Genomic DNA, 64,733 nt, shown 5'->3' with positions numbered 1-64,733 from the left:
AAATTAGCAAAATATGAGATAATTTGAAATTAAAAATATGACATGATAAAATTAAAACATGACATACCCATTCAAGGTGCAGATCAATCACTTCATGATATAATTTTAAAATATTAAATTAAGTAATAAAATATATCTATCTATATACAATTGCTATGATAAATCATATAAATAATTCTTCAAAATACCAAATTATGTCAAAAATTAAATATAGAGATAAAATCTCAAATTTGAGCGTAGTATAGGGACTAAACTAAAATTTGACAATTGTTATATAATCTAAAAATTAAAGGGATCAAAATTGAAATTGGACCATCATGTTATAATGTAGGGCGAGAGAGAGAGAGAAAAGCAAAACATGTGTCCCTCGAGGTATTAAATTATGTTAAAATTAAATATAAAGATTAAATCTCAAATTTAGGCATAGAATAAAGACTGAAATTGAGATTTAGCCATTATTATATAAATTAAAAAGGTAAAAGGATCATAATTACAATTGAACCATTATTTTATAATTAAAAAAGCAGGACACCTGTCTTGTAGGAAGGCCCTTACTTTTATATTTAGTTTTTAGATATAGATTAAAATTTTAGCATATTCTAAGGACTAAAACTGAAATCATACCATTATGTTAAAATCAGAGAAATGGTTTTGACACTACTATAGATTAAACCGGTCGTTTGACATTTAAAAGTTGGATGTTAATATATAGAGATAATATAATTTTTAGCTTTTGAATTTTACAATTAGGTCCATTTTAGTCATTAAACTCGGTAATTAGATCTATTTTGGTCCTTAAATTTGGATTCTGTCAAGATTTGATGATTTGACTAGTGCTACTGGAATAGATCGGATCGGACGAACTGAGAATTGATCGATATAACAATTCGAACAACAGGTTTGTACTGATTAACTCAGAAACTACTTGAAATTGGTAAAAAAAGAGAGGATAAATTGACAATTGAACTGGTTGTATCGGTTTAATAAAATTCTTTACTTTTAATTTTTTTTATTTTTATGAATTTTAATAATTTATTTAATTATTGTTGGTCTGACGGTAAACTTGTTGAATCAAGAATCGATGGTATGACCTATTCAACCATCGGTCTAGTCATTAAATTATTGAATGTGATATTATCATACTTTTATAATTTTCAAGTTTAACGATCAAAATAGACCTAATTGTCAAGTTCAAGTATCGAAATAAATGAAAGAAAAATACAAATACCAAAGTGAACTTAATTGTCAAATTTAGAACCAAAATTATATTATCCCTAATACATAATATCAAACCTATTATCTGAAACAAAATTATATTATTGACTACATAGCATTCACTTATTAATATTTGTTTCTTTTAAGTTTTCATATAAAATAAAATTTGAAGCTGGTTATTTTGGAAAAATAAGTAGTAAATATATCAAAATTATAATTTTCATACTATTTTATAGAAAAAATCGATTTTTGTTATAGATTACTAAACATATTTAAAGAATTAAATTATTGAAAAATTAACTTTGAGTTTAGTATTTCACATTTTCAACAATTTAATATTTCATATATTTTGCAAATGTTGGTATTCCAGAATCACTATTCCACAATTTTCAATTATTAACGAAATGAGGGTTAAAGTGAATATTGGATTTTGTTATTTATCATTATATTTACAAAATATAAGTAAATTTAATATTTCATTAAGTTTTATTATTCAACTTTGAATTTTATTAAAATTTCCACCAACTTTATGTCACTAAATTATGGATAAAATTTTATGTTGGTCATTTAATTAAAAAATTACAATTTGGTCACTAAAGTTTTTAAATTTGTTTTTAGTCACCCAATTGTTAAATGATACTTTTAGTTGGTATAATAATAATTTTAGTCCTCATTTTCTATAGTTTTTATCAATTTGACCCGATTATGTATAAAATGATAAAATAACTTAAAATTATTTTAAATGGAAAATTATATTTCTTTTCTTATAATGAAAATGCTATGTCAAGAAATGAAGGGTAAAAACAACGAATCAATAATTTTTTTAATATTTTGTTTTCTTTCTATGGTTTTTAAACAATGAGTATTAGGTATTTTTATACAAGATAATATAGAGACAATTTGGAGAGTCTAAAAACAAGTTTCCTTCATTTCTCTCGCTTTATCTATTTTTCAAATTGTTATCTGTTTTTATTTTTATTGTTAGAGATTGACCCGATTAAGCAAGGAACAAGTAAAAATAGCAGAAGAAATTGAGAAATTGAACACACAAATTTAACATGGAAAAACTCCTTCAAAGAGGATAAAAAACCACGGGCAAAGATAATTTTACTAAAATGGAAAAGAAACGAATAGTACAAAAAGATGGAGATAAAAACTACACCTTGAAAATAAAGAACCCTCAAAACCTAAACACAAAATTCTCTAAATGTGTTATGAGTTCTAATATCTAATGGGTGTATTTTCTAAGGTTGTAAAAGAGCCTATTTATAAACTAAATTCATATGTCAAATAATAATAAAATAATCTAAACTAATCAGTGTTTGATTGAAATAAACAAACGAAGTTTAACTAGAAGATTGTTTCTTAAATTTGATTGAAATAGGAGTCATACTTAACAAATCTCCACCTTGACTCATATTTCTACAACGTCATCTTTCCCAAAGCTCGCCACGAGCCTATCTTGAACTATGAAGGGAATTAACTGAGTCGAATCTGTACTTAGAAACTGGAAGACTTCTAGCCTTCAACTTGTACATTACCAAATCAAAACTAGCTCGGGTCTAATTTTTACGAACACAGTGCTCTAACTTTTCAAAACCTGCATCCAAAAGAGAACCTCTTTTCAACGAAATGGTCATACATTTTTCCCTCCTATGACCAAGTTGCCTCCGCTCCAAACGAGTTGACTTCGACTCTGTAACGGACGAGGGGCATCCGATTTCACCAGTCATTGCAGAACCTTCCAGAATATAAAGATTGCCAGTTTTTTTACCCTTTAACAAAACGAGAGCTTCACGAGATACTTTAATGTCGCTCGACTCGATGTTGATTCTGTATCCTTTTAAGTCTAAAATACTCAAGGAGATGAGATTCTTTCGTAAATCAGGTACATACCTGACTTCTGAGAGTGTCCTAATCATCCCATCGTGTATCCTAATTTTAACAGTACCAATACCAATTACCTTACTAGATGAATTGTTTCCCATGCGCACAACTCCACCTTCAACAGAACTGTATGTGGAGAACTGTTCTCTATTGGGACACATGTGGAAAGAACATCCCGAATCTAGGATACACTCGGACGTGAGCTTGGAGTTATCGCTCGTTGACACTAACAAGAAATTATCACCGCTTTCATCGGCCAAATTAGCATCATCTACATCTTCCTCGTTACTCTCAGCAGCTCTTTTATTTTGCAATTTATAACAATCTACTTTGACATGACCTAACTTTTTACAATAGGGACACCTTTTGTCTCGTTTCTTTGATGCTATCAAAACGGAAGCTTGCCTATCTGGCTTGCTATCCAAATGAAGCTCATTGTCGAGTTTGTCTCTACTCAACAAATGACCCTTCACATCTTCGAACGAGATTTTGTCTCTGCCATAAATCAGAATCTCCCTGAAAAACTTGTATGAATGGGGTAAAGAGCACAATAATAGCATAGCTTGATCTTCATCATTAATATGAACCTCAACTTTCTTTAAATCATTTAAAAGAGTAATGAATTGACTGATGTGATCTCTAAGAAGCTCACATTCATTCATGCGAAACGTAAATAGACGTTGTTTCAACACTAAACGGTTAGCCAGAGACTTAGTTGCATAAAGAGTTTCTAATCTTTTCCACAAGGCAGATGAGGTCTTCTCCATCAATACCTCCTGCAATACCGTATTCGTGAGACACAACTGGATTGTAGACAAAGCCTTTTCATCAAGCTCTTCCCATTCTGTTTTATTTAGATTCTCAGGCATTTTCCCAGTAACAACTTTTTCAAACCGAATTGAACTAGAATTGTCATCATTCGAACTTGCCACAGATTGAAATTTGTCTCACCATTGAACTTCTCAATTTCAAACATTGTTGCTGCCATATTTGAATGGGCTAATTTATGAAAATTGAACTAGCTCTGATACCACTTGTTAGAGATTGACCCGATTAAGCAAGGAACAAGTAAAAATAGCAGAAGAAATTGAGAAATTGAACACACAAATTTAACGTGGAAAAACTTCTTCAAACAGGATAAAAAATCACGGGCAAAGATAATTTTACTATAATGGCAAAAGAAACGAATAGTACAAAAAGATGGAGATAAAAACTAAACTCCGAAAACTCAAAAATAAAGAACCCTCAAAACGTAAACACAAAATTCTTTAAATGTGTAATGAGTTCTAATATCTAATGGGTGTATTTTCTAAGGTTGTAAAAGAGTCTATTTATAGGCTAAATTCATATGGCAAATAATAATAAAATAATCTAAACTAATCGGTGTTTGATTGAAACAAATAAACAAAGTTTAACTTGAAAATTATTTCTCAAATTTGACTGAAATATGAGTCATACTTAACATTTATAATTTTCTAAATTTTTAAAAACAATTTTAGTTTTATCATTTTATATATAATTAGAGTCAAATTGATAGAAAATATAAAATTGAGGACTAAATTTGTTATTAGACCAACGAAAAAAGTGTCACTTAACAATTGGGTGACAAAATTTTTTTTCAAAAACTTTATGACTAAAATTGTAACTTTTTTTAGTTAAGTGATCGAAACAAAAACTTACCCATAGTTTAATTGAGCTTTTCAATACTCAACACGCAATTTTTTTTTTATTTTCATGTACAGGTTTTTGAAATAATGTTGAATTTGATTGGCTTATCCTCGACATCCAAGGCTCAAGTCTCAGCTTCATATTTGATTTTGTAATGTTTCCTTTAGTTTACTTTAAATGTGAGTATGTACCTAGGCAACTAGGTGAATTATGGTGTCTTTAGATGATAAATTTGGGTACCTTGATAATCAAGGCATTATTTGGCATGTTATGGTACTATTTGGAACAGTTTTTCTTAATTGGATTGGATTTGAGAAAGGATTCTATGTGATATATGCATGTTTTATGTGTTGTAATTTACTTCCCTGTTGAAATCTTGATCTAATATGTTATTTGTCATGAGATGTATGTGTAGGACTTGTTTTTACATGTTAAATATGTTGGTAATGGTTTGGTGGCTTGTTGAACACGTTTAAAGGTATTTAGAGGTCCAATTGCATGACTTGAAATGCGATTTTTTGCACTTTTAAGTTGATGTCCCGAGGCATCAAGAACATGTCTCGAGACCACAAGAATATTTTCATATATTTCATGCATTTCTAAACATAAATCTCGAGACTTAACATGCAAGTCTCAAGAAATAGGGTACCAAGTATGAAGACATGGTGATATCGTCCCAATACATAAAACACCAAAGCTAATGGAACTCAAGTCTCGAGACATGGCTTCACTGTTTCAAGAGATTGCCTTGAATTTTGCTAGTTTGATCCATGATTTATATCTTAGCTTCATTTTTTACCATCCCTAACCCCAATTTATTATATGAGGATCCATTTGAGTTTGTTTAACATGCATAACATGCTTAAATTTGCCACACTACATAATTTATTTCATAATTTAAAAATTCTTGCATGATTTTGGATTGATTTTGAATTGATTCGACAACAGATATGATGTCTTACCCGATCGTTGTTTGGGTCGAATGTAGGTCCTACACAAAGAGAAAAGAATATAAAACACAAAACGGGATGGTAGTTCAATTTTTTTTAATTCTATCTTATAAGCTTGTACATGATCACTATTTTAAGCTTCAACTATAATAAATTACAAATACAATAACAAAAATTTTAAATCTCTCCATAAATTCTATAAGATTTTTAAGAGTTAGAAATCACAAATATTATTCATTGAGGTTATGGGAGTTAAAAGACAACCATTTATGAATATATTTACTACATTTTAACTTACTCATAGTTATAAAGATTAGCCAATGACTTTTTCTTTAATTTTAGTGGGTCAATTTAAAAGGATTGGATGAGTTTAAGGTATAAATTTATTATTTTAATTGTTTTTAAAGACGAAAAATGGTTAAAAAAAGTGGTTAATGCAATTTATTAATATAGTAAAATTGATATAAATAAAATATCTTAAATATGATTATAACACAAAAATTTACGTATCAATACTATATTTAAATGGTTAATTGAATTGGTGTTACCTATTAATCGAATCCCAACTCGACATCAACTTAGAGCAATTAATGAAACCCTTTTCTATAAAATGAATTTGATGAGATTTAAACCCGAATATCAAGTTTTAATATCTTAACTTTATCATTTCAACTAAAGTTTCATTTGTTTCGATATTAGTTTTTTTACAAATATATTTTTACATGATATATTTCGCAATATATATATTTATACTATTAAATTACTCCCAACTAAGTTGGTGCCACAAATTAATTAAGCACCACCTCAATTTAGAATAGACTTAAAATCATTTTTTAAAAGAAAATTGTATACTATTATTGTAATAATAATGATGATTTTGTCTTTTCATATTTATATATAAAATATTGAAATAAAACAACAAAACGCTACTTAGAATAACTAAGAATTCAATCGTTGAATCCAAGATTGATGAAAATTTATACACAAGACATTTACCACTCTATTTATAGTTCATTTATTGAATAATTTCTTATAAATATATTATTTATTGACCGTCGCCTCGGCGTGCATGCACCAAGGTTGAGACTCAACACTAAAGCAAATAATATAAGTGCGTTGTGTTGCAAGTATGATAGGTAAGTTGTAATATTTGTAGTGTTTCAATGGAACACCCAAGTATTCCAAGGATCGAACCTAAGAGAGTTCCAAGACTAAGTGATTTCTAAACAATTATCAAGCAATTAAAGAGGCTAGCTAACTACTCACTAAGTTTTATATTACAACAAACCATGGTCAAGATTAATTTTGCTAATTACTATCCAATGCTAAAGAGGACTAAAATTGAAAAACAGGCAAAAGTTACAAACTTAACTAATTAATGACACACAGTGGTTGGCTGACTTCCATGTTGCTAGCTAATCTTTGAATTAGGGAACTAAATCACTTAAACTCCTAATTTGACTCAATTTTACCTCTCGGTCTTCACTTTACCAACTTAGACAAATTAGTCTGATTTATCTCTCGACCTCACCAAACTAACTCGAGACAATAGAATTTGTGCCCGATAAGATCTCCTCCCGATCTCACTTATCTAAATTTTCCCTTAGGGGCATCAATGCTAAGTTTTGAAGCTTATTCAATTTAATCCAATTTTTACGATTTAATCCCTGAACCTAAAATAAACTAGCCAACATGTTCATCAACCAACTACCATAGATTTAGCTACTCAATCTCATTTCTATACAAACAACAACCAAATATACCATCAAAGCTGTAACAGCCTATTTTTAGTGGTGTCAAAAATAGTGGTTTCGGGACCCCATATCCGACAAGTAAGCTTGTATTAATTAGTATTTAAATTATATAAGTTAATTATAATTTGTATTAATTAGTATTTAAATTATATAGGTTAATTATAATTTTATACTGATTTTTTTATTTGAATAATTTTAGCTAATTGAATAAATAGTTAAGTTTGGATGGTTTCAAAAATAAGGTATCGTGGACCTCGTTTCTATAAATCGAGCTAGTAAGTATTTTCATTTAATATTTATAGAGTTATTATATAAATATGTGAAGGTTTGGTTGGGAAATTTTATTGTTCGAATAATTAATTAAAGAAAAGGACTAATTTGTAAAAGTCGTAAAACCTAATTATAATTTAATTATATGGATTAGATGGTTTAATTCACATAAGTGGAATGATTTAAATGGAAAACACACCATTCTTAATTAGCATGGCCGGTTTAAGGTTTGATATATGTTAAAAGCGTATGTTTATTTAAAGGGCAATATTATAATTAAATAATTTTAACTTAAGTAAAGTAAAACAAAATGAACATCATCCTCCTAACATGTTCTTCACCGAAAATCAGAAAGAAGAAATACCATTGAAGGCTTGAAGATTCAGTCACCTATATTTCTTTGCATGTGAGTGAAATTTTCACTCGTTTTGAGTAATTTTTATGTTTTTGAGACCGTTACAACTAGGTCCAACTAACCCATATCTCCGTTTTCGAAACTGTTAAAGATTTTGGATTTTTTTTCATTAATGAATTTTAGGTTTTCTTGATGATACATGAAAGATTTATAATATTGGCGATTGTTTAGGGCTATTTTGTAATGGAATTGTGTTAGTTTTTAGTTAAAGGACTAATTTGACTAAATATTAAAATTTACATCAATTGTATGAATTGTGCCTATTTCGTAAGTTCATGTTTATGATTTATACAAACTTACAAAGCATTTGGTTTTGGCTTGTATATGTCCATTTATAAATGTTTTGGTCATTTGGTATATACTTCTTGAAAGTGCATAAGTTATGGTAGGTAATGTATAATAATGGACATGTATGATATGCCTTTAGCACATGTTTTGGTACATAGTATTTGGGAACATTGTTGTTGATTGAATAACATGTATATGGAGGTGATATCTTAAGTGAATTGTTGTTGTTTATGTACAAAATTTGTGGTGTCAATGAAGACACATTGGTTAGGCACATAAGTTGTATGAGTTTGGTATGTTCTAGATGTGTTATATGTATTTTTGAATGGGTGATATTGGTTGAAGATGGGATGGCTTTATGTCTAAGTAAGAGTGGTTGTTTTGGATTGAAAATGAAGTCATTTAACTGCACATGGTCTGGGACACGGGCTGTCACATGACTGTGTGTCTATTTTGAATTTTATGTGTAGGTTTGTTCACACGGCCTGACAACACGGCCGTGTGACCTTTTTTCGAATATTCATACGGGCTAAGACACGATCGTGTGACCCATATTTCGAATTGTACACGGTTTGGCCGCACAACCATGTTCTCGAACCACACGGTCTAGGCTTTGTCCCACAGCCTAGCCACACGGTTGTATGACCCCTATTTCCAATTTTTTTTCACAATTTTTGTTTTGATTCAGATTGGTCCCTGGTTGTTTTCAAAGTCATTTTTTTAGTCTTGTATACTTGATATAAGGCTCGTAAATGTATGTATATTATGAATGATGTTAGATATGGATTTTTTTATTTAAAATTCAATATTTGTATGATTAAATGATGTTAAATGTTTCGATATGCATCGTAATACCCCGTAACTCTAATCTGACAATGGAGACGGGTTTGGGGTGTTACAAAAGCATACATCCAAATAAACACAATAAGAGTTTCGATAAAAGCTTGAATTTTTCTTAATAAATACTTAAAGAAAATGAGAAGAGCAGCAATGGTGGTGCAAATAAACATAAAAGATCATATTTTTATAAGAACAAGTAAAACAAAGTTGAGCTCTATTAGGTCTAAGGATTAAACTGAAAATACAATAAAGTTTGAAGGACTAAAAGGCAAATAGAACTAGGCTACAATGTTAACTAACTAACTAACTAATTACTGATTTAACTTAACAAAAATTAGAAAAAGTCTAAACCATAGAAGATGAAGAAGGCAATTTAAAGAAACTAAGTTAAAAAGGTGTTAAAAGATGATAAAGTGAAGCATATTTCTTCTCTTTAGCCAAAAAGAGGTTTTTCATCTAATTACAACTTAATTTTTGTGACCAAAATACCCCTAAGGATTTAATTTTGATTGGTGTTGAGGTTGGAACCTTGCAGTAATCTTTTGTTTCTACTCAATAGTGGTATCACGATACTCAGGCTCTGGTATAACGATACCCACATTAATTTTCTTCATTTCAACACTACCAAGAGTATCATGACTTTCATGCTTCTATATTGCAATATCCCCCTCTTGAGTGGTATTTTCTTTACGTTCGGGCCATTATCAACTCCCTACAGCACTCAATCAACTGTTAAGTTCCTTATGGTGCATTTGGCCAACTCGGGTCTTAAAAATAACATAAAATATAGAAAAGTACTTATTAATGCAAAAATTTAAAACTCAAGAAAACTACATTACAGACACCTAAATTGCTCGAGAATCAGCTCTTTAAGTGTAATGGGGAGTCTAATTTGACATATCAAGAAACGACAGACCATTTGCATACAAATTTAACTCTCACTCATGTCATAGGTATGAAATAATCTAATATAAATAATACAAACTAAAAATTCTATCAAATGCATATGCATGTGGAAACTACATATTTTGAATACAAGAGTGTGTTTAAAAATAATATACAATAGAACCACATGTGATGACCTGATGGTCAATGGTGTTCACCACCCCAGGTGTGGCTTGGGTTCAAGCCACACTAGTTGTGTTTGTTATTCGGGCTTTGTTTTGTTATTGTAATTCACCAAAAAAAATATACAAAAAATAATGAAATGTATTATTCGAAACTAATTAATAATAACAGATACAATATGTACGACATTAAAATGAAAAGGAAATCAAATTAAATTATGAGTAAAATGAAATTTAAACATGTAAATACATCTACAATTACTTATCATAATGTTGACATCAATCTTGAGTTATTATCAAGTAAACTTGTGGTACCAACTCAATCAATAGCACTATTAATATATACAATTAATGGAGGTGATAAAATATGTACAAATATTAGATTAAAGTAAAGTTTTAGTTTAGTAGTAACATTATTTTTATTGAAGTAAATATAATGGGTTCCACGACGTATAAATTTTTTATTAATTCTTTTAAAAATAAAATAAAAATAAAAATACTTCCTAATAATATAACTTATTAAAAATATTTTTATAATTTCTTGGTTTCGAAATTAACCGCTTAAATAATAATATAAAAGATAGAAAATAAAGTGGCTTCACTGGCTAAAACAAACAATAGTCAAATTTAAACATGACTACAATTAAAATTCAACCCAATATTCTTGTTGTAATTCTACTTCTAGTTTATAGTGGGTAGAAATCATAATTATCATCCATATGCCATTTTCGTTCTGTTTTCCCATCAAACCTTTTATTCACGTATATATTATATCCCCCAAATTAACACCCATCAAATATATATTAAAGATATTGTTAGGGTTGTGTGACTCAAATCATTGTTAAAAGAAAATAGTGACAAATTACGGTACAGGCTGTATTAGTGGAATCCATAGAGAAATAAACTTTTTTTTATTTGATATTGATTAAAATAAGGTGTTTCAACCTTACTGCACTGTTTCTATTTGACATTGATTAGTAGATGTAATCTAAACTCCTCTTGTATCATTCGGATTCGACATTAGTGAATTTCCTTCTAATCTGCCCGTAGTTTTTTCTCAAAAGGAGTTTCACGTAAAAATCTGTGTTCTTATTTTTCTTTCTTTTTGCTTTGCAATTGTTATATATTGTTATTGTCGACGTTCAACTTTTATAGGTGTGTATGATTATAAAACCATATAAATTTATTTTAATTTCAAAATTTTCAATAAGAGATTTTCCATTTTTTTGTTTTTATTTTTTGAAAAATAAAATTTATATTTATTCTAATTATAGAGTATATAAAAAATAAAAGGGTGATATGAATATAACAAATAAAAAATCAAATATATATTTACCTTTTCCTCCTATTAGCATTAACACAGTATTAGTTGATTTATAAATGCGAAGTAATTATTAAGTGTAAGGAAAATAAGATTAAGGCCTGGCGATTGTGGGTCTCCAATCTTGGTTTCCAACTCAGTTCCACACAAAAAAATGTGTAAATAGCTTAGTTTATCCTCCTAAAATTGACCTCTACAAAACAGCTGGATGTCGCTAACTTTCAACCAAAAATCAAATAAATAAAGTAGATTGATCATAAAACAAATCCCCACTCTTTTATAATACCATGTTGAAATAATCCTTTTTAAGACTTTAAGCAAGGTACTACATAGAATTTATCAGTTCTTGTCTAAAATGTGGTAGGGTTGTAAATTCGAAAAATTGATTTGGACAAAAAATAAAGCTTGTTTTTTAAATGGGTCAGGCTTTAGGTAAGTCTTTTTATCTCACTCGGCCCGAATCTGTCTAATTTTGATTTTGTTTTTCTATCATTTTGTTATTATATTGCTACTATTTTGTTGTTATTGTTTGGATATTATTTAACTCTTATTTTATTAAAGGCATTTGCTTTCTAAGTTGTAACTATCTTAGTGTTATTTAAGTATAAAGATTTTTTAACGTATTTTCAGTTTGTTGGGAAATATTTATTTTAATGTGTTTAGTGTATTTGATGTATTATATTTTTATTTTTATTTTTATTTAATAATACAGACGGGTCGGATCGGGCCTCGGATTTAATATTTTTATCTACGTTGAGCTTGGACAAAATTTTAGACTCATTTTTCAGGCCGAATCAACTTCAGACTTAGAAAACAGGCTTAAAATTTTGTATTGACCCGGCCCTGTTCGACCCATGATTAGGTCTAGTACTACATTACATGCATCTAAGGGTGTTCAAACTTCGGTTAAAACTGAATTAACCGACCGAACTGATCTAATTTGATTAATCAGTCGGTTAACCGATCTAATTCGTTCAGAGGTCGATTAAAGGTTTTTTGAAATTTTAGTTAACGGTTAATTCGGTTCGGAATCGGGTAATTAACCGAACTTAATAAATAATATTATATATTATATGTATTAGGCTATTACTAGTTTGGTTAATTTGGTCAAATGAACATTATAAATTTATTTATTTTGATATGCATTATACTTGTTTTAACAAAAACAAAACATATATAAATTTCGGTTTAGCTAAATTTTTTAAAAAGAAATTTCGGTTCGATAACCGATCAGTTAATCGTTTGAACACCCTACTTATTTAAAGATAAGGTTATTTGATAGATTTACTATATTTAGTTGGAATGAAAATATGTATTAATTTAAATAAACTCAAATTAGAAATGTTTTATTTAAATTTAAATTATAAAATATAATTTAAACTTAACATGGTAGAAGAAAGATTGGTGTATGAAAGAGTGAAGAAGAGGCCTTGGAGTTGAATATTTATAATTTCCGCGTTCACCAGGAAATATGACTTCTACTGGGGAATAAAATCCAATTAATTTTTATTCCATTATTTCTTTATTACATACCAATTGATGTCACGTGTTAGTGTTGTTTTGTTTTATATATATATATATATATATATATATATATTAAGTTACTCTTTTGTTTTTTTTTACAAATAAATAATAATTATAGTGTTTTTAAAAATATAATTAATTAAAAGATTGTCTATTTGTATTCATTTTATAAATATATTTTCTTATTTTTGTTTTATTTTTTCCTTTATATAAATATTAAAATAAATGATAGTTTATATACTAATATATTTTATTTCTTTTCTTTTTCTTTTGGTTCTTTTATACAATAATAGAGGTGGGGATGGGGGTAACACTGTTCAAACCCGTGCCAAATGAAATGTCTTACAAGAATTTTAACTTATCTGTTCCATTCAAATCAAGATTTTTTTTCTTGTCATGAATAAAGTATCTCTATAAAAATAAATTATTTATGAAATATTAAAGTTTTACTTAAATTACTTAATTAAGAATATATTTATATCTTCTTGTCATTTTGTTTTTTTTGTATTTTTATAATTGAATTAGTGTAAATAAAATTTTATTCTAAGAGGAAAATAAAAATATATTTTTTAAGTATTTTTATAAGACATCTTTTGCTTATAAATTGCCAAAAGAAGAAAAATTATTATTAAATACAAATTAGCTCGATTGTTTTTTCATAAATTAATTTTACTAAAATATTTATTTCAATTATGATATATATTGTTCATTTTTGTATTTATTTGCATAAAGGAAAAGGGAGATTTTAAATAATATTGTAATTAATTATAAATCCAAAATTATTTTAATTATAATATAAATTATTATTAATATATTTAAGTATTTTACTGAATTAGTGACACTATCAACTGGGTCACTAACTCAACAATGAATTTACTAAAAGCCTCTCATTTTCAATAAGTAATAGATATTATTTTGAGGGCAACTTTATCTTTTTAAAAATTTATTACAAAAAATTCCAATTTATTTTTACATGATCGAATGCTGTATACCATCTATTTTCCAAGATAAGAGAGGTAGTTGTAAGTTAAAAGCATGGAACACGTGTTTTCCTTTTTTGTTGTTTTGTCCAAGCGTGATCTTCCTGCCTGGATCCATTTTCAAAGGTTTTCTTTCCTTGTCTCACTTTGTACTTTCTTCTTAGGTATCAATGCTTTTTTACTCTTTTTTTGGAACCATTCTTCCACTTCAATATATACCCATAGCTTTTTTGACATATTTTACTGAAAATTTTAAAATAAAAAAGAAAGGTACCCATTCACCTACCTTGTTACACCACACCCAAATCTCCGTCATGTTTGTTTGTTTGTTTGTTGGTAAAAATAAAGAGTGCTGGGTTTGTATCAAAATCTTGGTGTTAAAATGAAAGGAAACTCCCTTCAAAAGAGAAAAAGGCAAGCTTGATGGTGAAAGAGGTTATGAAATAACACAATAAAAATATTGTATGTACATGGCATCCTAATCATACCAATATAATTGTCTTAACATGAATAATTTATTTATCTTTTCATTTCCAAACTTTTAACTTCAATAGATTGGATGGTCCAGATTCCAACCCTAAACTTACTTCACACAAATCACTACATTTAACTTTCTTCCTTTTTATTGTCAACAAATTTATTGCATTCATTCAACTTTTTGTTCCAATATTTTGAACCATTGCACACAATGAAACCAAAGATTAGATTGACCTTTGTTTTTTTTGTTGTAAAAAATAAATAAAAATGATTGTCCACTCCACTTCTCTTGTACCGACAAACAAACAATAAAATAAGGATTTGCTGAATACAAATAAATAAATAAAGAAGCAGTAGTCGTTCAATGAACACAGAGCAAACACCGACACTTTGCTGTTGAGTAGCATAAAATATGTGGGCATTCCATGCTTTTGCTTTTGATGAATTAGTGTCCTCCTTCATTGGAAAAGAGAAGATGACTGACATCTCTTCTGTTGAATTTTAATTAAGAAAATTGGGATGGATTAAGGAATAATCGGAGAGGAAAACAGCTGCATGCCAATCACCACAACCAGCAGGGTTACATTACATGACCTAGTTACGGCCAAGTGCACTGCCAATCACCACTCGCCACGTGCTAACTCTACAAATCTCATGGATTTTGTGGGACCATGTTGAAGCTGACGTGTCAGATTCCTTTATTTTAGGTTCCAAATTGGATTTGTTTATTTAAGGATTCTTTTCGGGGTCTGATATTTTTTAGAGTTAGATTCTGGTGTATTATATTCTATGCATGTTTTCTTTTTAAAAAACTAAGTTTGTGTATATAATATGATACTTAAATTATTTGAAAACGTAATCTTTAAATAATTGATTGGATGAACTCCAATATCAACATAATTATGATTATGCCACTATATTTATAAATAATATAATTTAAAATTTTGGTTTTTATTACCCATGTTTAAATTTCATCCTAAGTCATTTTTCTGTTTATTTTGGGTTTAATAGGCTTTACATAAAAATATAAAAACAAAAATATTTTCAGCAACATTAGTTCGTGACATCACCCGGTCAAGTTATAATTCTATAGAATGAAAAGTATGTTTTCATGTCATTTATAGGTTCAAATTTAGTTTTTTTTTTATTATCAATTGGGCTACTTCAATCGATAATCTCAATTAAGTTTGATATTTAGAATATTCAAGTTCAAGTTATTCATATTATAGAACTATTATATCAAATCAACACGATTTATGACTTAGACCTCGTTTGATAATCCATAGAAAAATTTATTTCTTTGATTAATGTTTTGAGTGGATTAAATTTTAAACGATCGATAACAAATATAAAAATATTTGATATAATTTTTAATGAAAATACTGAAAAGATAAATAAAAGGTGGCTTGTTGCTTAATAAGAATTCATATTCAGTCAATTTATACCTTTTTTTTCTCTTTTACACTATGTATTGTCATTTAAATTAATCATTTTATTATTAATTTGGATTTTGTTAAGAATATTTACTTCTTAGTTTTATGAATTTTTATATTTAACACTTTAATTATTACAAAATATTTTTATATTCAAATTCAACTTACGAGTGAAAATATGAAATAAAAATTTTCAAAATTTAACATTTACATCATCAAAAATTTATTTATATTGGGTACTTAATTTTCAATTATTTACTAAATAATTTTTACAATTCAAGTTAAATACTTATTATATGGAACTTATCAATCAAAATTTTAATCAAATTTAATTTGAATTTTATGTTTGGAATAATGAATATTATCTATAAATAAAGGCTTAACAAAACATTTGGTACTTTAACTTGACATTTCTTTTCCTAATTTGCTATCTAGGCTTTTTTTTGTCCAATTTGATTCTTGAACTTGACTTTTTTTCCCTAATTTGTGGATTCTAATCTTTTTTTCAATTTGGTACCTAAACTTGTCAAATGTTATACAAATTGCTCCAATATACTAATAATGTTTTTCTATGAGGTAGCAAAAATAATTAATGTATGATTGACATGTGACAAATGACATGATTTTTCTTTTTTTGTATTTTAAATGTTCAATTACTTTTAGTTTTATTTATTTTATTTTTAATTTAACATAATGAATTTCTTTCTACTTCAATATCAAATTTGTTAACTATAGCTCAAAGTACAATTTTTAACACGAATTTCCTCAAATACCAACAATATTTTTGTGGAATTAAGTGCTTTATGAAAACCATGCCATGTTTTAAGCTTACAATCCTTCTTAAATCATTCCTACCATTAATAGTTGAAGTAATCTTACCCCTAATGAAAAGTAAATTTTGAGCATATTGTTTGGCAAAATAAAGGAATTCCAAAAAAATTGTAATCATTTTTGCCATTAAATTCATAGTATTCGTCACATGTCAGTTATACATTAGCTATTTCTATCCCCTCATAAAAACTAACATCGTTAGTGTTTTTGGGGTAACTTGTATAACATTTGACAAATTTAAGCATCAAATTGGACCAAAGAAAAAGCTTAGGTATCAAATTAGAAAGAAAGAAAAAAGTCAAGTTAACTTAGTACCAAATTAGGAAAGAATGTCAAGTTTAGGTACCAAATTGATAAAAAAAAAGCATAGGTACCAAATTATGAAAAATCCACATACCTTATGTCATATTAAGCCACAAATAAATATAGAAATGACTATCTTTTTAAAAATTTAAAAAGAGTAGACTTGTCATTTCTCATCTATATATGAAAATCCGAAAACTCACATCCAATCCAATCAATTTGACGATAAAAGACAATAACTCGAGCCTAGAATAAATTTAAAATCATGCGAAAACTGAATTGACTTGATCAAGATTAATCTGACTCTCCAAATTGTGAGGTGTAATTGAAACTTAAACTCGACAAGGCTGTTTTTTTTATCTTATGATGTTAGAGATTTCATCTGGATGAATCTTTCAGCCTCCTCAAAGCGACCCGACATATTAAGAAGCTCGATCATGATACAATAATGCTCTTCGGATACCTTGACTTTATATTTACGAGTCATTACACTGAATATTTGGCAAGCCTCATCAACAAATCCAGCCTTTCTGCAAATCGATAATACCACTTTGAAAGTGAAATGGTTTGGAGTGAAACCATCAGATATCATTTGATGAAAAAGACTGATTGCCCCTTCACAAAGATCATTATATCCATGAGCCTCTATAATGGCAGTCCATGTCATAGAACCCTTAACGCGGACTGCATCAAATACTAACTTTGCATTGCTCATTAACCCACAAGCACCGTACATCTTAACCATCTCTGCTGAAACGGAAGGAATCGACTCGAAATCTTTCTTCAAGACTTGTCCATGAATCTCCTTCCCAAGCTTTATAGCTTTAAGCTCACCGCAAATGTTCAACATCCTTGCCATTACCACTGAGTCCGGCCTGTGTTTCGACAACTGCATTGACCTAAACACACCGATTGCTTCAGGTAAACATCCACTCTCTGCATATGACTCAATCATGGCCGTCCATGAAATTACATTCCTTGCCTCTAAACCATTAAACAACTTCAAAGAATAATCTAAAACACCACACTTTGAGTACATAATCATCAGGGAAGTAACAATAGATACATTGGGAAAGAAACAATTCTTTACAGCATACGCATGAATCTCCATCCCATGATTGAGAGCCCTCAATTGGGCACAAACAGGAAGAACTGTGGCGACCGTGACAACATCGGGCTTAAACCCTTCCTGCTGCATCCATACAACCGATCTCAAAGCCTGCTCAAGCCTCCCATTCGATATGTATCCCGACATCAAAGCGGTCCAAGAAATCGCATTCCTTTCTCCAGAACAATAGAAAACTTGCCTGCCCGATTCCATATCACCACACTTGCTGTACATATCAATTAAGCCAGACTGAATAGACAACTGCTTCGAATAACTCTTCGTCTTAACCACATAAGCATGGACCTCCTGGCCTACTTTCCGAGCCCAAACTTCCCCAATCACTGGAAGTATCGTAGTGAGTATAACAGAATTGGGATATATACCTTCACTTATCATCCATCTAGCATAATTCAAAGCTTCCCTTTGCATCCTATTATGTGCAAAACCAGCAATCACCGCCCCCCACAAAATAATATCTCTCTCAGGGATTTCCTCAAACACGCGGTGAGCGAGCTTAATCTTTCCGCATTTAAAATATAAGTCGATCAAACCAGTCCTAAGCATAGAACTATTAATGAAACCGTATTTAATCAAAAGGGCATGAGCCTTTAAACCTTGTCTAAATGCTGATGCACCGGCGAAGCTCTTAAGAACAGTAGAGAAAGTGTACTCGTTCAAATTTACCGCCAATGACCTCATTTCGGAAAACGTAGAAAGCACATCCAAATACCGTTTTCTACCCGATACAACACTACCTCTAAGCAAAGCATTCCAGGAATAAGCGTTGTTGCTAGTACATTCATCGAACACCCTTTGGGCATCTTCAATGGAACCACAAGAAGTGTACATATGGGCAAGTTTGGCACGTAGGAACTCGTTGTTTTCGAGACCATTGGTCCGAATATGAGCGTGGATTTGCCTTCCATGGGTTAAGGATTTTAAACGAACGCAAGAAGCAAGGAGGGAAGAGAAGGTGGTGGGATTTACAGGGATGCCTTGTTGGTCAACGTAGTCTAAAATGGCGAGGGCTTCTTTGAGCTTGTTTTGTCTAGCGAATGCTTGAATGTCTTTGTAAATGGCCTGTGGGTTCTTGGAGTGGAGAGGTAAAGAGGGGGAAGATGGAGCTTTCTGAAAGAAGGGCAATGAAGGCGGGTTCCTTCTTCTTTTGCGGGGAAATTTTGTTGGTTTTTTGGGAGGTTTGGGTGGGGATCTTGCGGAGCCTTGGATTCTGCAGAATTGCTTTGTTTTATAAAAGAGAGGATTTGGAGAAGAAGGCTGAAGACTGAATGGAAGGGAGTGTGATTGGAATTGGATGATTTCCATGGCTTCTTTCAGAGTGCTGGAGTGGAGGAGACTAAGAGCCCCAAGTTTTCAACTTCATTTCGAATAATTCATTTATCCTTTTAATTATATTTTCATAATAAAAACAATTTTCATTTTAGATATTAATTTATTCTTTCTTAATATTTTCTTTTTCTTCAATTTTTGATAAATCAAGCATAGACTTCTTTATTCAAAAAGAAAATGTATGATTCTAATTTTTTATGTAAATCTTTTCAAAATTTATTTCTAATAAATTATAGTGTTCTTTAATCCAATAAATCTTTTTTTTTAAATTTGCTAAAAATTAAAATATAAAAGAAAATGATACCTACAGATTACACAAGTACAATTATTTGTGAAAAGTAACTAGCTAAATTACTTCTACAGTTCTACACTAGCACAAGCATATACATGTGCCTCAAAACTCAAATGTTGAACTAAAAGGCAACCCATTCCCAGTTCGAAAAATATTTTAAAAATTATACTAATATTTATATACTTCCATATTTCAATTTTAAAAATTAAATGGTTTGCCCATGTTTCCTTAACAAACCAATATTCACATGTAATTTTAAATATTATTAAAAAACACAACACTTATAATGAAACACAAAAACAGTGTAATAAATACTAAAATTTAAACACAATTAACATGTCACATTTAATACACGTACCTATACAAGTTTATGAAAAAAAAAAAAAAAAACCCCTAGACATGATATGCATATACGGACTATCAGGTTCTACTGGTATGCAATCCATCAAGAGCAGCTTTCTTGCCAAAATATAAAACATCTGCCCCTAGAGAAGCTCTCAAGTGCAAAAGACATAAACAAACATAAAAAACATAACTGAAATTGATGGAACAAAAGTATATATAAGCAAAATGATAAATGAAGTAAAAATGTGCATCAAATATAGGTAAAATCTACAGCAGATGAGAACTTTTTAATGAGCATGAGATAAATTCATCTTCTCCATCAACATTCAAGGTTTACAGAAAGTTGCCAATGATCATAGTGAATGGCGGTTTCACTATCTTAGGTGCGTGAGCCTTACCAATGTTCCAAGGAGTATGGTCTGGAAAACACAGAACATTGGGAGATAAAACGATAAAGAGTGATTGCTGATCTAACATGAACAGAAGTACAAGATCTTGATGAAATTGCATTTGCGGATTGACTGATCAAGTTCTCAATATTGGCTATATAAAATTGTAAAACTTATCTTGCAAATTGACTGACAAAAATTTGCAGACAGGATGGAAGATGAGTTCAGATCTACCTATTCTAGTTTTCTAGTTAAGTCAACATGTGATAAACCAACAATGAGAAACACAAACTTGTTTGGCTGTAAGCAAGAACAAAGGCAGCAGATATCAACTTGAGTTAGCAATTGTATAAAACAAAAACCACAAAGAACCAGCAAGCAGCTGTCAACATATGTAAAGCATAAGAGGGGGGGAAAAGAACTTTTGATTCCTCAAATCGGGTGGCAAAAAGAGAGAAACTAAGGGATCAAATACTCTGCTGGGAAACCAACTTGATCTTTAAAAAGTAAATACTAAATTTCCTAGGGACACATAAAGAGTCTAAGACACAAATTCAAAACGAGTCACCATGCAAATTGAACAAAAACTTGCCTCAATGAAGATAACTAATTCCTTACCAACCACATTACGAGACTGTGAATTGCTTACCAAATAGGAAAATGAACATAAAAAGATATAGTAGCACCATGTCAATTATCTCAATCTTTACTAACCATAACAAGAGAATCACATTGCAGCAGCAACATTTAAAACAATGTTTCAAGAAAAGTATGCAGACCATGGCACATAGCTCTGCTGTCAACACCAAAGACATACCACCCGAGTGAGACCTTGGAGCCACCTTCTAGATGATATCTATGCACCAGTCCTGCAACACAGTGCCATGATTGCATATAGGACTGACATTCACCTTGACATATACAGGTTAAGGGAATGAACAACCTATCAGTCCTTGTTTAGTTGATATAGTCTTTGTTGGGTTTCAACAGTTCTTCACCTACAAGGGTTGATGAATTACCAAAGCCAAGCTGAACATAGGTTAACCAAATCAAACGACTTGAAATAACATGCCAATGGATATTTGACACTAACCTGCAATTTTTTCCACTACTGTAGGACTATATCCAAGGGATATTTCTATCCTTGATCTTTGAATCCACATTAGCCATCACGACAATGACTGATTTTCTTCACTTAGGTGACTCATGCAGAGCTAAAAGCAGCGAAGAGCCTAAGACCCCAATTCTGAAAATCTTTCCCTTACTAAATAGGCAAGTTTCAACTCATTGACTCTAACTAAGCCCTCAACAACCTTTTGCCGGACCCTAATATATGGTATAAAGCCCCTCTCAGTCATTGCTACAACTACCTTTCCAGCCAAAACATATTCACAACATTCCAAGCATCCTTCAACAACTAGCTCATAGCTCTCAAAGCCAACAGGGATACCTTTCCTCTCCAAGAATTCAATCAACTCAACAGCTTTCCATATCTCTCTATTTGCCCGCAAAGTTGCCACAACTTTTTTCACTGTTCCCTGCCTTGGTGTCAATCTAGCTTTTTGCACCATTTGCTTCACTAACTCTATTGCATCACCGGTCCTTCTAAATGTGCACATTGCAGTAATTAAACCAGCAAAACTCTCCAGATCAGGAGGGCAGCCAGCTCCGCTCATACCCTTCAAGATTTTAGCTGCCTCCTCCAACTGATCAACAGCACAAAGAGAAGATATAAGGTAATTACATGTCATGGAGTCAGGGCAAAACCCAATGTCTTGCATCTCCAGAAGGCTGTCTGACACCGGCTGTGAATGGCCACGGAAGTTAAGCCACGCTTCAGATAGGAGGAGTTTTATTTGGGGAGCAGGGAGACAGCCAGAACGAAGAGTGCATTGTAGCACGGCAAGTGAAAGAGGGATTGGGTCGGGACTCTGAAGGGTGTAGGAAAGAAGAAGATCATACACAATCCGGGGGCGGGAGCGAGGCCGAATAGATTTAAAAGATTGTAAGATTTCATCAATGGTCTGGGTTCTAAGCGTCAAAGATAAGGTAGAAAGGAATGAAAAAGGATTCTGAATCCGCCTCGATTTTTCTAAGGCAACAAGAATGTTGGGGAGTTGTTCATAGGTTTTGGCCTCAAGAGCTGCTTTCACAGTTTCTTCCACAGCGTTAAGTGAAGAGACTGAGTGAACTAAGACAAACTGAGAAAGACATGGATACAGATTGAAGAGAGATTTGCAGAGCTTTGTTGGTCTAATGGCCATTTGCAGTCTTACAAAATATTAATTTGCATAAGAATGAGCAACCTGGAACACAATTAATCATTAAAAAAGTTAACAGAACTATTAAATGGCAAGAACAAGAAAATTGAGTAGTTAAATAAATTCAAGCTTCATTTGCAAAACTTCGTTGGTCTAGTGGCCATTTCCAGGCTTAGAAAGTAGAAACTGTCAATTTACTTAAGAATGAGCAACATGGAATACAATTAATCACGCAAAAACAGTGCAGCACAACTATTAAATGTTGTAAACCCTAATTTGCTACGATTAAGGACTTAAACATTATGATTTGATTCAATCTTAATTGTACAACGAAAATTAGAGAGAAAAACAGGAATCAAAGAGAGGAAGATAGCATGGAAAGGAACCTGTTTGATGGAATCGGCGATACCATTGCTAGGAAGGGTGCGGAGCCCATATTAGGGGCAGGCGAGGCTTTGTCCCAAATAGGAACATTATTATTAAGCTTTTAAAATCTTTGGAAATTTTAAGTAAGGCTCCTAAAATTTTTAAAAAATTTTATTAAGCTCCTAAGAATTTTAGAAAATTTAAATTAAACCCCAAAAATGTTTGAAAACTGTCATTAAACACTACAAAGTTCTGCAAATTTTAATTAAATTCTCAAAAGTCTTGAAACATTTTAATTAAATCCTCAAAACTTAATGTAAAGACTTACCATTGTCGAGCAAAATACAAACCCCGCGACAAAGTTTGTTTTTATTTGTATTGCTAATTTAAATATATATAGTTATTGTTGTAAATAATATAAATTGTTATGGATATCCATAGAGATAAATCATTCTTTTTATCTAAGATAAATAAATATTTATATTTTCTATTTAATATTTATCACTATGTTTTCATTTATCTGTTTATTAAACCTGATCATGGGCCGAGTCGGGTTTGGATAGAATTTTAGGTCCACTTTCTAAGCTCGGGCCCAATCTGGACCAAAAAACAGACCTAAAATTCTGTCCAAGCCCAACCTGAACTTTATATACTAAACCCGAGCTGCCCATATTAAATTTTTTTAGATTATTTTATTATATAAAACTATTTTAAAAAATATAATTGCAATGGAAGAATTCCAAACACTTTTGAGGAAAAAGAGGTTGGTGTTTTCGTATCTACTTCGATGCTCATGAGTTAATTATTAATAAAAGAAATATTTTCAGATTGCTAACCAAAAATATCAAGTTTTTGCTCAGATTTATACGCCATTAAAGTATAGGATCTCAACACTGTTTTCATCCTCAACAACAAAAAGAGTAAACAAAAGAATATCCCTTGTAAAGTAATAAAAGAACAAAGAAAAGCTTTAACCGCATAATTTCCAAATAAATAACTCAGTGCAGACAGAAAAAGGAACAATGTAAAAATTGCTAATTAAGTTCCTCGGTTTTCTCCGCAACCAAACAGAGGTTAAAGTAACAATAGTTACATGAAAAATAAGAAATAAATTTATCATTAAATGTGCACAACAGATTAGAAAAAAAAATGAAGGTAAGGCCAATATTAGTTCTCTCGAGCTTATCATTGAAATGCCTCCATTTACCAAAAGAAAATCAAAATTAATGAAAAAGAAGGATTTTGAAATTCACCTGCTCTGAAACGTGAGTTGAAAGTGAGACGTCTTAAAACTTGAAACGTTTCAGAAAGAAATGGCAAGCTTGCTCGCTCGATCCGTATTAAAATTATAAAGTCACCAGCGGGTATGTGGTGGATTGGTGGTGGCCGGTGGGTGTTGGAGTGGAGAAGGAAAAGTTATTTTGTTAGGAATTTAGAAATTAGCGGTTAGGGATTAGAAATTGGGGGAGTCGGCCGAAGAGGGAAAGAAAAGAAAGGGTAGGCAGGATTCGGGCCGGGTCGAATTTGAATTAAAATTTTCTTACTCCACAATACATTCGACTCGTTTTTTTTATTTATCTAAATTTATTTATTAGATCTATATTTTTATCTAAATATTTTTATTTTCGGATCTCCCTATAATCAAGTCTATTGTTTATATATAAATTTATTCCCTTATTTATATTTGAATTTGTAAAGCTTTACCATTTTCTTTTACCCAACATGCTCCATTGTATACGTATGAGTTAAGTTTGAATATGGTAATAATTGAGGTAAATGAGATTATCTTTTCTTTTATCACCACAAATTGATACCATAGGCTTACTGTATCATTATTTTATTCCTATTGAAATTTATTTTAAATATATATTGCTTAGATTAAATATCATCATACACAATTTTGACCTTAATATTTACACTTGATTATTAATGTTTACGTCAATTACGCATTGTTTTTTTTATTAATATGGAGGTCTTAAGTCTTTAAGACTTGGGTTTAAGTCTCACTATGCACATTTGTGATATATTAGTCTCCATTTAATTTTGTGCGATTATTCTCGATTTTTGGCCTATCATGTTTTAACATGCCATAATTTATTTCATACAATATTATAAAAAATTGAAAATTGAAAATTAACAATTTAAGCAATTTAATTTTAAATCTATTTGACAACAAATATCCAAATCTTAATATCAATGAAAAAAAGTAGATAATAGAGAATACATCCATTCAATTTACATTTTAATTTGTATTTATTTGATATTGTATTATCTTTTAAAATGCAATTTAAATTAATTGTTTTATTATTATTTTGAATATTATTTAAAAGTTATTTCTTTTAGTTTTATAATATTTTTATATTTAACACTTTTAAGTTAACTTTGACCATATATTTATTTTATTCAAATTAAATTTATTGGTATATTTATATCTTTCAAGCAATATATTTATACTAATCTTATCTGTGTGATAAACAATATCAGGTACATAAATTAACACTATATTTATACTAATTTCAAAGAATATATTTATACTAAAATGAGTTTTAAAGATTTGGAGCTATTTTAGGGTTTCTTCAACCAAGTTTAAAAGATAAAGAAACTAAAATGGGTTTAAAAGATAAAGAATTGTAGAATGGAAGATGTTAGAAATGGGAAGAGAGAATATGTTCTAACGTGTGAGAGTAGATTTTTTTTTTTATTAATTACAATATAAAAGTTTTATTTATCTTTTCAATTTTTTTTACCTTAAAAAATAAAAGGGAAATTTTTATGTAAGTCCCTCTAGTCTGTACATTTAGTTTTTCCTCTGGTTTTATGGTGCCACGTGGCCCTTCAAATTCTGACAGAAATTAATATCGTCAACTACAGGTACGACGATAAAAAAGTTCAAGTATTAAATTAGACAAATTAAAAATGCAAGTACCACGTTTACAATTATGTCAAATTACAAGAGATTTTATGTTATTATCCCAGATTAAAAAAATTAAGAGGTACAAAAAACGACAAACAAACTAATGGAAAGAAATTGGAGATGGATAATCAATTATGGAAGAGAGTGACAATCATGTTGTAAATAAGGCAGACGAGAATGAGGGTTTGCAAATGTTGTAATTGTTGTAGTTGTTTTGTTCCTTCCTTACAAGCATCTTTGTTAATTTGAGTATTGGGAAGTAGGGGTGAGTATTCGATCGAGCCGAGTCGAATCGAGTTAAAAAAATTCGAGTTGACGAATCATATTTGAACAACCAAACTCAATTTAAATTTTTTTCGAATCGAATTGAATCGAGTGAAAAAATTTCGAGTTAAGTCGAGTCGAGCTAACGAATTATATTATTTATACTCAATGTTGCGTTTACATGGACAGATTATTTAACTAGTAGATGAAGTGCAAGATTATTTGAATAAACAATATAATTGTTTTACCTTTTAACTTAATGAGTAAATATTTATCAAAACAACGTAATATTGCCTTTTAACTTAATAGTTTTGACTTTTAACTTTAGAAAAGGTAAACGTTTATTAAAACGACGTAGTTTGACATTTTCTTATTCGAATTTGCGGATAACTCGAATTGTGTAATTCATATTCGAGTTAAACAAAAAAACTTATTTTTTTTATTCGAGTTGATCTGAATAACTTGATTAACTCAAATAACTCCAACTATTTAATTCAAATTTTGAATTTTTATTAAGTTTTTCGAATCGAATTGAGAAGTTTTTCTTGATTCTTGTCCTATGTATAAAAAAGCAAAGAAAGCTTGCAAAATAAGCTCAAAAAAATTGGTTTAAAAAACGTGCTTACAAAATAAACTCAAAAAATTGAGAAGAGCTAAAGTTTAAAAAAAGTGCTTACCAAATAAAATAAAATAAATTGAGAAAAGTTGAAGTTTGAGCTAAAGTTTAAAAATCGTGCCTTTTGATAAGACAAACTTAGGTGAATAAGATTGTAAGAGAGTGCGCGAGAATACTTGTATGCTTTATTACAATGTTCTTTTATGTATAAGAATGAGGTGGGGCGGCTCTTTTTCTAGTTTCTACCCTTACATTCAACGGCCCATATTCACACGATTTATTGAAATTAATTTTAACTTAAAATATCCTAATTAGATGGGTTTAGCTATAGTAAGTAAGGCAACAAGAAGCCAGCCCCTCCTTGGGTGCAAAATGAGCTACCTCCGCTACCTTTTAGGTTTTGTATGGGTACCCGTGTTGGCATAACAGTTACTCTAACCCTATTGTTTGAGCCTAGCCCAATTGGTGGTTAAAACGGACCTTACGATATGAGAACCTTAGTTTATGATGGAATGTTGGGTTGACTAAGTGCCTAAAGGTGGATGTTATTATTGAAATCATGAAAGTAAATTAAGATCTTGAATATAAATTTATCGAGAAATATAGACATGGGAATGATTAGCTAAAATAGAAAGACGTAATTCAAGTAAAATTAATTTCACTTTCAAATAGTGAAGTTTTTAGACCAATAGTCCAATTATTTAAAAGTATAAAGCCAAGAAGATACAAACTAACAATCCGGTGAAAACAAGCTAAGAAAAATAAAATTTAAAGATATTAACCACTACTTGTATTGTAATATAAAGATTTTTGTAAAGTTATAGCATTGATTATTAAATGATATAATATTTTTTGTCGTGAATGTAATAATCTTTAGATACTTTATTAGTCGGTAGTTCATGAAAATTTTGACATGTGTCTATTGGTGGTTATAGTTTGTTATATAAATCACTATAGAATAAATTTATATTAAAATTCTTAAAAGATTTAGAATGCTAGAATGATATAACAATTCTTAGTAAATTATTCAATACGTTCGTAATTATTTATATTAATTGAAATAATTTGTACATACATTGTAAATTGTCTCAGTGTATAATAGTTGAGGAAGATTATAAAATGATCCGAGATTCTTATATATATATTTGTATAGAATGATCTTGATTAGAGTTAGTTATAATTATTATAGAAACTTTTCGAAAAAAATTACAAAGTAGAAAATTATTTAAAGAAATGATTTGAGATAATAAAAAAACCTTAAAAAATAAAAATTTGTCCCGACTTACGGATAAAGCACTTAACATATGAAATCCTCGTATATAAATTAAGATATCTTGAAAAGACCTTAAAGATTCAATATGAATCAAACATATCAATTAAGTACTTCAATGGTTACAAAATCACTAGATATGAATAAAAACAATGTATCATCTTTAAAAAATGATAAAAATATTTTAACTCCAAAACACCATATCTTAGTTGGTCTATAAGTACCATATTATAATGCTTTTATCTCAAAAGTATTTTTTTGTCCCGAAAGTGCTTTTGTATTATTTTCCCCTTAATTGAATTTTTGTTTCGTTGGGTCTTTCTAGTAAGGCTTTTAATGAGTACATGTGCATTCTTTTTCTTTCGCTAATTTTTTAGAGTATTTTATTTTAATAAAATTTTAACGAGGCACATCGAAGGAGAACATTATAGAAGTTTTTATTATAAGGTCCATTAGTATAAGAAATTTATATACTTTAACATTTTAAAAGTAAACTTTTATATTATTTATACTTGTTATGTTTATAAATATAGACTTTAAAAATATCTTAAAATATCTCATTGGTTAATAAATAATATATGCTTTTCTTTTTTTATTTTATTAATAAATCACTTTTTTTAATTTTATAACAATTTATTATTTATTATTTTCATTTTAAAAGATGGTTCAGAGGAGTTCGTTCACAAATTCATGTGGGCAATTTAGGATTTCTATTTGATGTTCATTTTTTTATGTTTTTATTTTAATTTTAAGTAATGTATTTAAAGGAGTATAATATCTACATTCATACGGATCATAGATATTAAAATTTATAATTATAATTATTTTAAATAAAATATTTTATTTTAATTTATAATTAAATAATAATTTTGTTGTGAATTTTAGCTCAATTTAAAATTAAGTATAGAAATTAATCACATTTTATTAAGAAAATAACCCTACTCAAATAAATTACAACAATTTAACTTTTATCCCTCAAATTTTAGAAGTGAAGCTCGATTAGTTAAGATGAAGAACTCACATTTTTCTGCATTGAAAATAATACTGATGCCAATTGAGTTAAGACTCCATCGACAAATTATTAAAATAGCTTGATGTATATAAATATTAATAGGAATGTATTATTTTGTTAAAAAAAAATCGTGGATCATAATAAATAATTAAAAAGAAAAGGTGAGAAAATAAAAGTTGTGGTGGACATAAAGACATACACAAACCATAGTTTGGTGTATTCCTCGGAAAGTTTATCCACTCAAATTCTGTGGCCATGCAATGCAGTCCGTTGCCTTCCCCCTCTTCACTCTCTCCCTCTTCTCTTATTCACTCCTCTTCCAATGGCCACCGCTTTCCACCACCACTACAATTTCACGCCCACTCCCATCCTCCGCCGTCGCCGGCCTCCCCCATCTCCATCCCCCATTACCCTCCACCTCAACGCCCCTCTTTCTACTACCTTCAGCTTCCCCACTAAACAATGCAGCAGCAGCAGCAGCAGTAGGATCACTTGCAAAGCGACGGAAATGTCTTCTGTGAGCGAAGAATCAGCGGCGTCGGACGGCGGCGCTGGTGATAATTGGGTGCCGGTGGTGCCGCTTGCGGCGCTTCCGAAAGGAGAACGGCGTGTGATCATACAAGACGGGGAAACCATACTGTTGCTTTGGTATAAGGATGAGGTTTTCGCAATCGAGAATCGTTCGCCCGCTGAAGGCGCTTACACTGAGGGCTTGCTCAACGCCAAGCTTACCCAGGTCTTTTTTTTTTCTCCCCTCATTACTTGTGTAATCTTCAAAATTCAAATGCTTCCAAATTTTGCAAAATTCAAGTTTTGGGTTAAGTCATATAGAATTCAAGTACTAAAAAAAACATTGGGTTGAAATTAAAGGGATTGGAACACCACACTGCAACTGGTTTTAAGGAGATAGGAAAAATTATCACAGAATTTAAGCTTATAGGAAAGATTTTTCTCTTTCCTTTTAGTACAATGGGATAGTATAATCTTATAGTTTTGATATGCAAACACTGGAATTATTAACTAAACTCTGAATTCGGTTGGATGGATCTGCAAATGTGTGCAAACCGAAAGAAAGAAGCTCCAGATGAATTCATGCGGGAAAGAGATATTACTCCATTCTCCATGCAGGTTGTTATTAATTGCCTATGAGTTCATACAGTAAAGGGATAGTAAGCACCTTCAAAACAGCCACTCCCTAGTCAGGTTTCAAGATGATGGACCGAAATCCGCAGTCCAAACTTAATTCGATACCGAAATAAATAACCCAAAGCTTTTATCTATACAGTTAGTGAAAAATGATCTTTGAGAGAATTCTATGTCATTAGTTTCATGCTCTGGTCTGGTGTGCAATGTGCATTTGTCTTCTCTCCTGTCCAAATCCTTATGGTTGAACGAAGTTTACAACAAACTCAGACAAATCTTTCATATTGAAAGAATATTTGCATTATTGGCATGGTGGGAAAAGCCAATCCAAAGTCCATTTGCTTTGGTAATCACTGATTCATAGGTAAAGTTGTCTATAGGAAGTGAAGTTACTTCTCTTTTGCTTGCTAAGGCTGTGAAGTGGGAGGAAGAATGCACCGCTTTTGTATGTGGTTTGCCGTATTTTCAGGTTGTTGACATTTGTTATGACCAATCAAGTTAAGAGACATCAGCAAGTGGAAAATTGAGACAACTTGAGAAGCTATATGATGATAAAGAAGCTAAGCCTTTTTGTTTATACTGTTTCTAAGAACAAATAGAAAATTATAACCTTTTTCTATTGTCTCTTATCCTCCTGCATGTCTTCTCTAGATCTCATTTTTCCATCTTCCCTACATAACGAAGCAATTTGATGGTGATAATCATCTTCACTTTGTAGAGGTGGTAGTTGGTTCGAGTCTTCAAACTACTGAGGATTTCATGACTATGCGAGGCACTGGCCCTGGTTAGGTCTTACCAATGCCATTTGTCATTTGATAAATACCTGCACTGGTATCAACTCATAGACTATTTTTTTCAGGACTTGCGAGTTCTCAAGCCCTGAAATCCTTAACCTATATTCTTGTACTTCCAAGGTCTGTCTTGGCATGCAAATAATTATCTAATAATCAAACTCCTTTGGCTATTGATCTGTGTGAACTAGCCTGGTGTTTATTTAGTTGTTTTCGTTTCATGAACAGAGTTTAGCTGCTGTAAATACCCATCCGGTACTTTTTACCTGCTAAGGACTCTAAGAATGATGAAAGTAAAATGTCTGATTGTACTTTTTCTTTTTATGGTTTTACAGGATGGTTGTATAGTTTGTCCAACAACTGATAGCACGTTTGATCTTCGGACTGGAGTCATCAAGGAATGGTATCCAAAAAACCCAGTGTTGCGAGCCCTTACACCTGCTTTGAGGGCACTATATGTTTACCCTGTTAAAACAGATGGCGAAAATATTTATATCAGCATGCAAGGTGGTGTAAAATCCGATGCAGCTGCGGAGATTGTCTTTAGTGGAAAAGCTCAACCGGGGATAACCGCTAGTGATGTCAATGTGGACGAGGTAACACACTGCTGTCATTTATGAAGCATAATAATCGAGACTCTTAGAACCAAGAAATTGACTTGTTTGATAATCTTTGCATATGTTGTTCTTTAGGTGAGAATGGTAATCGATGAGGACTCGGAGGGGTTTGGTTTCACAGGAAAGAATGAACTTATAAATGGGAAGGCAGCTATCATTGGTTTCCTGCTGTTGCTGGATTTTGAGCTTTTGACAGGTAAAGGTCTTTTAAAGGGAACAGGCTTCTTGGACTTCATATATGCTGCTTCCAACGCCTTCAATTAGATTTACGATTTCATTCACATGGGGTAACTTGTCTTGTTTTATTCTGAAATACTTTTTTACAAGTTAAAACTCTTGAATCCTGTGGATATATGTATATTTATCTAGCATTCATTGTTTGATAATCCCTAATCAACGTGTACAATAAATCTATGTTGCTCCCGACTTTTGACGTACTTCTGAGGATCTTCTTCCATATACATGAAAAGCTCGCATCTGTACCCGACATTCTATATTACATGAACTTTTTTTAGAAAATCCTGATCAATACTCGATGTTTAATACTCACACTCGAATAATATAGTAGCAAAATACTAATTTCATGAAACTAACAGCCTTTAGATTATGATTAACGAAGGTTTCAAAGTGTATAATTATGTCACCCTTTTCTTATATTCTATTCGCTGTCAATATCATTTAGGTAGTGTTTAACCGCATATTGTGTTGGTGCATGAAGATAAAAATAAATTTATGAGATATTAGCAATGCTTTAAATATTAACAAAAACTTTAAGGTGTGTAATTATGTTTTTTTTGTTTAAGTTCTAGAATTATAAGTAAATGAACTTTGAGAAAATAATGAAAATCCAATGACAATCGATTCATTAAATACTGAACAAATTTTATTTCTATGTTTTTTTCAAATCACAAATAGATGTTTATTGAGATAATGTTAAAAGGTGGAAATGATGATGTATTCCATCATGAATGGATTTAGATAAATATCCTTACATACACAGTAAGTATAAAATGTATGATTGGAGATTGGTAGGGCAATGGAGTAGCAGAAGTTGGGCCATAATGGGATTAAGCACATGGTGAAATTGGAGATGGGACCTTTTTGCCATAACAGATTGTTATAGTGCTTCACCAATTTGGAAGAGGAGTGATTGAGCACTATACAGTATACACTATGTATTTCCATTACATATTTCATTTATTGTCAATTTTATAAATTACTCTCCGATGTTTCAATAGTATTTATTTCCAATATATATTTTAAATGTTTATATAGAAAAATAAATAAATTAAACCTTTTTATTTTGAATTGGACAATAAAATGATTTATTATGTAATTATTTTGAAATAAAATTGTTTTTTTATTTATTTATACCTGAATGCGACTACTGTGATAAGTCAAAAACTTGTTTGTAGTAGATTGCCATAAACTCTGATAAGCAAAGGCAGGCACCGTCCACTTTGTGTGCTCCCTTTTCACTTTTGACTTCTTCTTCTATTTCAATCTAATCTTCCATTTTTTACTAATTAATTAATTGCCTTTGACTTTGTACCTTTCTTCAACCTATATAACCTCTTCTTTCCCTCCCCATTTCTCAATTTTCTTCCACCTCCGTTAACCCTTTTTGTTCTTTTGAAATAATGAGTGCCGACGGCAGCAGCGCAGATCAAAGGAAATACAAGGGAGTGCGTCGCCGGAGATGGGGGAAATGGGTGACTGAAATCAGAGTTCCAGGCACCGAAGGACGTCTTTGGTTAGGCTCGTATTCAACCCCGGAAGCCGCCGCCGTCGCCCATGACATTGCTTTCTACTGTCTACGCCGGCCATCTTCCTTGACGGCTCTCAACTTCCCTTCCATGTTACCTCCACATGTTAACTCGAACATGTCGCCCAAGTCCGTACAGAAAGCGGCGTCGGATGCTGGCATGGCAGTGGACGCCCAGATGATTCTGGTGGACAGCCCCATGAACGATGAAATCAAGGCAAATACAAACGATGGCAGTAGTTGTGGTGGTGGCTCCTGGGAAAGAAGCGAAGGAAGAGAAAGGGAGACTTTGAGCATATCCATTGAAGATTATCTTTAGACGACGTCAGTTCATGGATTGAGCTTAGCATAGGACCGCCCATGCTGTGTGTTTTTTGTTGTCGATGGATCGTATCCGATTAATATAGTTTAGGCAATAGTATATATATATATATATATATATATATATATATGGGTGAATGGAATATTTCTAGTTAAACCTCTTTATATTTTATAAAATTTTAAATTAGTATCGATAAAATTACATTTTATTATCATAAAATTATATAATTTAATTTTAACTCAAGAAAATTTCTAGCTACGCCTATATGAATGTATAATACGTGATGCATACAATTATATATTAAATTACAACAATATGTATCAATATCGGAACAAAATGACACATACAATAATGCTTACCTTATCAATTAGTTCAAATATTTTTTATAAAAAAATCGATTCTAATGAAAATAAATTTTATTTATTTATCAAAAAAATATTTCTGTTCAAATTATATTTGACATAGTATTTAATAATGTTCATAATAATTTTCTTTTACTCACATTATATTTGGAAACTATAAATTAAACTAATAATTATAATTTACACATAATTTTTCTAAAACTTTTATAATTATAATTTTACTAGATCTTAACTCAATTGTATAAAAAATAAAACAACAAATATTGTTCTAAACTTAATATTAATTTTTTATATTAAGGGTAAACTACACCCATGGTCACTTTTGTTTACCTTAGGTTACATTTCAGTCACTTATGTTTGAAATGTTACGTTTTAATCACTTATGTTATCGTGTTGTAACATTTTAGTCACTTAGCCGTTAATTGTCGTGAATGGTGTAATGGTAAGCTGACGTGGCACATTAAATCATCATTTCAAACAAAAACTTTAGGTTAAATTATACAATTGGTCCCCATAATTTTTCGTTTTGAGCAAATTAATTCTTTTATGTTCTTTTAACTTTCTTTCTTTTTTTTTCTTTTTTCTTTTTCCATTCTCTTCTGCTTCTCCCTCTGTCTTTCTACCTTCTTTATTTCTTTTAACATACCAGAAAGTCGAATTGGTAGTGAAGAAAGAAGCGTGGTATGGGTTTATGGGTTTTGGTTATAAGCAAATGATGACAGTCGACTTCCTACTTCTTTTTTAATTGCCAATTCGACTTCCTAATATGTTAAAAGAAATGGGAAAGGTATGAAATCAGAGGGAGAAACAAAAAAAAAATGGAAAAAAAGAGGAAAGTTTAAAGAACATAAAAGAAAAAAATTAAATTACTTAAAACGAAAAAAATATGGGGATCAATTGTATAATTTAACCTAAAATTTTGTTTGAAATTATGATTTAACGTACACGTCACCACTGCTACAACATTAACGACGATAAATGGCTCAGTGACTAAAATGTTACAACATGATAACGTAAATGACTAAAACGTAACATTTCAAACATAAGTGACTAAAACGTAACCTAAGGTAAACAAAAGTGATAATGGGTGTAGTTTACCCTTATATTAAAAAATACATCTATATGACAGAATTTAAACTTAACTTCACCATTTTAATTTTAAGTAAAGTACCATTTAATTTTTATTTTTATAAATTAATTACATAAAATAGTTTTTTTTCAATTTCAAATAAAAACTTTACTTATCTAGATATTTTAATTGAGAAGGAAATATTGACAGGTCAAGTGGTCAAGCTAAAATGTGAAACCTTTGGATATCAAAACCCAATTCATCGGTTGACTCTATCCAAGTTTTGACTGAAAATTAAATTGACCAAACTTAATAACTTTGCTTTCCCTATGGCCGACATACTTTCCCATAATTACATGATTTCCATTTTCACACACTAATATATGATTTTATCACCCAGAACATTTTATTTTTAAATTTATATTATTCTATACGTGTTCGGTCTTTACATTTATAATTTAGTATTTAAAGACGATATAAAATTATTAAAAACAAAAATACTATTATAATAATATTAATTATAATTAAAAATAATAATTAATTTATAATTTTATAATTAAGTCGGTGATTCAATTAACAACATACTCTAATATAATACATATAGAATTAATTTATGATGATACATAAAAGCTCAAATTCAATTTGAGTACGAGTTAATAATAATTTTTAAGTCTACATTTTTTTACATGTCCAATTTTAATATTTTATATTTAGTTTTCCTTCCTACATAAATAATCTACAACCAAAATTAAATCATTTAAAAAAAAACCATAAATTGGGTTGACTTTTTCTGTTTTGGTGGATAAAAATTGAAAATGTTTTCTGAAAAATAAATAAAATACGGTTTATTATGCGTTGGAATTTGGCGGCAATCGTATTCATTGGAGACTGTGGATGTCGATCTCCATAACTGAAAGCCCACGTGTCATCCTCTGGTTTGTCTTATAGCAGGGACCCACCTCTTCCCGATACTGCACTGCACGTCTGGAATTTTCTCAACCCTTAAGAGTTGAAGATGTATTTTTTGGCCTTTGTTTTTGTTCTGTATGGATTGAAAATAGTTTAAATGGTAAGCACTTTGAATCAAACTTAATTATTTCCACCTTTTTAAGGGTTTGCAATATTATCATACAAAAGCATAACAATACATCTTCAATAAACTAAAATTAAAATATTCTCGATAAAATTGAAATTTTAAATATATTTAAACCTAAATTACAATAAGAATAGATAATATTTTTCATTAAAATATATATAAAGGATTTCAGTTGACATTAATTTCAAATTAAATTTCCTGATAGTCTTTCTTTATAAAAAATGTTTAATAAAAATATATCTAGTATTATATATAAAGCTTTTAATTAAGTAGTTATTTATCATTTAATGTAGGATTTTTCGATTATTTTATTTGATTTCTTTTAATATTATCCTTTAAATATTTTATCTTTAAAATTTTAAAATTATATTTATCAAACTGTTCCGTATTTAATTTTAAATTTTCAACATTTAATTTTTTAATTTATAAAAGAAAGCAGTCTAATAGGTGTCACAAGTCAACTAACAACTAGAAGCAAACTAAAATATAATTTTTTAACAAACAACAAATATTATTACAATGATATTTATGTTTTAAACAGTTTATTTAAAATCTTTAAAATATTTATTTAAAATACAATCCTAAAGTTTGAAAGAAAAACCTTCTATTTTACTTCAAAACAATGTTATTTTTTTAATTTTAAAATAATATTATTTTTAAAATATTTTTTACCAACACAATGGGTGCCACGTAATTTGTTAATTACTAAATATCTCAAAAATAAACAAATTTTATATTTTATATTTTAAATTAAGCGAAGCCATATTTGAATATTTGTGACATTAATATCGTAATAAATTTAGCTTTAAATTTAAATTAAATAATGACACATAGGAAAAATAAAATGATGCAATAAACAAATTTATAAGAATTAATATAAATAATAAATGAGATTTTAGTTCAAGCGTGAAGAATAAAGGTAAAAGGTTAAAAGAGGTATAAATTTAGTATATTTCTCTATTTTACTATATATATGATAAAAGCACTCTTAAATAAATATAATATATTTGTTCTAAAACGAGAGTATTTTCGTTTATTTTTAACTGAGTTATTATCTAGTTAATCCATAACACAACTCAATTAAAAGCTTTATAATAAGTATAGGCATAAATAAATATTATTGATATTATCATCCTCTCAAAAATATAAAATAACAAAAATGTAATTTGTATTTTCATTTTTTCCCAACTATGTTGATATCCGATTAGCTCGTGACACTAGCTTTGTAATAAATATTAATGTTGTTTGAACCAGATTGAACCATCCAGTTGGACCAAGAATTGGCCGAGATACCAATCCGAAAAGAGGCTTTGAATCAGGAATTAATAATTTTTTGATTTTTAATTTAATTGTTAATTAAACCAGTCAATTTAAAAATCATTGATAAATATAGATATAAGTAAATATGATTGATATTATCATTCCCTAAAAAAATGAGATGATCACATTAAAACTTCTAGCCAACTTTGGCTTCACTGTACAAATTTAATTTAAGGATGAAAACAGAAGATAGAAGAACTCTAGTATCTGTCATATCCTTAAAAATCTTTGGATTATCGCAATTTTAGGACATAATCTCATGAAATGCCTGCCATTTCGTTTCCGTGTCCACTTCTTCGTCTGTATATATTTTTTTTCAATAATGTCCACTCTGTCTTTTCATTTTCTGTTTTTTCTTTAATTGATAAACATAAGGAATCATTAATTATTTTTTCATAAGAATATTTTCTTCTGTATTGATTTCAGGGAATTTTTGTTTGGATTTTTAGTTTCCTTCTACATCGCCCATCGTTTTTGGATTCTTCGTTTATTCACTCTTATCATTATTCTCCAATTTATTCAGATTTTGATTTGTTTGACTGTTGATATACATTCACAATTTGGGTTGTTTCATATAAAAGAAGGAAGCTTTAGATTCTCAATAAACGGTTTTAAATGGTGGGTGTGGACTAAAAATAGTTGAGAAATGATATCATTGTGAGGTTTGAATCCGGCAACAATGGCGGACATGGGAATCCCTAGATTTATTCAGGGTTCCCCTGTCGTTTAATGCATGGTAAGAAGCGGGGTTTTATCGTTTATACAAACATATTCGAGGCAGAGCTGTTCAAAAACAAGGGATTGTTTTGGAGTGATTATGGGCTGCATTTGCTCCAAAGGAGCCAAAGATGAGAGTATAAACGATAATGAGAAAGATAAAGATGTGAACAACAGAAGCAACAAGGAATCAGTGCAATTGGTCGCTCCTACACCAACAAAGAAAGAGGACCTTTTAGTTGCTCGAGGTGGCAATGATGGCTCCATTCGTCGACCATCCAAAGTTCGTCTTTCAGTGGATATAGCTAACTCTCCTGCTCGGGCTGACGCCGAACTTGTTGCTGCCGGTTGGCCTTCCTGGTTAGCTTCGGTTGCCGGTGAAGCTGTTAGGGGATGGGTGCCTCGACGGATCGAATCTTTTGAGAAGTTAGAGAAAGTAATTATCAGTTCTCATCAATGCTTTTCTTTTACTTTCTCTCACTTCAGCAATGTTTTTCCCCAAAACTGACATGGTAATTTGTATATGCAGATTGGACAAGGAACTTATAGCAGCGTATATAGGGCTCGTGACCTTGAAACGGGCAAAATAGTTGCTATGAAGAAAGTTCGGTTTGTTAATGTGGAACCCGAGAGTGTCCGTTTCATGGCTAGGGAAATCACCATTCTACGGAAGCTCGACCATCCAAATGTTATGAAGCTCGAGTGTATAGTCACTTCAAGGATATCGTGCAGCTTGTATCTCGTTTTCGAGTACATGGACCATGACCTTGCAGGGCTTGCAGGAAATCCCGGCATCAAGTTCAAGGAACAACAGGTACGTACATGTTTCTCTATTTTGCATAAAATACCTTGCTCATGCTATATCTGCTGTAGTTCTTATAAGAGGCATATGCAATTTTGTTGTAGATAAAATGTTACATGCAACAGCTGTTTCTTGGCCTTGAACACTGCCATAGCCGTGGTGTTCTGCACCGAGACATCAAGGGCTCGAATCTTTTGATTGACAACAATGGAGTTCTCAAGATTGCAGATTTTGGTTTGGCTACAGTTTTTAAAGCTGACCAAAAGCAGCCACTAACAAGCCGTGTCGTAACTCTTTGGTACAGGGCACCCGAGCTTTTGCTTGGGGCCACTCATTACGGAGTTGCTATAGATTTGTGGAGTGCGGGTTGCATCCTTGCTGAATTATTTGCTGGGAAGCCTATTATGCCAGGAAGAACAGAGGTACTCTCTCTTTTCTGTGTAGAATGTGACCTGTTTCCTCAAATTGTTTCCAGGGCTCGGGTACGAGTGTCGGATACTGATACTTAGAATTGTTTCTAAGTTTTTTCCATTTGTGATTACTTCCAGGTGGAGCAAATGCATAAGATCTTTAAACTCTGTGGCTCACCCTCCGAGGAGTATTGGCAGAAAACAAAACTTCCACATGCAACTAGTTTCAAACCTCAACAACCTTACAAACGATTGATTGCTGACACTTTCAGAAATCTGCCTCAGTCTGCCTTGTCTCTTATTGATAAACTCCTTGCGATCGAACCAGAAGTTCGAGGATCTGCTACTTCAGCACTTAGAAGTGAGGTATTTGGACAAACATCTATATATATTTTTTTGTTGTTGTTGTTCAGTATTCATTTCTGCACATCTTGAAATATGATTTGGTAGTTTGATTTATATTTTGACCTCTGTGTGAATTTTCAGTTCTTCACAACGGAGCCCTTCCCTTGCACACCATCAGAGTTGCCGAAGTATCCTCCAAGCAAGGAACAAGATGCCAAACAACGTAATGAGGAAGCAAGAAGGTTCGTCATTTTCAGCCTTTTTTTAACCTATGCATACACAAACACATGCTATACTAAAAAATTCAAGAAAATCATGCCAATTAATTTTTCATTGTGATGCGTATATCCTATACTGATGGAGGCCTAAGAATGAAACAACATGAATAATTCCATACCTTTTTTTTTTTTGAGATACTGAGAAATTTTTGAATCCATCTTTAAACCTTTATTCTATGATGTAACTTCAGGAAAAGAGCAGAGGCTATGAAGGGTCGAGGAGCTGAATCGGTTAGTAGAGGTTCGCGAGATCTTAAGGAAGCGCGTTCACCGGAATTCATTGCTAAGGGACAATCAAAACCAGGCGCCACTCATAAATATGATCATCCTAGTGCCTCGGTCCTTGATCCTTGCAAGGTCAACTTACAAAATGGTATATCTAGTTCCTCTTCGATGATCCATCCTAGTGCAGTAGATTCATGGAACAAGACAGGTGGTACGAGAAACATCAGCGAGTTAAGAAAACAGAATACAATGAAGCCTCAGGTAGCTAACACTTGCTATACGAAATATGATAGAGCATCAAACAAAGATCAAGCCTCGGTAAGCTACCAGTTGTTTCTAACTACTTCTCATTACCAACTTTTCTCATCATCGTCATCATCATCATCATCATCACCGTATCGTTTTTAGGTCTAGTCATCCTACATACTTATGTTACTTGGACTCAAGTGTGTGCATTCAATGTCGAATGTCGAGTTTGGGGTAGAAATGGTCCTAGTCAACTCTGAGGCAACTATCATGTTTTAGTATCTGCAAGTAACTGCACCATTTATGATATTTCATATTTGGTTCAACTACTGCAGGTTTATACAGCAAAGAAAAACAGGATCCACTGCTCAGGACCACTGATGCCTCCTGGGGGAAACATTGAAGATATACTTAAAGAGCACGAGAGACAAATCCAGCAGGCTGTACGAAAAGCACGTATCGAGAAGTGAGGACAGCAGTAAACTGAAATCGCAGCAATGTATAAAATCGACTGCACGAGCAGGCTTCCTTGTAATTAAGAAGCTTGTTCTGACAGTTCTCCGATTTCGATATGCCAAGTTGCAACCCTCATAACCTTATCAAGTCACAACACAACGAGATTGAGACCGAGACTGAAATGTTATATTGAATTGGGGTCATGAGAGTCTGGTGAAATATTGATAGGGTTGATTTGTAATCGGTTTTGATTACATGCATTGCTATTTCAAATGCATGAGATGGGAGGAATGCGCTTTGTATAGTAGTTGAATCTCAAAGTAAGAGGAGAATGATACACAACATAATCGGTAGGAATGTAACATTTTTTATTTTATTTTTTTCTTTAACAAAACACTATTATTAATAGGAACTATGAATAACAATACTACAAAGATATAGTACATATAATAAAAAAATCTATTACAAACTAATGCACAAATATCATGTCTGCAAAGTAATCTTTAAAAAAAAAAAAGAGAAGAACAAATTGACGGTAACTACAACATTGGAATTATTCAGAAACAAACTAGAGATGCATCAACTTAATCAAATTGTTGAAATGTGCATCTTACAAAAAAAAACTATTAAAAGCTCCAAGAGACTCACAGCATCACTGATGCACAAAAAGCCAAGTCTTAGATGGTTTATTCTTCTCTCCTCATCTTGAATCTATCACATCACTATGATTTATCATAGTAAAGCCTTCCGAGAACAGTTCCTAATAAATTCAGCGGCATCCTTATATTGGCAAACATCACATGTATCACTACATGCTAAAAATTAAAAGTAAAATAAAACGACCTTTTCTTTCAAAGAGAACATAGTGAACAAAACAAAAACCACGAAAAATGTGTTCATAATTGAATCACGAAATTGTGAACAAAATAAAACCATAAAAATGTAGATTAAATTTAAAAATAAAATAAAACTATAAAAAATGTTGGAGAAATTGTGACTAGCAACCAGTCCGAAGACTAACACCATTGTCGACAAAACAAAAAATTAATTTGAAAAAGTTGATTCACTTGAATTTTTCTATGAAAAGACTCCTTGATTAAAGAACCATGTTTAGTTCAAAAACATTACATTAAGTGGACAGCATGATGTTACTAATAATGCCTAACATTTGATAATAAGGTTAATCTCAATACCACATTTTTCATGGATAATATTAGGTTCTGAATTTTATATCAATTTTATCCTTTATTTTGTATATTTTTAATAAAATTAGGCTATTTCGAGTATTTAATAAGCTTGTTTTCAAGTAATTTATGAACATTTTTTAATGTTTTTTTATCGATTCTTAGGTTTTAGTGTTAATGTTAATTTTTCTTATATTTTATTTTTTCTTAAATCCAAATTAACAAAACTATGTTGTTGGAAGTCTAATGATTGATTTGAACTTGTGGTGGGAGATGACTAAGGTCAAATATCAAGGAAGTAAACTTCAAAGAAAAGACTTGGAGTAACTTGTCGTTAAAGTCGCGACACCAAGCCCCAAAGTCACAACTCCAAGCCCCGAGATCACAACTCCAAGCCAATTATTGAAGTGAAGGAATCCAGTGACACTGTCATTAAGGTCGTGACACCAAGTGCCCCCAAGCTAAGTTCATGCCCATTACCACGGATATCACGACACCAAAGCCTAGGTGTTGGTGTCGTGACATTGAAATCTGACGAGTAGAGGCTAAACATTTTTCTTCCCATATTTTTAGATTATGTTTCTTTTTCTTTTTAAATTAGATTCCCCTTTTCTTTTTAGAATATATTTTATTTTTTGTTACTTTATTTTTTTTATTGCTAAAGACTTTTGTAAATAAAGATGAATCAAACTTCCGGATGCCATTAATTCCGCATAATGAGTATTTCTTACCCTTACTTTTAAATTGTGCAAATCAATTATTCGATGAAATGTCTATTTGGGTGTTGAGCTTTATTACGTGCCGATATTGCTTGTTAGTTAATTGATAAATTGTTTGTTAGATTAAGTTAATATTTATGCTTGATTGTTTGGTTTTTTTTTTTATATTAAAATACTTCATATGCTAGAATTGACACCTCTGGTGGGAAATCTAGATAAACGAGACCAAAAGGAAAATTAATTATTAGATAGTTCGATATTATTGTGTCGAATAGTGAGACTAAGAGAAAATCTATATGCCCAGGTGAGATCGAGAGGAGAGCTTAGGTAGTATTTTTTAGTCTAAGATGAAACCAAAAGGAAATCCTAGGCTAAAAGTGACAAACAATTAATATAATTGATATAAATTTATTAGCTTAGTTGGTGATTAACGAATCAATCGACATTCGCTTTAATCATTTACATTGTTTAAAATAGTAGGAAGAAATTTTAGCTTAGTATATTTAATTGATAATTTAAATTTAATTTATAAACAATTTATATTTAAATTTACACTAATAATTTTCAACTCCATTAGATTGGTAATTGACATTTTAGGTTTGTGAACTGAAAATTTGACAAGAAACCCTAAGCGTCGCTCCAACGCTTTCTTTCAGTTTCTCGTTTTAGACGGTCAAACACCTGTCATCGATGGTTGATCGTCCTTCTCCTTGTTCTCCTTTTTTTTCCATCCTCTCGGTTTAATAATCCTTTTCAGGGGATTTATCTGAGCGTTCGTGGCTTTTTTCTCTTCTCTCGAGCGGACCTATGTTAAGGAGGGACCAGTGTGGTGTTTTGATGTCGGTGTTCCACTTTTGGTGAGAGTTTTGCTGCAACTCCCAATTGGTGGATTTGTGGCAATGCCAAAAGCCTCAAGATGTTGTTTTCCTTATTTATCTATTTTTGCCAGATCCAAGATCCTCGACGATTCAGTCACTGTTTGTGTGTTGTTCTGGGTTAGGTGTCGCCAATGGCTGATTTCAGTCGGTTTGGGGTGTATTCGAGCCTCTGCTCTCTTAAGGTGTCGGTTTGGGGTGTCTTCGAGCCTCTGCTCTCTTAAGGTGTCTTCCGATGGGTGATTTAGGACGCTCAGCTCTGTCTTGTGCTTCATTATTTCTCTCTTTCTTTGTAAGCAAGATCCTCAGTGAAAACGAAGACGCTCGGTAATGGGGATCATACACACTAATGTTATTATTAGTGGCTGTCGCCAATGTGAATGGTGATGCTTCCTTCTCTTTTTCTGCTTTTAGAGGTTTGACCGCTAATATTTCAGGATCTTGGTTGTTGGGAACCATTGTTTGTGGCTAAAAGCCAATGTTTGCTTGGTCTATAATGACTGTGTCTATGGTTGTAATTTGTACTAAGCTTACCAATAGGAATTAAAACTGTTCAAATTCCTATATTTCCTACTGAACCCAGTAATAATTCTAGAAAAACTAGAATGAAAGAGATTCAAGCTTCAACAATTGATAAAAATTCAAGAGTTGGAATAAATATTAAACTTACATTCCAGTTTAGAAAATATAAAAGATATTCTCTGAATGCTATGATAGACACTGGAGCTACAATCAGTAGTTGCAGGAGAAACGCAATTCCTGTAGAAAAATGGGAATTAATGAAAAAAGCCATAAAAATAATGGGAATAGATGGTAAAAAAACTATTATTAAGCATAAAGCTAAAAATATACCAATCTACATAAACAACGTTAGATTTGTGATTTCTAAAATAGTATGTTTTCTTAACATGCAGGGAGATATATTATTAGGAAATAATTTTATATGTAGGTTGTACATGCAAGATTTTACCCGGGTCTAAAAGACCCAAACTACAAACAGGCCTATAAGGGCCCAAACCAAACTAAACAGAGGCCCAAGATTAACTAGGCCCAAAATCCCAAGCCAAACAGGGGCCCAAATTAACCCCCGGATGACAGTCAGAAACCCTAGGGTTTCAACAGTGCCGCAGCCACAAGCCCAGCACGATCTTCACCTACAAGAAAGCAAAATTAGAAAATCAAAGATTTTGTAAATCGAATCAAACAGATGTGTTTCTTTACTTTTTATTTTTTGATTCGGCTATAAAAAAGCCACCAATATATTGTAGAAAGGGGGATTTTCGAAAATCAATACAAACAAAAAGTTATTATTTTCACAGCAAACAGAATATCAAAGAGTACAAAAATCTATCAAGAAATCAAAAGGTTGATATTTTAGCATTGTCCTCTTCTATATTTTCTTTTATTTTTTACTTTGCTAAAATACAATAAAACAAAAAGGAAAGAACTTACTTTCGCTTACCTCCAGAACGCAATTGGGATGGTCGATGTTCGTCTCCGAGGACAGACGGTTAGAAGCCGAAAGATTTCTAGGTTTTTTGAGGGTGCTTTTGTCGGTTTTTGGAAAATTTAAACCTAGATATGGGCTTAGAGGCTTCGAAAGGTTTGAATAGGAGATTTTCTCCTTTTTCGGCCATCGCAGACGGCGGTGTCGACGCCGGAGATCGGCGGCCGGCGCTGTGGCCGATGACCTGGCCCTGGCCGAAGAACAAGAGGCTGAGAGTTTTTTGAAAGGATTTTGGTTTTTTTTTTTTTAAATGGTTTGAAGTGATTTTTTTGGAAGAATAGGGGCTTATATAGGATACCAAAACGGTACCGTTTTGGAGAGCCCCCAGACGCCCAAAATGGCATCGTTTTGGGGAGGCCGACCCGAATCCGACCCGACCCGGTCTAGGATCCACGTGTTTTTGAGCGGAGGGGTAAATTGCGCTTTTAGCCCCTCCGCCTTTTAATATTTTTGCGATTAAGTTTATTTTGTTTTTTTAAATTCGCTTTTAATTTATTTTAAATTTCAAATTTGTCCCTATTGAACGACGCCGTTTAGAGGGAAAGGGAAAATTTCCCTTCCAGTCCCTTAATGATTATATGCGCGTTAAATACAGTCCTTTGGGATTTATTTATTTGCGGATTTACCCCAGATTTGTCACCTACAGTTCAATTTAGTTTTTTTATTTTATTTCATTTTTTTAATTAATCTCAATAATGTAATTATTATTATTTTTTATGTAATTATTTTTGATCCATATATATGTGTATTTATTTTTCTTTTATGTACATTTTTCTCTTATATATACGTATTTATTTTTATTAATTTGATTTTTTATATATTTGTATATATGTATGTGTGTATATATTTTTATTTTTTAACGAATGTTTTTTTACATTTATATATATAAATGTGTATATTTATTCTTTTTTAAATGCTCAAATACATATATTTTTAACACATGTTTTATACGTTTATATTTTTCTTTGCATTATATATTTTGTTATATAATTTTTATAATCCAAAGTTTTATAAATCACATGTATATTTTAATCTTCATAATTTTTATGTGTATACTATATACCTTCTTTTCTTTATTTATTTTGCTTGCTTTCTTCATTCGCTATTTAATTGTGTTTACATTTATATTCTTTATTTATTTGATATTTTTGCATGTCATGGATTATTTTTTATATATATTCATTTCGTTTATTTATTTTATATTATTTATATGCCATTGTTGTACTTGTTATTGTGACGTTCATACATACAATATAACATTACGTCATCTTTTTACTCGAATTTAAAAATAGAGTTTTTTAAAATAGAGATAATACTCATATTTAGGATTTTCAAGAAAATTGAGCCCTAACGTATTGAGTTCCGATTTTCTTCGTAAAATCTAACAATCGAGGATTGCTCTTTAATCAAACAAAATAAAACTTGTCATCGGGAATTCAATATGTTGTGTCCTAACGTATTGGATGTGACACGTTGATTTCTCAAGACAAAGATTTTTTTTAAAAATAAAGGAAATATTGAATGTTTAGATTTTAGGAAATTGTGCCCTAACGTATTGGGCTGCGATTTCTTCATAAATTTTAAACAATCAGATTTTATTAAATTTTATTACACGAGTTTTTTGGACTAATTTTTTGGACTAACTCATCTTGAAGAGAATAAAATGTTATGCCCTAACGCATTGGGTGTGATGTTTTTCTTTTTTTAAATGAGAAAATCTTAATAAATAATTTAATTTAATTAAGGATCGCATTTTTTTAACTCTCGACTTTAAGACATTAATTAATCAATTTGGTACCAATTTTTGGGTGTTACGAGGGTGCTAATCCTTCCTCGTACGTAACTGACTCCCGAATCTGTTTTTCTGAAACTCGTAGACCAAAGTCGTTTTTTTAGGTGATCCAATCACACCTTAATAAAAGATTGGTGACGACTCCAATTTTGTTTTTTTTAAAGTCGACAACTAAATTTTTGTTTTCAGAAAAATGGTTTCGACATAGGTATTTACCTTTTACTATTGATAGACATTTTATTTGGTTATCAGTAGAAAAAGATTTCTTAGAAATACCACTTGAAAATAATAATAATATTGTGTGTAATAAAAATTTTACACTAGTTAAATTGTTAGATAATAAATAATTATTACTAATAATTGTTGATTATCTTAGCAGGTTCTATGGATAGAGGTAAAAAACCTCTACAAGAAATAGTTGGTGAGTGGACAACTGTTCACAAAAATTCCAACAAAGGGAAAGCAGTATCAAACTCCAAAAAAGGACTTGTACCTGCTCAAATACCATTTTAGCCTAACCAGGGATATTATATGTCTTATCTAATGGTAAACCAACCGATTGGAACAAATGTTTTAAAATATCCAATGGTAAACCAACCAGTTGGAAATATTTCTTCATTGAACCCCCCAAAAAAAGGAGAGTCAATTACAATGGTCCCAAAATCAAAATTTGGCATCACAAACCAGTTATGCTGAAATTATTATGGGAGCAGAAAATTTGTTGAAACAACAACAAATTCAAGAAACAAAAGATCTTTCAAAAATTAAAGACTTTTATAATTCTGGTTTATCACCAGAAATTTATAATTTTATAAATGAAATATGGAAAACTCATGTTTCAGAACAAAGAGCCCATTTTAGAAGAGCTCTTACCAGATTTTCACAATTTTTAGTTGAAAAAACAACTAAGGAAAGTGAATCTGAAGATTTATTATTAAAACTATTTTACACAGAGATTGAGATAAATTCTAACTCTTTATCATAGATATTAAGGAGATAAACAATCTTCTTGATATTTTTCAATATTTTATTCGAAAAGGTAAAATAATCCTATTATGAATAAAATGTTTAGAATATGTATGTATAATAAAGCTAGGAAATTATTACCAGTAGAAATATTCACAAAATTGATGAAGTAATTTGCAAACAGCAAATTCAATTTCAAAAGCTTTTTCCAAATATTTTCTACAATCATATGTTTTAATGATTATTTAGATAACAAATTTCCTACTTTAAAATACTGATTAGATCATGAACCATTTGATATAACCAATATTGAATGGGGTTTTATTAAGGAAGTAGTTGTACAAAACTTTTCTTTTAATCTTTTAAAAGTCTTCCTGCTATAGTAAAATCGGTTTTGCAAAACATCATAAACAACGATGATTTCTTTTACTATTTTCATATTGAAATTAGTAGTTTAATTGGTATAGCTGAAAAAGAAAGATTTTATCAGCCATATCAAATTTAGATTATAAAAAAGATGATTGGAACTCCCCAATTATCTGCTGTCAATGAAAACAAAGAACATTTGGCAAAAACCATTGACGAATGTTATAAAAAATTTGATCATTATCAAGTCCAAACCGGAATTAATTTATTACCACAAGCCTGTTATCTTCTCCATGATGATGTTTATAAATTATGGACACATAGAAGGAGGATACTGGCATTTCCTAATGGAAACATCCAAGAGGATAGAGATGAAGAATCTGTGAAGCTGTTAAAAAAGATAGATGATATGGAGATAGAAGAATTTCCATCACACATAATAGAAAAAATTAAAAATACATGGGAGACTTGGAATTCACCACCAAGACTTTCATTAGATTCTTTACATCTAGATGAGATTAAAGAAATGAATCTCAACAATATGCAAGAAGGTTGAAGTCAACAGAGATGGCAACCTGAAAGAAAGGAAATCCACATACCAACAAAAAGTTTGGCAAAGTGGAAGTCATCATGATGGAAGCAACCATTAATGATAATTAAAGACATCCATATGCAGACAAAAAGTCTTGCAAAATATAGACTTTTTTATTACAAAAGGAAATATTTACAAAAGAGAAAACTAAAAAGTAAAGAATTTGGTAATTTACAAGATGTCTCTACAATTGATCTTTCCTCTCTATTTATAGAGGAATTCTAAAAATTCTATACAATTGTATTTTGAATCCCGAACACTAGTCCTGATAAGGATCCAATTCTTCATAGATGTGATTGCTTCCACGTCCCATGTCTTTTTGCTTCTTTAATTGCATAGTCATGGTTGTTTCCACGTTACATGCTTGTATTAATGGCCGCTTCCATCACTGCTTGTGTCATGGTTGCTTCCATCATTGCTTGCGTCATCATTATTTTGATGATAGCTTCCACGTTGCAAGACTTTTTGTCTGCATATGGATGTCTTTAATTATCATTAATGGTTGCTTCCATCATGATGACTTCCACTTTGCCAAACTTTTTGTTGGTATATGGATTGCCTTTCTTTTAGGTTGTCATCTTTGTTGACTTCAACCTTCTTGCATATTGTTGAGATTCATTTCTTTAATCTCATCTAGATGTAAAGAATTAAATGAAGATCTTGGTGAGTTCCAATCATCCCACGTGCTTCTAATTTGTTCTAGAATGTAGGATGAAAAATCTTCAATGTCCATATCAGCTATCTTTTTTAATAACCTCAGAGACCTTTCATCTTTTTCTTCCTGGTTGTTTCCAGTTTCGCATGCCAATATTCTTCTTCGGTCCAAAATTGATAATCCTTTTGTTGGAGTAGAAATTTGGCTTTATTTATTAAATCAAATCCAACTTGAATTTGATAATAACCTGGTAATTTAAAACAATAATCAATGGTTGTTGCCAAATGATCTTTGTCCTCATTTACGGCTGATAATTGGGGGTTTTCAACTATCTTTTGGATAATCCAAATTTGATATGGCTGATGAAATTTTTATTATTCAGCTATACCAATAAAACTACTAATTTCTATATGAAAATAGTAATAAAAATCATCATTGTTTATGATGTTTTGTAATACAGCTTTAATTATAGCTAGAAAATCTTTTACTAAATGAAAAGAAAAGTTTTGCACAACTATATCTTTGACAAAACCTCATTCAATACTTGTTACATCAAATGGTTCATGATCTAGTATGAATTTTATAGTAGGAAATTCTTCTCCTAGATCATTTGTAAAAACATAAGCTTGTAAGAAATATTCTGTAAAAACTTTTGAAATAAAGCATATTGTTTGTCAATAGCTCCATCAATTTTCTAAATAAATCAATTGGTAGAATATTTGAACTTTATTATATAAATATAATCTAAATATCTTATTCATAACAGGAGTATTTTTTCCTTTTGGTAGAAATGATATCATCTTTTGAAAAAAAAATTGATTTAGTGGTATAATGTTTATAATATATGAAATAAAAGATTAAAAGTTCAAATTTTATCATTTTATTAAAAAAAACACAAACTGATTTTTTGTAAAAATGTTTTCATTTTTAATTATTTTCTATTGGATCATTAATCGCCCAGTTCTCGGTATATACAATATACCACAAGACCAGATGATTCTTGAAGAGAAGAGAAAAGAAGAATGATTAGTATTTTCCTGGTTTTAGGGTTAGATAGCAGACTCTGAAAAGAGAAGAAAGAAGATCAATTGACTAAAGAAGGCAGTTAATAATATTCTGTACATCTATAGTTTAAGAAATACCTGATTCAATACCCAACATCTTAATTCTATATTCATCCATTAGGTGATTACATTTTTACCTGTTAGGTACCCCCCACTATATATCTTCCTTAGGCTTCCTGCTTAATTCTGAGTAGTGACCACCCATTTCCTGCAAAATCTCCTTCCACAAGCTTTCTGACCAACTGTCAGAAGAATCTCCGAATATCAGATGCGGGCTACATGCAGCCACATGCCAATAATCTGATTCGATTTCCTCTCTCAACTGATCCAGCTGCCATCCTGCATACCCCACGAAGAACTTGAAATCCTCTGACTTGAGTGTTCCTCTCTTCACCAGCTCTGCAGCTTCGTCCAAACTATTTCGAGCACCGAAACAGAGGCCAGGAATCACCTCTTCGAACCCACCAATCTTCGACTTTTTTCCCACTTTTAAAAGAAACATACTCGCTTCAAGAGGCCCCCCAAAGTGCAGGGAACAGTCAGCAAAAGTAGTGGCTAATTCATTATTATTGGGTTTCATGTGTTTGATCTTCTTGTGAAGTGGGCGATTGATAACAACCCCAAATGGCCCTTCTTGTGGATGTCTGGTTCCAGATCTGAGAAGCAGAACCACCGTGCGTTCAAAGGTGCGAACTCCATCAAGCTTCTCAGTGGCAAGAAGAACACAGCCAGTCTCTGGCACTGAAAGTGGGTGAGCCCATTTCGGGCCAAGAGGTTTTGACACATGAGGTGTCCCACCTTGAGCAACGGAATCTGTCTTTTCCACCTGTTAAAAATTTACACAAAAGTTAAAATGTCTCTATAGAGCATCCAAATTTTCTGCACATCACTTGCAATGCTTGTCATGTTCCTAAAAGGTCAATTGACATCGAAAAAACCTAATAATAACCCTGCAATTAAGCATACAGGTTTTGCTTCCAAATGCAGCATATCCAAGGCAGAAAATGATAAAAAAGCAATAGAGTTCTACCAATATGACCAGATTCAGCTTCAAGTTTACAAAATTAGACATCTATATCAACTTGGACTTGGATGTTAGTGTCAAATACGGGATTCTTTCCAACAAGGGTATAGTCAATTTTTCTTCCATGTATTTGAGGGATCCTTTGAGTCATATCCTCATACAGTCACACCAAGGTCTCAGACACCAATTCCAAACACAGGTATTTCAATGAAAATGAAGAGTAAGAACATAATAACTAATCTAATTAATACGCTATATGAAATCGTAATGGTTTTTCTCTAGTAATGTCTTAACTAATGAGAAGAATCATAAAATGGAAGTTATTGACATTGGACCTTCGGCTATCTTGTGAATCCAAGAAGAAAACAGTATAATAAACTGAATATAAAGAAGAAGACAGAACTATTGAAATAGCCAACACACAACTGAATCCAAGCAAGATCCCTCAATATTGGAGAAGCATCAGGTACATAGAAGAAAAACATCACCTGGTAGTTGTTATATAGCATTGCTCTGAACTCCCTCCAGTTTGTGTTTACATCAAGGAACTTCTGAGAAGCATCACCATTAGATTTATTGCTCTCTGAAGAATTATTTCTTCTTGAACTGTCCCGGTCAGGAATAGATTGATCACCATTTCCTGGATAAATTACCACAAACATTCAATAACTACGTAAAAATTCAAATTGCAAGAACTCTAAAATGCCAACTTATGTATTGGTATGTTACACCAAGTCATAATAACAAGATGAAACAAGGAAACAAAGAAGGAATGAGGGACCAATAAATTATATAAGGCCAAAATTAAAGGAAAAGTTGCAGTGAGAGTATTCACCAAATCTAAATGAATTTAGGCAATGATCTCTTGGCCTAGCCACATGAGGCTTGTGAGACATAAAAGCATGGTTCAAACCCTAAAAACCCCCACACCCACCTTTAAATCACCCCCCCTACAAAAAAAAAAAGAAAATCTAAATGAACTAATGCTTATTTTAGATATAGAACAAGATGGGGAAAAAAGAATAGATACATGAGCTTCCTTCCAACCAAACATAGTGTACGAAAAGAACAGATTTGTACGTCCTTATTACTTACCATTCTTTAAAAAGTGACACAACAAACAGTTGAAATCACATTTGGAAGGATTTGAGAAAAAGCTTCAACAGTTGGACTAAGGGTGAGTTTGGATGGGCGGTGCGTTTACCTGCTGTTAGTGTAAAAATAGCGGTAGCGGTGATATTAATTATTGTAGCGATACTGTAGTGTGAGACAAAAAGTAAACTAAACGCACCGCACCGCACCCAATCGCCCATCCAAACCCACCCTAAAATAACTTAAATTTTAATACAATAACATTACCTGTGGCAATAATAAATATTCCATAGAATAGAACAAACTGAAATCCCAATAAACAATTCCACAATTAAGACTAGTATATCAAATCAGTGATCTTTATGAGTTTACCATTGTTCCATAAGTTTCAAAATAACACCTTACTTTCCCTTCCCCTCACTCACTCCAATCCAATCCAAACATAGGGTAATCATCCTTAATCACGTTCAAGAATTCAACAAGAAGTAGCTTCAAGAACCCAAACATATAAATTACAAATTACACAGAACTAATGACTGAAATTTTCTTTTTCAAAAAAGAAAGTCAAAAGCCATGATTCTTCCTAAATTTGCATGAGAAGAAAAGAAAGGCATACCAGAAGAAGGGGATGATGAACTATCGTGATTATTGTTCTTAGCCATAGACGTAACGGTGAAAGAACGAATGGAAGATGAAGGGAGGCATGTTCTTGAAACCCCGATCGGAAGAACTCCGAAGTTGGAAACCTTACAAGAATTGGGTCTTTCAGGAATCGAATTCCTCTTCAACAACAAAGAAGCAGAAGCAGGAGGATTCCCAGGGTTTGCGTTCTTCAAGTGGACAGCCCACAGATCCATTTTTTTTCTCAAAAGTCAGTCAGTCACTTGATCTTCTTTTGCTTTCTTTCTTTCTTTCCAAACAACAGTCCCGTTTGGAAGAAAGAAAAGGAGAAATCAGGATGATAAGAGAAAACCTTGAACAGATTATATGGATTTGATTATCAATAGAAATGTTAAAAGATGAAAAGAAACTAGACACACAATACAGCTAGGGAACTGAAAATGACTCTTCGCTACTCGAATAGAGTGAGAATATGCTTCGCTTTTATTTTTACCTTTATTTTCAGATTTTTTTTTTCCGATTCAGTTTTCTTCTCCGCTTAAATTATAAAAATGCTTTATTCTAATTCTTTTTATGACTAAACTATATTTTATTAATTACATTATCTCGCTGTTATTAACTAATTACTTTTTAACACAGGATAATTTTAACTCAAATATTCAAAGAATATTAAATATTATTTTCTTAATCGTAAATATATTTATTTTATTATTTATCAAACAACTCTACTAATGAAAAATTCAAGAATTCATTAAAAAAATCATTAGAACACAATTTTTGACGACAGAAGACATTATTGAAATACTCACCCAAACTAAAGATGGCGGTGATATTAAATACGATAGTGTGAGATAAAAAGTAAACTAAATGCACCGCACTCCATAGCCTATTCAAACTCACCCTAAGTTTTCAATCGAACCCAACATTAACTATTTTACGCAAAATATATAGAAAAGAATTGGAAATAAAATAAGTATTTTAGGCACTATCATTAAAAATTGTTTTCATTTTGGTTACTCGCCATTGATTCAATATTACTGTACACTTATTTTAGTTACCCAACTTTAATAAGTTTTCATTTTAGTCACTTATTTTTAATTGATTTTAACCTTTTCTATATAAGGGAAATGGAGGGTTTTATAGGAAAACTATTTTATGTTTTTAGTTTTCTTTATTTTTCTTTTTATAAGCCAACATGTATGCTTTATAATTTTCTTCGAGTAACACTATATAAATAAGTCTTTCTACTTGAATTGTTGGGAAGCCTTTAATAATATTGATCAATAGCGATGTTTCTGTACTTCTCCAAAATCTATATTTATAGATATAATAAGTATAAATGAAATAAAATTCTACTCTTAATTATTATTAGGGTTCTAAACTATACTAAACTTATATCAATCTTGATAATTTAAATATTTTTTCATAACTTAAAATTTACATTTATCAAACGATCTAATTATATTATATACTTAATTTTAAGTAATATACCAAACAAATTTTATAACTTAAATTTAATACTTAATTTCTAACACTTAATTATTCATATTTAATTTTTCAATTTATCAAACAATACAATAATCTGTTAATATATTTTATACATTCAAACACTTGACTTAACATAAAATTTATTAAAAAATAATATTTTTTTAGTATAATAGAAACTATATTTTAATTTCAATATCATTTAAATATATTGATTTCATGACTAATAAATTCTTAATATGAAATTATTTTTCTAAATTGTTACGGTGACAAAAATCATCCCAATACTCCATACAAGTATTTTGTAAACTTTTAATAAGTTTAAATTTTGCTTCTGAAAAGGTTATAAATTTAGTTTTTATTTTTAAATTTTATTATTTTGTATTTTTAAATATTAAAATTTCAATTTTCACTAAATGATAACCGTTAAGTTTTACTATTTTTAAAATTTGATACGACAAACATATTATCATATATGTAATATCATGTCACTTATTATTTCTATATATTACTAAAATTTCAGTTAATGAGTTATTAACTATCATTTACTCATTTGCATTAAGGATAAAATTTTAAAATTTGAAAAATATAGAAATTTAGAATGACCCAATTAGATTTAACTGCAATTGTTTGGGTCAAAATTAAAATTTTAAAATTTTAAAAGTACGAGAAATAAAAATTGATTAAATTAAAGAATAAGCTTAAGGGTGCAAAAAGCTCTCAAACTTCTTCAAAAAAAGTAATTAAGCCCTTGCTTCTTTTTTTTTTAACACACATTTGGGTACTTGAACTTTCAAAATGCATCAAAAAGGCATTTAAACCTTTAAAAAAAATTTAAGCCCCCACTTTTTTTTTTGCACTTAATTGGATACTCGAACTTTCAAAATGCATCAAAAAGACCCTCAAACTTAAAAAAAAAAAGGCAAAAGAAAAAGTAAGCCCTACTTTTATTAAAAATTATAATTTATTTTTTCTATTTGGGTTACATTTATGGGTGATCAGTTTTATTATTACTTCTGGTTTTTCAATAAGGCATTCCTGATATTTCTATTAATTTTTTAATTAAATCTAATATTAGTTAAGTGATAATTAATATACTTAGAATTCTAATTAAGTAATAACTCTATTTTAATTTAATAAACTATTCTCATTTAATAACTCTATTTGAATTTAATAAACTATTCTCATTTAATAACTCTATTTTAATTTAAAAATCAAGTAAACTATTTTAATTTAATCTTTTAAAATTAAAATAGAGTTATTAAATGAGAGAATTCTAATTAAAAATAAGAGAAATACAGGCATGCCTTATTGAAAACCGAAGTAATAATAAACCGATCACCCATAAATGAGAGAATTCTAATTAAAATAATAATAGAAATACCGGACATGCCTTATTGAAAATCGAAGTAATAATAAAACTGATCACCCATAAATGTAACCCAAATAGAAAAATAAATTATAATTATAAACTATTCTCATCAAATTTAGTAAATTTTTAAATAAACTATTCTCATCAAATTACCAAAATAATACATAAAATACTAATTAGTTTATAATTTTTAAATAGTTTTACTTTAGGTAAAATATATTTACTTTAATAATAAAATAAATGACTTTTATGAGTAAAAATCATATATTAAGAGCTTATTTAACTACAAAAATAGGTTAAGGGCTTGTTTATTAAATAAAAAAGTGAGTTGAAGGGGAATAAAAAGAAAATAATAAATAAGGAGGGCTTAGAAGACAATTAGCCACATTTCAATTTTAGTGCCCCAACACAGCAATTCACTTTCAAAATTCAAAATGGTAAATTTGCACGTCAGGTCCTTAAAACTACATATAATTACATTTTAGTCTTTTGGCACCATTGGTGCCGCCAATCTCTTTGGCACCTTTAGTGCCGTCAATGTGATTGGCCTGATCAGGCTGTTGTCAAGTTTTTTTTTCTATTTTTTATTTTTTTGGTATATTTTGATAAATGAATTTTTTTATAATATTTTGGTAAATAAAAAAATTTATAATATTTTGGTTATTTTTTTATTTTTTATAATAATTTTGTAAAAAACCCTTAAAAGTATCATCATCAATGAAAAAGGGTTCGTTGTCTATGTAATTTTCTGATGGATTGGTGTCTGCGTATAGTGATACTGTTTTACTGTATGTCTGGTAGGATTTACTACTCTCTATTAATGTGCACATCTGGAGATGTAAAAAAAAGAAGAAAAAAACAGAATCAGGGACTCCATTTCTAAGATACAGAGAAGAAAAAAATGTTTTGAAATAATTAAAAGAGAGTTACTTAAGTTTTAGTTAAAAGTAATAAAAGTGTCGCATATCGTCATTTAATTAGTTAATGTGTTATATCAGTAATATGTTAAGAAATTAATAAAATTTTTAACGATAATAATTAATTCGAACAAGTATATTAATTAAAGTGATTAAATTGATAAAAAATTAAAGTGACTAAAATAAAACGACACTATTTTAAGATAACCTACTGTGTAGTTAACTTTTTTCTTGCTTTGCCGTGGCTGCTATTAAATCATTTATAACCGTTGAAATAATGGAAAATATTTAGTGCACATTAGAATATTTAGATTTCATAAATATGATTAATAAGTTGACAAGTGTCTCAAATGCGCTATAATAAAATATTAAAAAATAAATATAAAAAACACATAATAAATTTTAAAATTACTTATAAAATAAAAAGAATACAAGGCTAATATATCAAATATTAACTCATGAAAATTTAAATGCCAAACGGTTTAAAAATAAAAATATTTATTATTACATCAATTAGTAGAGATTATTATCTTGAATAAAAATTAAAAACATTATTACCTTTATTACCTCAATTAATAGTGAATAATTTAACTAAAAATATAAGTTTGATCAACTTTTAATATAGACATAATAATTTATTTGACCATTCAATTTTTGAAAATTTTATTTTAGTCATTTATTTTAATATGCAAAACTCCATTTCAATATTCTATACATTTTCATTTTAATATGTAAAATTTATTATTGTATATATTAATTATTGTATGTTATTTTAAACATACATCGTATTTTAAATTTGTGCTTTCTACATACATATCTTTGTGTGATAGGGTTTAGGGTTTTAATCTAATTAAAAACCATAATTAAGATATATGAAGTTGTTTATACAATTAAAACATATATGTTTTTTTTAGAACGATGATTCAAATCTAAACTATTCTTAAGGAATGTGAACACCCAGGCAATAGGCAATAACACGAGATTCAAGCAGACATATTTTAGGTTCTTATAAGTTAAGATTTATAATTAAAATATGTAAAATAATTCAAAATTTAAAAAAAAAATTTGGAAGAATGCACCAAACAAGTCTAATGGAGAAGAAAAAGACAAACAAATATTACTGGCAACATTGAGAAAAATTTAAAAATAAATTAGAGATACATCACCCATATCAATTTGTCAAAAATTTTGCCCTAACTCGCAATCATTAGGTTAACTTGGTGACTAACTCTGTTCAACTAAGAAACTATTGCAAGAGTTTTACTGCATTAGCGATGCACATGATGTCAAATCTCAAATGATTTATCTTCTTTACCGTCATCTCGAAATCTAATTTTGTGAGCATCGTTACACTTCTCTATTATTATAATTGCATTGTAATAGTGTTCGTAAAATTAAAGAGCACTGTAAAAAAGGTTGTCATCGTTAGAGATCGATGCGGTAGTCGTCAAGAACAAAATTTGATTTTTAAAAGTTGAGCGATTAGATTGTTGTTTCTCAAGGGCAAAACTAAAGGGGATTGATAGGAGCTTCCGTTCTTTAAAATGGAAAGTTTTATTATTAGTTATTTTATAATTTATAAAATTTTAAATTAATATACGATAAAATTACACTTTAACCTTTAAAAATAAAAAAATTAATTTAACCATTTAAAAGTTATAAAAAATATCAACTTTAAAATGATAAAAATATACATTTTTAATTATGATTATTAAAAATTTTCTGATCTTTTCGATATTAGTAATTTATTAAATATATCAAAGGACGAATTTTATATTAACCTTCTCTCAATCCAATCTAATTATTAAAAGAAAAACAGAGCGTCCTACATGGGTGGTGCGGAATATTTTTCTGCATAGAGGTGCGTGAGTGAATGCGTCCGTGTCTGAGCGCCGCACTATGCATGGGAGCGCGTGACCTTGGTACTTACTCCACTATAGCCCCGGAATTTGCTAATCATCCTCATCATAATCCTACGTGACTCAGCAAATCACCATCTTTACGCCAGCTTACGCTAATCATCTCTTTATCTCCGTTACGCCAATTATCGATTCTTTATAAGCCCACCCCCCATCTTCACATTTTGAGACTGGGACTGTTCATACAAGGCACGCAAGCAACGAAACCTGCCCATTGCTTCTTTCCATGTCCAATTCCCCTGTTTCTTACTCAATAACCTAAAGCTTTTAAGTTTCTTCTTCATCTTCAAGTTTAAGGTACAGATGCCACTGCTTTCTTTTTTCTAGGAAAACCCATCCTCTTTAATCTTTCATTGGTTATGAATCACTTGTTATTTGATTAAATCCTCATCCTCATCATCGATGATCACAATCAATGTTTTTCACAACTTTTTTTGCAGACATGTCGAGCTCGGGGGTAGTGCGAAGAGGAATTCATTATTTGCAAAAGCTAAAAGCCGCGAATATACCTTCTGATTTGATAGAAAAGGGCCAAAATCGTGTTATCGATGCTTCTCTTACCCTTATTCGGGAGAGGGCAAAGCTCAAGGTTTTTTATTTATTTAAGTTAAACTGATTGTTTTTTTCCATTCCATTTTAAGGCTTTTGAAATTTATAATAATAATATTGTTACTAGGGAGAACTTGTGCGTGCTTTGGGCGGTGCTTTAGCATCAACATCACTGCTTGGAGTTCCTTTAGGACATAATTCATCGTTTCTTCAAGGACCCGCTTTTGCTCCTCCTCGTATTCGGGAGGCTATCTGGTGTGGCAGCACTAACTCAGCCACTGAAGAAGGTCGCTCTTCATCTTCCTTTCAGTAATGGATGTTATTATATATCCTTGGCATGAGAGACGTCTTTTTTTTTTCTTGATTGTTGGTAGTGACATGTTGCTCTGGACTCTGGTATGGGTATGTGGTTGACACGGATATGTTTAGTTTTTTTCTAAAAGTTTTTCAACGTATTTTGATGGTTTTGGAGGGTGATATCCCCTATATACTCATGTCTGGGTATGCATTTACAGGAGATCTTCAAGAAAAATGAATGAAAAGTCAGAACAACATTGGTACTGACTCCTATCTCTTCACTTGATTTGGCTGCTTCCATCTGACATTATGACATGAATGTCTGATGTCAGAAAGTTTTAATCATTTTGTTCCGACTCTTCATTTTTCTTGAATTACTGGTGCCCAACATATTTTCAGACATGATTGTGAGGTTATTCTCCTCTTAGTACATGGTAAAACTTGAAAAGTTAAAACATATTCATGTCCCACACATAGCCGTATCTCACCCTTACTTCAGAATCCAAGTAATATAGGTTTCCACTACTCTTTTCATCATTGTAACGGATTTGGTTGACATTTGTAATCTAAAATATAAGCAGTTCCAGAACTAACTTGTTAATAATATTCTCAATCCGTGTTCCTTGGTCCTGCAGGCAAGGAACTAAATGATCCACGGGTGCTAACTGATGTTGGTGATGTCCCTGTCCAAGAAATACGTGATTGTGGTGTAGATGATGATAGATTGATGAGTGTCATAAGTGAATCTGTCAAGCTAGTAATGGAGGAGGTGAGTTGTTGCTTAGCTTCTTTCTTCTTAATTATTTGTTATTAATTATGATGATTGTTGTTGTGTTTGACTGGTTACGTATATAGGTCTTGATTACCCAATTCGAACTCCTGAACTTTGTGCCTGAAACAATTTGTGATCATCTATGTGTTGAAATAGCTTGAATCTTGCTTTCAATTAGTTTTTTGGTTTAGCTTCTTTCATCTGAATTACTATGGATTAATTGTGATAGTAGTTGTTGTGTTGGACTACTTACAAAAATAGGTCTTCATTTATACACAATTCAAACTCCAGAACTTTGTCCCGGAAACAATCTTGTGATCGTGTTGTAATAGGTTAAATCTTGCTTTCCACTAGTCTTTCAGTTTAGCTTCTTTGTTCAGAATTTCTTTGACTGATTATGATTATTGTTGTTATGTTGAAGTTGAACTGCTTTCGATTTACACACAATCTGAACTGCTTATTTTTGTCCTGGAAACAATCTTGTGATCATCTATTTGTTGAAATAGGTTGAATCTTGCTCTTCACTAATTTTTTGGTTTAGCTTCTTTCTTCAGTACTTTGATTCGTTATGAGGATAATTGTTGTGGTGGTCTGCTTGCATAAACAGTTCTTGATTTATACACAAATAGAACTGCTGAAAACTTTGTTCCAAAAACAATCTTGTGATCATCTATGTGTCGAAATAGGTTGAATCTTGCTTTCCACTAGTTTTTTTGGTTTAAACTCTTTATTCAGAATTACGTTGACAGATTAATATGTTTGTTATTGTGTTGAACTGCTTGCATAAGTAGATCTTTGATAGTTTGATTTATACAGAATCCGAACTGCTGAACTTTGTTCTGGAAACAATCTCATCATTATCTATGTGTTGAAGTAGGTCGAATCTTGATTTTCCACTAGTTTTCCGGTTGTCCTCTTTAGAAGTCTTTGATCTGTTAAATATTTCTCACCTGAGCTTTTTGGCGAGCAAGGGAAGATCATTGGTGTTGTGGTAGCCATTTATCATGATGCTAGTTTCAATTTTTCTTATGTCCATACTTTGCAGGATCCGTTACGCCCATTAGTTTTAGGCGGTGACCACTCGATATCCTTTCCTGTTGTAAGAGCGGTCTCTGAGAAGCTTGGTGGACCTGTTGATATACTTCATTTAGATGCCCATCCTGATATTTACGATTGTTTTGAAGGAAATAAGTATTCACATGCATCTTCTTTTGCTCGAATTATGGAGGGTGGTTATGCTAGGCGGCTTTTGCAGGTAAATTTAAAAATGTCTGTTAAGTTTTCTCGAAGTATTTTATATACATATTATCACCAAAATGCAGGAAAGGGATGATGTATCTTTTTTCTTTTTGCAATCTGATTGACTGAGGGTGCTATTATGGTAGGTCGGTATCAGATCGATAACAACTGAAGGGCGCGAACAAGGAAAAAGGTTCGGAGTGGAGCAATACGAAATGCGAACATTTTCAAAAGACTGTCATTTCTTGGAAAACCTGGTCCCTCTCATTTTCTCTTCCTCTTTTCCTTAGTGATACATTGCAGAAAATGGTTTCCCAGAGTTTTAAAATAGATTGTTTTAGAATTGGAAACTAAAAAAGCTGTTGTTTGGTTTGATGGAAAGTGAATGAAAATTAGAATTTGAGACTGATAATGCATAATGTACTTTGACAGAAACTAGGGGAAGGAGTAAAGGGTGTGTATATTTCAGTAGATGTGGACTGTCTTGATCCAGCCTTTGCACCGGGGGTATCTCACATCGAACCGGGAGGCCTTTCCTTTCGTGATGTTCTCAATATCCTACACAATCTTGAAGGAAATCTGGTTGCTGCCGATGTAGTAGAGTTCAATCCACAACGTGACACCGTCGATGGAATGACTGCAATGGTTGCTGCTAAGCTTGTAAGAGAACTGGCTGCTAAGATGTCAAAATGATAAGTTGTCTTAAATTTCTATGTTAAGGTCTTTGGATGTTTCATTTCTATTTAGCTTAAACTTATGACAATGCTACTGGCAATCTTATAGCTAAATAAGATTTATATTGTTTAGACTCTTCCTTTTTTTCTGAAATATTCAAGAGATGAGATGAAAAAAAAAAAACCTTATAATGAAATCAATTTACTCATGTTATACATTTACTATTCAACACATATTCGAGTTCAAGTAAGATAAGATTAAGATCAGACATGATGACTAATGAAAGGATTTTATTCTTATAATATTGATACTGTAAGGATGAATTTAAAAATTAATTTAAAATTCAAGTGGTAATATGCAATTAGAAGACAAGCATTGTCAATACAGAACCAAGAAAAAAGCCCACCTCAGATTATTCAAATTTGACTTTTCCTCAAACTCTAATTTTCTCCGAACTCCAACTTTTCTAGAAGAAAAAAACCAAAATGGAGGTATTTGAAGAAGAAAAAAAAAAATCTCCTAGACATTTTGCAAAAAAAAAAATTTGTCCTAACAATAAAAAAGGTGAAAAAACATCCATTAGATATAGACTGAATCAAGAATTAGAATCAAGGAACAAGATGATTTTAAATATCTATTCTCAGTAGACCATGAACCTACTAATTAATCCCTATGCACCATTCAAAGCTTTTTTTAATGAAAATTCATATAGTTCTTTAGATGATTTGTACGAAGGAATTTACATATTCCAGGCTAAAATCCAAGCCCAAAAGAAGGTTGTAACATCTCACCCAGCAAAGCCCTAATATTTGGGTCTTGTTTTAGAAGTGAGAATTTTGGAATGAGTTCTAAAATAGGTAAAATGATGGATCCATTTAAGAAAAAGTTTTATGAGTATGTCTTTGGGCAAAGTCTTGAAAGTTTGAAATATAGTCAATAAGAATAAGGCTTAAGCGGATAGTTTTAAGATTGTCCAACAATAGGATTGGATTAACTATAAGTTATTTTTTGAGCGTGTTTGTAATTCCTTAATTTGACGTATTATGGAGGAGCAAACTTATGACTAAGTTAAGTATGACGATTCGAAGAATAATAGTAAGAGTGTATAAGTTTCTAAATTAGGCGTGTTGTAAATACAACCATATAATGTACGCCATAAGAAATTATGCTATACAAAGATAGACGTTTACATTAATGAATAAGAAAGAAAAGTTTCAAGTTACATCTGTAAAAAGGACGTAACACCCGAGATTCAGATCCGGTAGATCGGGTCGGTTTGAGGGCATTACAGAGGTAGATTCAAACATTTTATCAGTGGTGCCAATTCCTCATATCCCTATCAACATCTACATGGGCAAGTATAACAAGCCCATTACTGTGATAGCCATTATAAATATTGGAGCAGCAGAAACCAACATGAACTCAAAGGTTCTCCTAACAGAATGGTGGAAGCCGTTTGAAAGAATTTTTAATTCGGTTGTAGATCAACCATTCGTTGTAGGCTTAGTTAAAACATCAGTATCAAGATCCAAACTCCCAAGAGAAGATATTGTTATAGGCTTTGATTTACACACCAAAGCCCAACATTTGAGAATTCTACTTGATGGAATCTGATTTAAGATGTTTAAACCCTTTATACCAATTCCCAAGTTGTTTGTCATTTAGCTAGAAAAAATCCAA

General features: G+C 30.9%; 7 protein-coding genes and 1 long non-coding RNA gene across 9 annotated transcripts; 4 read left to right on the top strand and 4 right to left on the bottom strand.

Annotated features, from left to right (window-relative positions):
* Positions 1-17,360: 17,360 nt before the first annotated feature.
* Positions 17,361-24,730, bottom strand: LOC105770990 (pentatricopeptide repeat-containing protein At1g71460, chloroplastic). The gene is made up of 2 exons (XM_012592374.2): positions 24,585-24,730; positions 17,361-20,455 (listed from the first exon to the last, which is right to left on the bottom strand). Exon 2 carries the CDS (start codon positions 19,652-19,654, stop codon positions 17,585-17,587), a length of 2,070 nt encoding a protein of 689 aa, XP_012447828.1. The 5' UTR covers positions 19,655-20,455; positions 24,585-24,730; the 3' UTR covers positions 17,361-17,584.
* LOC105769975 (pentatricopeptide repeat-containing protein At1g06270) lies at positions 21,315-24,735 on the bottom strand. Of its 2 annotated transcripts, XR_008196127.1 has the most exons (3): positions 24,585-24,735; positions 21,798-23,010; positions 21,315-21,702 (listed from the first exon to the last, which is right to left on the bottom strand). XR_008196127.1 is itself a non-coding variant. In XM_012590969.2 (2 exons), exon 2 carries the CDS (start codon positions 22,966-22,968, stop codon positions 21,937-21,939), a length of 1,032 nt encoding a protein of 343 aa, XP_012446423.1. In that variant the 5' UTR covers positions 22,969-23,010; positions 23,352-23,444; the 3' UTR covers positions 21,315-21,936. The 2 variants fall into 2 exon arrangements, 1 of the variants encoding a protein (XP_012446423.1); XM_012590969.2 differs by lacking the exon at positions 24,585-24,735 and adding an exon at positions 23,352-23,444 and having other exon boundaries at positions 21,315-23,010.
* A 4,914-nt stretch (positions 24,736-29,649) lies between these two features.
* On the top strand, positions 29,650-32,395 carry LOC105770101 (uncharacterized). The gene is made up of 3 exons (XM_012591156.2): positions 29,650-30,143; positions 31,677-31,937; positions 32,034-32,395. Exons 1-3 carry the CDS (start codon positions 29,730-29,732, stop codon positions 32,220-32,222), a joined length of 864 nt encoding a protein of 287 aa, XP_012446610.1. The 5' UTR covers positions 29,650-29,729; the 3' UTR covers positions 32,223-32,395.
* Positions 32,396-32,543: 148 nt separating this feature from the next.
* Positions 32,544-34,243, top strand: LOC105770102 (ethylene-responsive transcription factor ERF020). The gene has a single exon (XM_012591157.2). It carries the CDS (start codon positions 33,599-33,601, stop codon positions 34,040-34,042), a length of 444 nt encoding a protein of 147 aa, XP_012446611.1. The 5' UTR covers positions 32,544-33,598; the 3' UTR covers positions 34,043-34,243.
* Positions 34,244-38,469: 4,226 nt separating this feature from the next.
* On the top strand, positions 38,470-41,765 carry LOC105770830 (probable serine/threonine-protein kinase At1g54610). The gene is made up of 7 exons (XM_012592180.2): positions 38,470-39,045; positions 39,139-39,423; positions 39,516-39,833; positions 39,960-40,187; positions 40,308-40,408; positions 40,636-40,987; positions 41,251-41,765. Exons 1-7 carry the CDS (start codon positions 38,626-38,628, stop codon positions 41,383-41,385), a joined length of 1,839 nt encoding a protein of 612 aa, XP_012447634.1. The 5' UTR covers positions 38,470-38,625; the 3' UTR covers positions 41,386-41,765.
* A 1,996-nt stretch (positions 41,766-43,761) lies between these two features.
* LOC128041273 (uncharacterized) lies at positions 43,762-45,893 on the bottom strand. Its single transcript, XR_008196012.1, has 2 exons — positions 45,602-45,893; positions 43,762-44,908 (listed from the first exon to the last, which is right to left on the bottom strand). It is a non-coding gene; the product is annotated as an uncharacterized LOC128041273 (long non-coding RNA).
* A 5,198-nt stretch (positions 45,894-51,091) lies between these two features.
* LOC105769971 (uncharacterized) lies at positions 51,092-54,291 on the bottom strand. The gene is made up of 3 exons (XM_012590962.2): positions 53,824-54,291; positions 52,604-52,755; positions 51,092-51,917 (listed from the first exon to the last, which is right to left on the bottom strand). The coding sequence occupies exons 1-3, from the start codon at positions 54,062-54,064 to the stop codon at positions 51,246-51,248; spliced, it is 1,065 nt and encodes a 354-aa protein (XP_012446416.1). The 5' UTR covers positions 54,065-54,291; the 3' UTR covers positions 51,092-51,245.
* A 5,242-nt stretch (positions 54,292-59,533) lies between these two features.
* Positions 59,534-63,184, top strand: LOC105770037 (arginase 1, mitochondrial). The gene is made up of 7 exons (XM_012591066.2): positions 59,534-59,818; positions 59,962-60,110; positions 60,198-60,357; positions 61,003-61,136; positions 62,185-62,394; positions 62,525-62,635; positions 62,811-63,184. Exons 2-7 carry the CDS (start codon positions 59,964-59,966, stop codon positions 63,069-63,071), a joined length of 1,023 nt encoding a protein of 340 aa, XP_012446520.1. The 5' UTR covers positions 59,534-59,818; positions 59,962-59,963; the 3' UTR covers positions 63,072-63,184.
* The last annotated feature ends 1,549 nt before the right edge of the window (positions 63,185-64,733 follow it).

Source organism: Gossypium raimondii, chromosome 5 (genome assembly GCF_025698545.1).
Source record: "Gossypium raimondii isolate GPD5lz chromosome 5, ASM2569854v1, whole genome shotgun sequence".
Lineage (NCBI taxonomy): Eukaryota > Viridiplantae > Streptophyta > Magnoliopsida > Malvales > Malvaceae > Gossypium > Gossypium raimondii.
This window is presented reverse-complemented; position numbering and strand designations above follow the sequence as displayed.

What these genes read in the sequence shown, in the direction of transcription:
- LOC105770101 (XM_012591156.2), top strand. Translation starts at nt 29,730, where the DNA reads ATGGCCACCGCTTTCCACCACCACTACAATTTCACGCCCACTCCCATC. An exon ending in TCAACGCCAAGCTTACCCAG is followed by an intron (nt 30,144 to 31,676) that starts GTCTTTTTTTTT and finishes ATGGTTTTACAG; the next exon opens with GATGGTTGTATAGTTTGTCC. An exon ending in GTGATGTCAATGTGGACGAG is followed by an intron (nt 31,938 to 32,033) that starts GTAACACACTGC and finishes GTTGTTCTTTAG; the next exon opens with GTGAGAATGGTAATCGATGA.
- LOC105769971 (XM_012590962.2), bottom strand. Translation starts at nt 54,064, where the DNA reads ATGGATCTGTGGGCTGTCCACTTGAAGAACGCAAACCCTGGGAATCCT. An exon ending in TTCATCATCCCCTTCTTCTG is followed by an intron (nt 52,756 to 53,823) that starts GTATGCCTTTCT and finishes TAATTTATCCAG; the next exon opens with GAAATGGTGATCAATCTATT. An exon ending in TGCTATATAACAACTACCAG is followed by an intron (nt 51,918 to 52,603) that starts GTGATGTTTTTC and finishes AATTTTTAACAG; the next exon opens with GTGGAAAAGACAGATTCCGT.
- LOC105769975 (XM_012590969.2), bottom strand. Translation starts at nt 22,968, where the DNA reads ATGGCCATTAGACCAACAAAGCTCTGCAAATCTCTCTTCAATCTGTAT.
- LOC105770037 (XM_012591066.2), top strand. Translation starts at nt 59,964, where the DNA reads ATGTCGAGCTCGGGGGTAGTGCGAAGAGGAATTCATTATTTGCAAAAG. An exon ending in GGGAGAGGGCAAAGCTCAAG is followed by an intron (nt 60,111 to 60,197) that starts GTTTTTTATTTA and finishes TATTGTTACTAG; the next exon opens with GGAGAACTTGTGCGTGCTTT. An exon ending in ATGCTAGGCGGCTTTTGCAG is followed by an intron (nt 62,395 to 62,524) that starts GTAAATTTAAAA and finishes CTATTATGGTAG; the next exon opens with GTCGGTATCAGATCGATAAC.
- LOC105770830 (XM_012592180.2), top strand. Translation starts at nt 38,626, where the DNA reads ATGGTAAGAAGCGGGGTTTTATCGTTTATACAAACATATTCGAGGCAG. An exon ending in CTTCAGCACTTAGAAGTGAG is followed by an intron (nt 40,188 to 40,307) that starts GTATTTGGACAA and finishes GTGAATTTTCAG; the next exon opens with TTCTTCACAACGGAGCCCTT. An exon ending in CGTAATGAGGAAGCAAGAAG is followed by an intron (nt 40,409 to 40,635) that starts GTTCGTCATTTT and finishes ATGTAACTTCAG; the next exon opens with GAAAAGAGCAGAGGCTATGA.
- LOC105770990 (XM_012592374.2), bottom strand. Translation starts at nt 19,654, where the DNA reads ATGGAAATCATCCAATTCCAATCACACTCCCTTCCATTCAGTCTTCAG.
- LOC105770102 (XM_012591157.2), top strand. Translation starts at nt 33,599, where the DNA reads ATGAGTGCCGACGGCAGCAGCGCAGATCAAAGGAAATACAAGGGAGTG.